Below are 71,595 nucleotides of genomic sequence, written 5' to 3'. Positions count from 1 at the left end.
GTCAGATAACACGACTCCCAGAAACAACGAGTGAGTGATGCCTCAGAGGACCCTGTCTCTCTCAGGACTTGTTGGGGGTACCACCCAGAGACACAACAAAGGACTTTTTCTGGCCAGTAGCTACAAACTAGTCTGTCTATGACCCCAAGGCCAAGACACTAAATCATGTCTAATTTTAGTTTTTACAAAGTTCGTCATATTACTCTATTATGATACCTCTTATTAGATAAATGAACTATTCTAATTAATAAACAAAGGTTGTCCGACTAGGTTTGAGGGGAAAAACACTTATGTGGCTTATAAGATACACCCCTGAAACATAAGGAACAAGAAGGTAGAAAGCGAGAAATAACTATATATATTATATATAATATTTATAAGTAGCCTGTGAAAACAACAATCAAGTGAAAGCTGGTGTGGCTATATTAATATTAAACTAAGTAGATTTAAGATGATTAAAAAGATACTGTATCACGTTACAAGTTTTCTTGTACCAATGTGTTTACATTTAGAAATATGACCTCGAAATATATAAAGACAGATTTTGACAGGGCTAAAAAAGAAATAGACAAATCTACAGTCATCTTTCTCAGAAACTGATAGTTATTTGTAATCATGTTGTTGGAATCTTCCATATCCTTATAGAGCAAGATCCAGAGCACAGAGAAAACAGGAACAGCATGTCTGTGAACTGGAACCAACCGCCGTGTGCAGCACATGGCCAAGTACATGCCTTTCAAACACAACCGGAATGTTAAACAACAGGGACAGCTACTATACCATAAAAAAGTCTCATTAGATTTCAAGTGATTGAAATGATGATCACAAGGAAATAAACCTAAGGATTAGAAAATATCCACATATTTGGAAAGAGATCTACTCCTGAATAATCTGTAGAGCAAAGAAGAAATCATAAGGGCATTAGAAATTAACCCTGAATGTAATGCTAACCAAAAAACAAAAACAAACAAACAAAAAAAACAACCTACCTTTAAGAACTTGTGTGCTCTAGTCAAAGGAGTTTTTAAGAGAGAAAATTGTATTCTTAAAATGAAGAGGTTAGGGAGACCACGCTTGTTTTTCTTGATCAGTGTAGCCAATTGATTTCTTGTTCACTTTTAGTAGTCTTTTCAAAGACTAAGCTTTTGGTTTTGTTGATCCTACCAATTGTATCTGTGCTTCCTATTTTATTAATTTCTGGTTTTATATTTATTTCTTTCCTTCTATTTATTTGAGTTCATTTTGATGTTCTTTTCCTAATCTCTTGAAATAGATGTTGGTTTAGGTCAAACTGCTTCCCAATCCTCCCCCCCCAAGAAAATAACGTTGCTATCTCCAGAGGAGGTCAATTACAACTCATCTATCTGGAAATTGAATAACATGTCATCTGGTTCAACTCAAGTTAAAAGTGTTCATCAAGAATTTTATTCTTTCCAAAAATAGCTCTGTTTTTCTAAGAAAGTAAGGTGAAATAAGCGATACAAGAAAACTAACAGTAAGTTATTCTTCGTCTCAGTCAGAAAAAAAAATTAAGTCAGAAATACATATCCAAGAATTCCTGGGATTGGAGAAACCATGCATGTATTTTTCCATAGCTTCAACTCTTACACAGGCTGAGCAACATGGTGATTACTATAGTTGTAAGAGAAATTAAGAGGCAGGCTAACAATGTTACTGAACTTAATGTATGTGTTTTTCAGAAGCTTTTTAAAGTCTGGTTGGCAAACATTGCTGAAATGAGCATACATTTTAATAGTCCACCATTGATGTGCATCTCAGATTTGAATAAGCATTTAAATCAATAATACATATGCAATAAAGTGGTTAACTGTCAAATTAATTAGCCAATGCCATTTTCTGTGGTGTCTTATTTTCTTTGTTTTACATTAAGATAAGAGACATAGAACATCAGTCCTCATAATTTTTCCACTTAACTTTATCATAATAATTAGTCCAGCTCTATTGTTAACATGTTCTAAGAGTCAATCTGAGAAAAAGTTTAGATAAGATACCACACTTTTTAGCTCGTATCTTGTGACAAGAAACAGGTAAGTGCATTTGTTAATAGAGATCAGATGTGATCTTTTCACAGCTAGAGCTGTAAATGTATATCAGGAAAGAAATTTTAACATATAAATATTTTATTAAGTGGTTAATAAAAGTGAATTTGTAAAAGGTAATTGCTAACAGATCTTTTTAAAAATTCCTTTTCCACTGTCTCATTATATAATCTGACCTTAAAAAACAACTCTTTTTGTAATATTAGTTGTTCCTCCAACTAATGTATAAATATATAAACTGAGATTTGCATGACAGAATTTGCATTAGAAGACCCGCCCTGGACATTGTGCATGTTTTGTCAAATTCCATGCATGCATTGCTTATATTCGGGACATTAACAGTAGACAGGTATCACCTTGAACCAGAGTTGAGCATAATTTGGTGAAATAATCAATAGCACAAATCTGTCTTGTTTTAAGTGTTTTGTAATACATGCATCTAATTACAGTCAGCTGAAAGTCAGTAATTATATTCAGCTGACATTCTAAAACTAATTAACACATCATACTATATCATGACCAAACTATGATTATCCTAAGAATGTAAGGGTACTTTTTATCAATTAATGTAATTTATTACATTAATAATTCAGAGCCAAAAGATAATATGATTACTCCCATAGAAGCAAAAAAGGTTTTTTTTTGTATTTTTCTGAAGTTGGAAACGGGGAGACAGGCAGACAGACTCCCCCGCATGCGCCCGACCGGGATCCACCCGGCACGCCCACCAGGGGGTGATGCTCTGCCCATCTGGGGCATCACTGTGCTGCAACCAGAGCCATTCCAGTGCCTGAGGCAGAGGCCACAGAGCCATCCTCAGCACCTAGGCCAACTTTGCTCCAATGGAGCCCCAGCTGCGGGAGGGAAGAGAGAGACAGAGAGGAAGGAGAGGGGGAGGGGTGGAGAAGCAGATGGGCGCCTCTCCTGTGTGCTGTGCCCTGGCCAGGAATAGAACCCGGGACTTCTGCACACCAGGCCGACGCTCTACCACTGAGCCAACCGGCCAGGGCCGAAAAAGGGTTTTGTTAAACGTTAATAGCCCTTCATGCTAAAAACTCTTTAAAAACTGGAAATGAAAAGGTCTTTCCTTAACATAGATAAGAGCAGCCTTCTCAGATCAAGAGCCAACATCAAATTAATAGTGAAACACTCTAGCGTTTGTATTAAAGTCAAAGGCAAGCCAACAGTTCCCACTATCACCTCTATTATTCAATATTGCCCAGTTACTTTTTGCTAAAGAAATAGGATAAGAAAAAAAAAAGTAGGTTTAAATAGTACCAAGCAGGAGAACATAAACCTGATAAATGCATCCCTTTTCCACTTGTCTGGTGTGAGAACCACCTCTCTGGCTCAGTGGTTTATTTAAGTTGCAGGTCTAACCCTTAGTCTCTGAAGATTTTTATACTTGGGATTTTCAACATGTTTTGTCTGTGTTTGTTTGTTTGTTTATGTATGTATGTATGTATGTATTAAGTCACTAAGTATTGAAGTTGAAAAATAAAGAGATAAGGCACTTGGGCCTATGTGGCCCCAAGTGGGATCTTCGGAGCTTTAGGACTCATAAGTGCGCAGTGGAAATGGAGTTTTGTGGCTAAATTTGTTGGGTGAATTCTACATAGAACACGTCTTCCTGCAGGACCTCTCAGAACCTACGACATGCAGCTCTGTGTCCTGGATCCCCGAGAGGAAGCATGGCGTAGTGTTCCCCAGTGTGTCTGAGTTCCCCCTTTTCAGCGCATTGTCACTCCTCTAGGCTGAGCCCCTCATTTCAGAGATGAGAAAACCGATGCCAGAGGGAGGGAGTGACTTGCTGCAGGCTACCCAGTGACTCCACAGCCAAGTGGGGACTCAACGCCCTGTTTCCTGTTCTCCGTCCAAAGTTCGCTCCACTGCGACCTGCTGCCTCTCGGACACGCTCCTGCGAGGGCTTGCTCCCACCCCAGCCGGGAGGGTTGGGCGCTGTATTAGGCTGCTAGGGCTGCCACAGCTAAATACAGTATCCCAAGCAGGCTGGCTTAAGCAACAGATGTATTCGCTTACAATGCTGAAGGCCAGAAGTTCAAGATCAAGGTGCTGGCAAATTGGGTTTCTCCTGAGGCCTCTCTCCCTGGCTCGCCAACGGCTGCCTTCCCGCCACGTCCTCGTGCGGTCTTCCCTGTGTGTGTGCCCAGGTCTGTGCCCAGTCCTCTCTCCTTATAAAGACGCAAGTCATTTGGGGTCAGGACCCAACCATATGACTTTATTTTGCCTCAGTGATCTCTTTGAAGGCCCTAACTCTAAATATGGTTGCATCTGAAGTAGTGATAGTTACTTGAACTATATAATGATAGGACTTGAACATATGAATTTTGGGTGGGTACAGTTCAGCCCATAACAGATGCCATTACCGTGTCTCTAGTGCCTTGTGCCTCTCTCAGTCATAACATGCATGTCACTGAGTGTATGCAAACGTGGTACGTGTCTCCCCTACCAGTTAACCTGTGGACAGTTTGAGAACAGAAGCTGTGTTAGTATTACTATCAAGCAGTGTAGCCCCAAGAACACTGTAGATGCTCGATAGATGTTTGTTGAGTACGTGAATGATGAAGTCAGAGGACCCCACTTAGAGCCTGTGGTCTCATTTACCTGCAGTGCGGTCACTGAAACAAATGGAATTGCAAGCACCTCCCCTGTTTTGGCGCGAATTCAATGAAATATGTCCCTGGCAATGTGCCTAGCACATAAAGGAGTTCCATAAATGTTAATTGAATCTGAGGTTGTACCTTCTTCCAAGATATCTATAAAAAACTAATTAATAGCAGTGATTACAAATGCTTAGTAATTAAATTGCTCTATAAAAACAATAATAATGAGGGACGCTAATCCAGGCCACCTATTATGTAAGAATTTGCCATCAACAACAATAGTCCATAAATTTTATCTCTCGGGCTGAAACCAATTTCAAATCTAGGTAATTAAAAGCCTTTTAGCCAAGGACTCTGTGTCCTCCTGGCGTGCCGTGGAGGATGCTGTGAGATACCTCCTTGGGCAAAAATGAATAAAATAATGCCCCCTCGGGGGTTGGGTCTGTTGCATTTTTCTCAAGACATTCTAGGCTTAGGTGCTGCAGTTGGCAAAGACCATTTTAAAACTTTGATGCTGCCTGACTAGGCGGTGGCACATGAATGGAGCGTCGGACTGGGATGCGGAGGACCCAGGTTCGAGACCCTGAGGTCGCCAGCTTGAGCATAGGCTCATCTGGTTTGAGCAAAAGCTCACCAGCTTGAGCCCAAGGTCACTGGCTTGAGCAAGGGGTTACTCGGTGTACTGTAGCCCCACAGTTAAGGCACATATGAGAAAGCAATCAATGAACAACTAAGGTGTCACAACAAAAAACTGATGATTGATGCTTCTCATCTCTCTCCGTTCCTGTCTGTCTGTCCCTATCTACCCCTCTCTCTGACTTTTAAATATAAAAAAATTTATTATTTTATAAAAAATAAATAAATACATAAAACTTCGGTGCTATTCAAGGAAGAGATTCCACTCTAGTTTTAGTCACAGAGACATGTTTAGGGTGAAGACAGGTCAAGCTCAGGACACAACACAAGTCTCGGGAGGCACTGAAATCTATTTGCCCCATGTATATGAGTTATCTGTTGCCCCAGTAATGCTGTGTAACAAAACAACCTATGCCACTCCAGTAGCCAGCTGTGGGGAGTGTAACCACTCAGTAGCCCCAGCTGCTGCCCTCTGGGTCCCTCCGCAGGTCAACGAGGCCACTCCTCCACCGACTGACCACTGTGGGGGTACTAAGGCAGGCCTACCTCTGTGATATGTGGGGTTCCTTTCACAAGGACTTTGGCTCAAAGACTCCCCATCAGGCTGGCAGGAACTTCCTTGCCCTGTGCTGCAGTGTGAGACTCTACCTCAGGGGTCCCCAAACAACAGCCAGCGGGCCACATGTGGCCCCCTGAGGCCATTTATCCGGCCCCCGTCACCCTTCCGGAAGGTGCACCTCTTTCATTGGTGGTCAGTGAGAGGAGCACATTGACCATCTCATTAGCCAAAAGCAGGCCCATAGTTCCCATTGAAATACTGGTCAGTTTGTTGATTTAAATTTACTTGTTCTTTATTTTAAATATTGTATTTGTTCCCATTTTGGTTTTTTACTTTAAAATAAGATATGTGCGGTGTGCATAGGGATTTGTTCATAGGTTTTTTTTTATAGTCCGGCCCTCCAACGGTCTGAGGGACAGTGAACTGGCCCCCTGTGTAAAAAGTTTGGGGACCCCTGCTCTACCTATTCGATCCTTCCTGCCCCCCGTCTTCCATAAAGGTCAGACTTGTGTCTGAGTCTGAAGTCTCTCCCCACCTTCTCTGTCCGCCTGCTCTTTGTTCTTCAACAATGCTTCATCCAGTAAATCCCTTGGACATCTAAGTTCCATCGTGGCACCCGCTCCTCAGAGGACTTGAAGTAACGCACACCCCAAAGTTTAATCACTTAATGAGCATTTTTTTCACCCTCATAAGTCCACGGAGCTATACTTCTCGTCTGAGTCAGGCTGGGCGGACCTCGACACGGCTGGGTCCGCGAGTGCCTTACACTCAGGTGGCGGGTCATCTGGTGCAGAATGATCTCGAATGGCCTCCACTGAGATGCTTCACCCTTGCTCATGGGATCATCCTTCCACCTGAGCTCATGGGATTGTCTCAAGAGTCCAAGTGCTCAGGCCTCTGGCGACCTGGGCTCACAACTGACATACACTCACTTCCATGGCGTGCAGTTAGTCGGAAGGAGCCCAGACTTAGGGTGGGGCAACAGAGCCCACCTCTTGATTTGAGGAACTTTGCAAAGGGCAGGGCCGTAGGAGGGGGAAAGAATTGCAACCGTTCTTGCAGTCAATCTCATACACCCCATCACCCAGCGTTGTCCCCGTTAACACACTGCCGTGCCTGTGCCAATAGCCGCCTTGGCCTTTGGAGAATTACCCAGGCCGACTCAGCCAATCAGCATCGCTGTCTCCTCGCGGGGGCATAGCTGCCCATCACAGAGAGAGGCCAGCGCTCTCCCCTGCAGAAGTCCAGCTGCTGCGAGCCGAGCCGTGTGAAACTCGGCCCTTAGGAGCTGCTCCTACCGGTCCAGCCTCCCGGGTGGGGAACTTGAAAAGGTTTGCTCTGGGTGCAACAAGGGGTCTCTTTCCCGTCTGTCCCCTGTCACCCCGCATCAGCCTCAGGTCAGGAATGCTGAAAGAAAGCAGGGCACGGAGCATTTGAACCCAACCTTACTTTTCCGAGGAGCAAACTGACAATTAGGACCAGGACCTGCATCAAAAAAGAGCAAAACCCAGCATGCCGTCCGTCTAATTAGTCATATGAGCGGAGGGCTTCCCCGCCGCTTCCTCTAGAACATACGCTTGTCAGGTCTTATAACGGAGGCTCTGCCCCTGACGTGCTGTCGGAAGGGGACTGGGTTCAGGTAGCTTCACGCTGATACCGTGAGTGCCCCTCTCCGGGCCACACGATGCCCACGGGAAATCCCTTTTAGACTTCCTTTTGGCCTCTTCGGCTGCAGATGAAGTGGTGGAGGGAGGCTTTTAATTATGTTGCAAAGATGGGCCCATAAAGAAGAACAAGCGCACTGTCTCTGGTTCAACACCCTGACCTTCTTAATACCTTGTCTGGCGTTAATGGGAAACTGAGCAGGATGAAAGATTCAAGGTGAAGGCTGGCCATGGTCTGCTAGTCCTGGGAACTGGGCTGTTTAGGCTTCTGCACTTTATAACGTTCTTCCCTTAAAGAGTTTGTGTGCCATGGAAGGTCAGCAGGCCTGTCATCAGAACAGATTAGAGAAGACATCCACACAGCACCTTGCTCTCCTGCCCTGGAGGGGTCGTCCAGCCCCAGACCTTGAGGGCAACAGGCTCTGCTGGGGATGACGTCTCGCCCCATCCTGGGCTCTCACAGAGGGGTGGCCTGGCTTTCCACTGGGCGTCTGCCTCTCCTTCGTTCCACCCGTTGGCTTTTTTGGGCGAGCCACATCTCTCTCCGCAGGCCGCTCCTGACCCGAGCCCATCGTGACCGCATGACGGTGAATGTGATCTGAGTCACTTGTTTCCCTGCTTGGAGAGTTCCTGACCATGCTGGAAATGGCTCCACTGTGGCCGCATAGGCACAAGCATGCTTTTTATCTTCTCATTAAATGGTAAAGCAAAGATGCGCCCGGTGTCTCCGATAGTGCCGAGAATGCGAGGTGGGGTACAAGCACCGTGTCCCCTTCACTCCCTCTCTCTCTCTCTCTCACCTGACAAAGAAACTCCTGTTCTATCAACTAGCCGGCTGCATCTTGTCACTGGGTTGTAAACTGCATTCTTCCAGACCTTCTCTAGGAAGCCTTCCCAAGCGACGCTCCCACACCACGTCCCCCATCCTGTGGGACACGTGGCCTTGCTGTGACCGCTTCCTTTCCCGCCCACCTCACCGTGCGCCGCGAGACCAAGCCTCTGTTGAACTAGTGGCACAACCGGGACACCCACAGGGCTGGCCGTGGCGCAGGCAGGAAGAAAGGGACCCCGCTCCACGTGGGAGGGACCGGATTGTCGCTATGAAGGAACAGAATTCCCATGTGCTGGAGCTTCCGCGGCACTGCGCGGTGCTTAGCAAAGGGCGGGCTGCGTGGACCTGACCGGGGAGGGAGAGTTACCCAGGCTCACAGGCTGTCACCGTAAAGTAGCCTGGCTGCAGGGACCCCTTGGGACGGCATCACCATGGAGCTTCAGGGCGTCAGCGCGGCTCTCTGCCTTCGGACCATCCTACCAGCTGCCTCACCTGCCTCGCGAGCAGGACCGCGTTCGGGGTGAACCCGGTGCTCAGGGGCGTTCACGCCACTGCTCCCACTGCTCCCACTGGCTCGCCGCCCACCCAGCATCCCGCCGCATCTCCGGTCTGGCCGCAGCCCCGACCACTCTCACAGACGGTCCTCCCAGATGCCACCTCGTAGCTCCTTCATCGCAAATCCAACCACCTTTTCTTTGATGCATTGGCTGCTGTTGGGCCCCTTGACTGTCTGGAGATGTTCTCAACCCAAGACTGTCCTTCCTCTAGAGCCCCACTTCCTCGGAGGGGCTCCTGCGGTTTCAGCCCCTGGGCAGCCAGGCTCTTAGGAGCGCCAGTTAGCGTGACCTTGAATGTTCTAAGAGAGGGTTGTCCTAGGAAATGTTAAATAAAAGATAGGGGGGACTCGTGATGTCAGAAGTGCCTTCTGAAGCACAGCTGTTGGGCTTCAGTGCATAGATAGCGGTCTGCCCTGGGCCATTCCCAGTGGCATGATGAAATCTCACACCAACCCGCTCCAACCAGTGTGGAATGTGACTCATCCGCCCAGCATCTTGATGCCATGTACACCGCAGGCCCCTTAGGAACTTAGCCCTCGGTTATCAAATCGACAGTCAAGGTAGCTGAGTGCTGTGTTCACATAGCGCTTATTTTACTTCCTAGTGGTCCCAGAACGCCAGAGTACTGAGGCTGGCAACTCAGACGTGCCAAATAAAAGTCGGAAAGCACTTCCTTTAAGTGACTGTACATTAAGATATTTTGAGAGAGAGCTACTACATTTATATAATTTTTGTTACAGTATATTGTTATAATTGTTCTGCTTTATTGTTAGTTATTGTTGTTAATCTTTTACCGTGACTAGTTTATAGATTAAACTTGATCATAGGCATGTGTCTATGGAAATAAACATCATATATACAGGGTTTGATACTGTCCATGGTTTTAGTCATCCACTGGGGGTCTCGGAACATATTCCACATGGAGAAGGAGGGACTTCTGTAGATACTATAAAGAGTATCTATAAAACCACAATGGAGGGTAATAAAATATTTTAGATACTGGAAAATATTGTATGTATAATAAAAATAGCATAAGCCATAATTATCTTCTAAGTGATATAACAATTATTGTCATTATTAATGGTTACAACTTATTGAGCATCAATTAGAAGGCAGAGACTTTAAATTATATAATTTCACTCATCGCTAAAACTCTCTGAGATAAGTCTTACTATCTTCATTGTACAGGTAAGACAACGAAAGTTCAGAGAGGTTAATTAGCCACAAAAGATCCATGGCTAGCAAGAAAGAGAGCCAGGTTTTCTAACTTCATGTTCTTGTTTATGCATTGTTTATCGTTGTTAATTATTATATTTTTATGTTATAATATGAGGGCATATAGAATGTGAATGTGGTCTAGCTGGAGTATTTATTGCCCTATTAATCCATAAGATTGATTCATATAAATAAATTATATTATCACTTCACACAAACTTATATCTCTTTCTCAATTTCTTAATACCTACTGTTGGTTATAGAAGGGAACTCTGGATCCCAGTTGGTAGACTCACTGTATTAGCAAAACCTGCCTTTAAATGATGTCTTAAAACTGTCTTTGGAAGTATAATACACATATAGTACAGTGCATAAATCATATGCGTATTCCTCAAGTAATTTTACATGGTTACACACCCATGTAAGCACTACCCAGATCAGTATGTACAGGCAAACCTCATTGTACTGTGCTTTGCCTTACTGTGCTTTTCACAAATTGAAGGTAAGATCCTCCAGCAGCAAAAAGTTTACAACTCTCTGAAGGGTCAGCCAATGATTAGCATTTTTTTAAGCAATAAAATATTTGTTAATGAAGATATATACATTTTTTTTTCAGACATAATGCTATTGCACACTTAACAGACTACAGTATAGTGTAAACATAACTTTTTTATATATTCTGGGAAACCAAAAAACATCCATGTGAATCAGTTCATTGCGATATTTGCTGCATGGCGGTGGTCTGGGGCCAAACCCGCACTCTGCCCACGGGCGGCCTGGAGAACAGGTCTCGTTGGGCATGACTGCGAGCATCTCGAAGCTGGACGTGGGTTGGAAGCTCTGCCTCTAAGCTGAGCGGTTGGCAGGAGACTTCAGTTCCTCGCCGCGTGGACTTCTGTGTGAGTCTGCCCACGACACGGCAGCTTGCTTCTTCCAGAGAAGGAGGGGTAGTGAGAGCAGCAAGAGAGAGAGACAGAGACACAGAGGCAAGAAAGCTTCAGTGTTTTACCACCGAATCTTGGGAGTGACACCATCGCCTCGGTTGTGTCCTGTTGGTCACAGAGACCAAACCACGACACAGTACGGGAGGGAACCACTGAGAGTGGGGTAGCAGGAGGAGGTACCCCGGGAGCCAGCCTGGAGGCTGGCTCCCACAGCATCTACCGCCAGTCATCAAGAAAGGTCCGTTTCCTTCCCTTTCTCATATTTTATGTATACCTTTATACCTCAGGAAAGCTGAGATGAGGAGGGGAAAGAGGAGCATGAGACATGATTTAATGTCAAAATGGTCACCTAAATGTTATAGACTCAATAAACCTACGTAAACCTTCCAAAATACTTTTTTTGTTAGAATTGATCATTTTCAAAGGGGGATTTTATATCCTCTATTGCACTTGGAACTCAAAAAAAAAAAAAAATGCCACATTGAACTAGAAGGAAAAATGTGGCAGGAAGAATGCAGGACGGATATTTTCCTCTGCCTTTCGAAGATGACCGGTTCTGGGACGCCCAGACCTGCCGACTGACTCAGGAGTTGGGAGAATCGGGCCTTCTGACTCCTGGCCTGGCGGGCTCCTCACCACACTCCGCTGCTCTATCTTTGAAATGTAAACAGGTCCCAAATCCTTTTGATTTTTGTTTTAAAACAACACCTTGTGAAGGGCCCAAGGTGGCTATTCTTACCTGTGTAAAATCACTAATGTAAAATAAGACTTGTAATTGGCCTCATTGACTCTCTTTCTAAAGCAATAGTTAAGTGGTTATCTCCCTTTGAGGGCCCATCTGTGTACTTAGCAAATCCACGTAATTTATTCTAAGAGGTCTAAGGGGGTTTTCGATTTCAGGTCTCTCTTACTCTGGAGCCTGTTAAGCTAGAAGGCTAATCACTCTGCATTAAGGTGGGCCTGAGTGGAGGACAGAGGGCTGTCTGTGTCCACCGCCCCCAACCCGGACAAGTTAGATATTTAGGATGGTGGTTATGGGTGTTGTTGTTTTTTTTAAGGAAAATATTGCTTTTCTCTATCACCATGACTTGGTTAAATAAGAGTGTAACTATGTAAGGACATTGAGATAGCCCTTCAAAATAATCATCATCAAAAATCACAGCAATAGTTGGTCAAGATTGAAGTCATCTAGAAACTTGACTTGGATTGGGGGACCTGCTTCTAAGCTTACACAAAGATTTACTCTTTGCCTAAGAATTCTGATAGTTTTAATGAAAACAAAAGGACCCACTAGGACTCCATGTGAAGCAGCTGAAATGTAGTAATAGATCAGTAGCGCCCCAGGCAGCCCTGGACTTCTCTGCAGCCTTTGAATGGGTTGTTCACTTCCACCCGCTTGTTCGGTCCCAGTGCCCAATTCCTCTCCCAGACGCCGACGGCACTGATGGGCCCAGATCATGTGACCAAGTGCGCAGACTGCATCCTGAAGCCGGCTTTGGTCATGAGCACGTACAAAAAAGAAGAAATCGGCCCTGGCCGGTTGGCTCAGCGGTAGAGCGTCGGCCTGGCGTGCGGGGGACCCGGGTTTGATTCCCGGCCAGGGCACATAGGAGAAGCGCCCATTTGCTTCTCCACCCCCCCTCCTTCCTCTCTGTCTCTCTCTTCCCCTCCCGCAGTCAAGGCTCTATTGGAGCAAAGATGGCCCGGGCGCTGGGGATGGCTCCTTGGCCTCTGCCCCAGGATGCTAGAGTGGCTCTGGTTGCAGCAGAGCGACGCCCCAGAGGGGCAGAGCATCACCCCCTGGTGGGCAGAGCTTCGCCCCTGGTGGGCGTGCCGGGTGGATCCCGGTAGGCGCATGCGGGAGTCTGTCTGACTGTCTCTCCCCATTTCCAGCTTCAGAAAAATACAAAAAAAGAGAAATCAAGTGGTGCTTTTCCATTCAGGGGAGCCACGATGTTGTGAATGCTTCTTGAAGGGTTGTACATGACAAGTCGCACATCACAGTGCAGCTCCCCCACTCAGCCGGGGGACAGTTGGACTGTCCTAGTCCCACAGCTGCCCAAGCTCCACCTTTCTGGGCGCTCGGGCGGGCTGTCCTTGCCGCCCACTCCCTGAGTTTTGAGTCACAGTTTGGTGAGCTCCGAAGCCCATGTCTTTTTTCTTTCTTGGCACTCATATAAAACCTGCGTGTTTTGGGAAGTTTCATTCTTTGGAAGTTTATTAAAGTAAGAAACAAAGATAAAAAAAATCAAGATGGATGACCATCAAGGAGAGAATGAAGGGAAGAAGAAAAGAGGGAGTCAACCGAGAAAGACCTTAATAGAGTTTTCTAGAAAGTTTGCCCTGCCACTATATGCAGAATGCATAAAAAGCCAACCCTGCTCTTTAAACCCATCAGTGCACACACAGACCCTGCAGGCTCTAAATACATAGCTGAAGTGGAGGGAGTTGACGGTGGTACCAGTTCTCTAGCAATCAATATACCTAAACACTGACTGCATATGAAATCAAGAGGCTAGTGACAGCAGTCACTCCCTGGAGATTAGCCAACAAAACATAGTTGTAATAATTAAATGAAAAATATAGTATTCATCCTTTGGTGAACCAAAAATCACCACATCCCACCAGCTCTGAGGTCAGTTGTTTGGCTGATTATATGGTCCTCAATGAATTTGTCACTGAATCTCTGTTAAAGTACCAACATCAAGGGTTCTCAAAAAAGTCTGAGTAATACTCTGTTTATTTAATATGGAGATTCCCATCCCCCCCGCATAAATAATTAGAATTCAAGTGGGGGTAGGATGAGAAAGGAGTCCCTCTGATGTTTCTCATATAAAATATTATAAAATATCCAGAGAAAGATGACTGAAAAATCCTCCAAATGTGACCCATCTCTGAAACTGTTGACATGCAGACTCTCTGACTGACTCAGACTTATAGAATCGGATTCTGCATTTTAGCAAGAATCCAGGTGCTCTATATGCAAATTAAAGCTAGAGCAGTACCATTCCAGAGTCAGGGGCAGCAAACCTTTTCTGTAGGGAACAAACTAGTAAATATTTTAGGCTCTGCAGGCCAACGTGGTCTCTGTCACAGCTACTCAGCTCCGTACTGTAAAAGCAGCCAATAAAACCGGGGTCTGCAAAGGATGGTCCATGGACCAGCTCTGGCCAATCACCTATGTTTACACAACCCACTAACCAAGAATGACCTTTACATTTTTAAATGGTTCAAAAACAAAACAAAACAAAACATCAAAGCATATTATTTTGTGACATGTGAAAATGATATGAAATTCAAATTTCACTATGCGTACATAAAATTTTATCAGAAACCAGCCACATTCGCTTGTTTACATATTGTCAGTGGCTGTTATGATGTTACAATGGCGGAGCTGAATAATTGTGACAGAGACCATATGGCCTAGAAGCCTAAATATTTACTGTCTGACCTTTTACAGAAAAAATTTGCCAACCCCTGCAATAAAACTCTGTGGACACTGGAATTAGAATTTCAAATCATTTTCATGTTACAATGTTACAAAATGCTATTCTTCTGGTGTGTTTTTTCCCCCCAACCATTTGAAAATGTAGAAATAATTCTTAGCTCTCAGAATGTACAGAAACACACAATATCTGTAGCCAACTGCATTCTGCAAAGCTTTCATTTGGGAAACATAATCCAGGTTTCCTGAAAAGAAAAAAAAAATCTCCTCAAATAAGGTTTCCCAAGCTCAAGTATGGCCAATAGTACTCTCATTTTTCCTTAATGAAGTCACTTCTTTCCTGGTCTCAGTCCCATGTCTTAGGAGGACTTCCACTAGCCCCAGACTCCAAGGGGAGAGTCCTGAGTTGGTTGAGCCAATCAGTTGGTGTACCTTAATCCTTTGATCATGACTTTGGGTTCAAGACACATGGTCCTAAACCAGGGCTAATGAGACGTTAAAGACATTTCCTGGGCTCCTTTCTCTGCAGGCGCAACTGAAGGAGAGGGACCATTTTATAAAAGGTGCAAACATGGAAGGATGTAGCCATGAGACCTACTGGCAGCCCTCTGTGACCCCAGAGGAAATGCTGCCTAAAAATAAGAACAACAGCAAGAAGCCAGAGATAAGAAATAAACATTGCCTTTGCATCTTGGATCACGCATCACCTGAAATGATACCTAAACTAGTTAAGTGGGTGGGCCAACAAATACCTTTTATTGTTTAAACTAGATTGAAAAGAATTTCCCATTATCTGCAACATAAAATCTTAATTGATACATGCATTAGGTCAATCCTTCTACCTTAAGATTTTATTTCAAATACTTGCATTTTATCAGCACATCAGTTCTGCAGGTCAGCGAACTTTCAGATCCAAAGATAACTGTTATGTAACTCAGATGATAAGAAACTCCTCTGACATCAACTCCTGGACGCCAAGGACAGGATGCTGAGTCTTGTCCCCTGCTCATGGCTGAATCAAGCCAGGCTGCAGAATTCAGGTTTAATTCTCAGAGCAGTTGTGTAGCCTTCATGATCATCACCAAAAAAGACCCCCAAAAGTCATGGGGACCATGATGTGAAGAGTGCTTTTGCATAAATTAGGTCACCAATGTTAGGTAGAAAGAAGCTTTTCCTACTCCAAAGGAGAGCTCCTGTCAAAGCATTAATCCGAAGTCAGACAAACTGGGTTCAAAGACGTGACCAGCAGCATGAGTGTGTGTACGTCACTTCTGGACCCAAGCTTATATTTTCAAGCTCCTCATCTGTCAGACAGGGATGGGGTGAATTTTAGTGACCCTGCTGGTCTTTTCAAACATTCTGAAATGCCTTGGTCCCTGCTGTAGGTCCAAGCTAAGGACCTCACCTCTCACAGTGCCCTCTATGTAATGCGTTTGGGTGTGGTGGGCTGAGGTGGGAGGGACTGGCTGGTGGCTTTTCTCTCCGCAAGTCGCACAGAGAGTCGGTCATGCTCTTCCTATCTTCACCCTCGAAAGAAACAGACATATCAGATCCAGAAGCCACCCTTTCTGATTAAGGGGACAAGGGGGAATTATGAAAGTTGTAGGTTTTAGTATGGGACTTGCTGATTAATCACAGATGGCAGGCATCTCAGAAGACGTGGGAAGTTCTTGTTTCTCTTTGCTCTGGTCAAGTCCAAAGCTAAATATGGGCAATAGGAAGGCTGCGACACAGTGAGGGCTAGGAGTTCACGAGTTGCTTGGTACAGAGTCACATTCCTCCCCAACACGACCACTGCTGTCCCCTACCAGGGACCCTGAGTCCAGTCACTCTGGGCAGAGCCAAGAAATATACAAAATTCCTCCATGCTTTGGAAGCAGGTGGACTTTGAACCATGTATTGAAAAAAAGACTGTCCAAAGATGTATTTTTTCCAGAATGTTTAAAATAAATAATATTCATTTTTAAATAAAGTATTATTTCTTGACTACTTCCAAATAATTGGGTTCATTGGATCATCATAACAGCCCTGTGAAGTAGGAAGTATTTGTTATAAAATAAAATCTATCAAGTTTATTTTACAGTTAAATGGTGTATATACAAACACCTACCACACAGGCTTTGATTGATATTAGGCCTCACTAAATGTTATACAATACATATAACTAAGAGTTATCCGATATAAGAAGCGTGCAATCATTTTACAAAGAGTAAATTGCGGCAGAAGGAGAAGTGACTGAAAGAAGTCATCCTGAGTAGTCAGGGCCCTCAGACCCCTACTGCATGTGTAGCCTCTCCTGCTAGAAGCAGATACCTTCCTGAAGTTTTCTGTTTGTTGTTCTCTAGACTCACTGACTTAGTTACCATCGGTTTCTAAATGTTTTTAGGGTAGCAGAAGGGTAAGGGCTAAAATCTGGGAGACGGGGGCATCGGAGCCTTGCAGAAAGGCAGATGAGGGTCCAAACCTGTCCACCACCTACTAGCTGTGTGATTTACAGTAAGTTACACAACCTCTCTGTGCCTTATTTCCTCATCTGTAAAATGGGGAGAATGAAAGAAGATCATACAGGTAGGGTGCTTAGGCTATTATTACCGGGCAGATACAAACACTGGAAATCATAATAACCTTAATTATGGGACATTTGCTTTGTGTGTCAGAGGAAGAAAGTCGTTCTAAAAGCCCGACTAGGCTTTGGGGGAAATCGCAGAGCTGAGGCCGGTGTCGGCTGAGGCCAAGCACGGCCCTTCAGGATTGGGCTGTGCGCCCAGCACGTCTCGGTTAAGGACCATTCACGAACATTCACGACTTAGAAGGTCACTTTAATAATTAGTCTTGCTTTGCTAATTACACTTGACTGATTAGAAGCTAACCGCTGACAATGCTGGGGTTCCTGTGAGTGCTAATCTCTTAGCAGCCATCGGAAAATCATGGTGACTGATTTTGCTTGTTGAGCTTTTATCTTTAAATAGACTGTGTCAATAGGGCATTGTGAGGGGAATACCAAGAGTAAACCCAGAGGCCAGAAGACGCTGTTGGGTGATGCTCACTCCCTTTTCCCGGTGTTCCCAGGCCTGGCACTCAGCTCCAAGCCTGAGCCTCTCAGCCGGTGAATATCCCTTAGGGCCAGGAGACAGTGGTCTGCTGGTGTGTGTGTGTGTGTGTGTGTGTGTGTGTGTGTGTATATATATATATATATATATTAAATATACAGTCTGTGGTTCATAAAAATATTTTGCTAGTAAACGATAATGATTCAACTGTGCGGAAGGAGAGCGTGCCCTGTACTCAGCCTCTATATGAGGCCGCTCAGCTCGGTAAGGTGCACAGGAGTCCGTTCATGCAGGTGTCAGCCTTCTGCCCATTTCACAGCTCAGGCAAGTGAGGCACAGAGATGAAGTGGAGCACCCAGGGTCACACAGGAAGCAAGTGGCAGAGGTGAAACACTAACCCAGTTAGTCCTGAATAAAACCAGCAGGTCCGTAAGTAATCTCTTCACTTCTTTGAACTATTCAACGTTGGTCCCTCTCTTCACCTCCTTTTTAATTAAAACAAACAAACAAAAAAACTTTGAAAAAGTAAATACACGTGTAGTGTAACGACGGTAGTAACACCACTTGTGTGTGTTAAGTCATCTGCCTAACCTGGTATCCTTTTAGTTAATTTTCAGTGCTATCTTGAGTTAAGTACCCATTTTACAAATCGAGGAGGTTCAGGGATTTGCCCCAACGCCACTGAGCTAGTAAGGATCGAACTGGGAGCTAGGAAATAAAAGTCTAATAAACCGTCGGCCTGAGAAAGGCTGGGTTGAAAGGGCCCACGCCGCCGCCAGACCCCGAGCCTGGGCCTTGCTCAGAGCCGCCCAGGAGCGCGGCAGCTGCGGCCGCGGCGGCCGGCGGGCTGCGACCCAGCCCCCACCCTGCCCTGCGCTAATGGGGGTAAAGCTCGGACGGCGCCATCCTGCAAGCCGAGTCTGATAATAGCCCTGATTAAATGGCAGGACAGCCAAGAGAAGGCCCCGCCGCCGCCAGCGCCACGGTCCCCGCGCCGACTAAGCCGGGACCGGCAGTGGCGGGGCTTTAACTTGGACATCTGCGTCCCGGCTCCAGGGACGGCGGCCCCGTCTCTGGCCTCGGGGCCTGGGTGCGAGCCGCGTGTGTCCGAAGCCACCCCCTCCCACCCCCACCCAGCGTCGCGAGCCGAGTAACGGGCTTGGGTCTGCCTCCCCAAAAGTGCAATCTTTCTTGGGGACCCCGACAGCGTCGCCCTGGGGAGAGTCTCTAGGATCCGAATACCGCTCGAGTCACCGTGCGTGGGAACGAAGTGGAGCCGGGCACACGGGGCCGTTGTCTCCTTGGCCTCTCCAAGGTGACAGTCTGGGACCGACGATGGCTGCTAAGGATGGGTGGGTTGGCGCGAGAGAACCAGCGGGTCCCAGACGGGACAGGCGTGAGGGCACCTTGCAAGCCCGCGGGCTCGAGGCATCTGCGCAGCCTGGTTGAGGGAAGAATCTGCTTACCGCCGCCCTGGCATCGGCCCAGCCACGGTGGCGGCTCCCAGGGCACTCCGCGGGCGCCAGGGCCCCGTGGGAGCCTCCCTCTTCACAGCCAGGGAAACTAAGTCTCAGAGCAGCCCAGACAGCTCAGAGTCACACAGACAGCAAAGGACAAACGTGACGTCGAACCTTTAAAACTTGGCAGTCTGTAAGTCTGCCTCCAAAACTTGCGGGTACCTTGGCACTGAGCGGCACAGACTCCCGCCAAGCGGTGGGTGATAGGCCTACCCTGTCTCCAACTGCTTTGCCTACTAGAGCTGCAGATTACTGGGTATTTCAAAAACAAACAAAAAAAGCCCCCAGAATTATAAAGGCTGCCGGTGCCCATGGCCCACAGGCAATACTCAAAGACATTTACTTGGCTGGCCTTTCTGCTTTGTGGGCCAGGAGGGTGGACTGTGTGCTTGTGAGAGTCATATCTGCCCGCGTTTGGAGGAATCAAGTCCCTGGTCTCAGGGGGCTGGCAACAAAGACTTGAACCTGTTTCCGGGCTCTAGGGCTACGATTTACAAACAAACCAAGAAAATTCAGCCCTCTGCGAACTGCCTCTGCTTGCAGAACAGGAAACCAACCAAGTTAGTGCGAGAATTCGATATGGGGTGGAGGTTAAGGCTGAAGAGTGAAAAGACCTGGGTTACACCGCCCAGGGTCGCCTCCCTCTACACCATGAAACTACCCATGTGCCTCTGAGCAAGTGAGTCAGCCTTCTGAGCCTCCTTTTCCTCAACTTTAAAGTGCACGTGAGAATGCTACCCAACTGAGATGATAAGCATTATATATTTCTTGGAATATAAGTGCAGCGCCTGGCACATATTAAGTGCCTAATACCTCTTTGTAATGCATTGAAACACTAGCATCCAGAACGTGAAATACACTCAAAGAGCCTTCAAACTGTGTGGGTTAATAAGAGAAAATGCAGTGGGGAGACCATCTGTGAGCCCCCAGCCTTTCCAGCGAGGTGTTTTCAGCCTAGGAGCTGTGTGTTGGAGCATCTGGGGGGACCTGGCCCCCTCCTCATGGGGGCTCGTGAGCCCCTGAGTGAGACGCAGAGCATCCCACAGACCCCAGAGAGAAAGATTTTCCTTACATTCCTCGAGTGTGGAAATTAGGGCTCTTGGACACAGCTCTTGATGAGATCTCATTTGTATCATTCCTACATCGAAAAGGAGGTTTTCTCCCAAGTTCCAGAGTTAGCAAATAGTAATGCCTATGAAGTCCTTTGCCCTTCCAGGGACATTACTCCCTTTAAGCTTCACATCGAACTCTAGTTGTAGGTGTCTTCATCAGTAACCTTATTTTACAGATGTGGAAACTGAGGCAGCATAGCTTGCTCCAAACTGTTGTTTCTGATCCCCAACACCTTCCTTTAGAAGGGATTCTATTAGTTATTTTTTCTGTTTTACTTGTATTGAACATTAAACCATTACGCTCCAGTCCTTTTAGCTCAATATTCAGGAAAATGAATGTGTATTTTTTATAACCCAGGTCTTTCATACATTTCCACCTGGGATTTGAATCCTTCTTGGCCAGAGATCATATGCAAATCTTCCAACCACATCTCCACACCAATAAGCCAGCGCCTGCTCCAGAATGAATGAACGTCCCACATAGGTTGAGTTTGCTATCTCTGCTGCTCATTTTCTCAAGTCTTTGTCTCAATTTCTATTTATTGTGGCTTTTACATGTTTACTAGTGTCTCTCACCAGAATGTGAGTTGCAGGAGACAGGAATTTTAGGGTTCTGATTGCTGGCCTATTCCTGAAACCTAGCACAGACGGTACCCAGCCCAGAGTAAGTAGCAGATAATACTGGATGAATGAACACATTCTCTTCACTCTTTACTTTGTATTATATATCTTTGTCCTGTTGTGCAGGACATGCTTCGAGTTGCCGGGAGCACGCTGGCATTTGGGACTAGGCACCCAAGCCCTTACTGGTTTGCCCTTAGCAGAGGGTAGGATGAGCTTCCATGGATGGCTTCTGGGATGATTCACATTGGGAGCTGATAGCAGAGACCTTGGGGGGGGGGGCTACTTCCTGCTTGTGTCTTCCTCACCTTGACCTTCCAAACCTCCTGGGAGGACACGGATAGGTTGTAACCAAACAGCTCCACTTCAGGCTCCAGGGCACAGCTGGTGGTGGAAGGCTGGATGTCTTCCCAAATGCAGCAAGTGCTGTAAGTTGAATTAGGTGCCATCTCCAAGACAGGCACTACTTTGCGGGAGGAAGGGCGTTCCCAGCCAGCAGCTGTGGTTGCTCTTCTGGGAGTTGTCTCATGGAGTGTAGAGTTTGCTTTTTAAGCACCTAAGAAACTGCATCTCAGGAAGTGTGCTGGGGTTGCCTGTCTGGCTGCAGCGTGCCTTACCCACGCAGGCCCCAGGAGTCTGCACCAGAGGGCTGGGCACTCGCCAACAGGCATTCATCCCCAAGCTGGGGACCGTTCTCTTTCCGCTTTCTTCCTCCCAGGGAGAGTTCCTGCTGCATCAGTGAGGTACCCGCAGGAGCCATGCTTTCCAAGCCAGAAAAACAGGTTAGAATCCCCGCTCTGCTGCTTATCATCAACAAAATTTCTATCAAATTTTTAACCTTCCTGACAGGTCCAGGACTAAGATGAGAGCCCAAAGTCTAAGGGGGCACCAACCCCTCCCCCACCCAAAATCCTCAGTAACCAAGAAATAATATTTTAATGCAATAATTTTAAAAAGCAAAATTCATGCAACAAATTCACGATAGACATTTGAAAAACATCTAAGCTTCAAATAGAGACAGGCTCTGTGGGCAGCCTGGCGTTGGGAGAGGGGAGGCAGCAACGTCCCAAGAGGAGGCTTAGAGAAGGAAGGCGGGAGCCAGGAGGAGGGAGGAGGACGAGGGGTCTGCATCTCTGGCTCACAGGGTCAGAGGACATCTTTCCTTGCTGTCCTGCGAGTTATGCACGCGGCTGTAGTGGTTCTTCCACGGCTAGAAGGCCTAAGGCGCCGACGGCCGGTCCCTGCTGGCGCGAGCTCGTGGGGGAAGGCCCAGGAAGCGAGGGCTGGCGGAGGGGGTGGGAGCTGGAGGGTCGCAGCCTAGAGGGAGCAGCCTGGGAGAAGGCTCTGGGGGTCCAAGCCTGACCTCTGCCCCCAGACCAAGGACTGCCACACGGCGGGAACCCGAGAAGGCCCAGGACGAGCGAGGGCCCCGAAAATGGGTGCTGCCTGCCCTGGCCCACACAGCATTCTTTTCCTTGGTCGCACCGCTGGGCGCGGCACGTGCACACACAGCACCCGGGACGGTCAGATGACAAAGCGAGGAGCTGGTCTTCGCTTCGTCCTTCCAGCCGGCGTTGGGCGAGGACGAACGGGCCGTGCTTGCTGCCTTGGGCACATGTCGGGGACCACTTTAGGTCGTGTAATCTTAACCCCGCTAGGGTTTGCGGGTGAGCCTCCTCCGCCCGGCGCCTCCGAGGACGGGCTGGGACCCGCCCTCTCCGTGCGCGGGGTCGCCCTCTCCGTGCGCCGCGAAACCCCGGGCTGCGCCGCGCGCTCCCTGCCCCGCGCGGGAACGCGCGCCGCCCGCAGCCCCAGGCCGGGCCACTCGGCAGAAGCCTGCAAAAGGCTGCGGCCTCCCGCCCCACGCAACTCCAGGGGTGTTTTCTGTGCGGCAAACCGACTTTAGAAATCCAAAGTCTTTGAGGCCCATTTACGGTGCCTTTTCGAGCGTTTCCCAGAAAGCGCGGAAGGAAGGATGGGGACGGGACGTCCGCAGTGTTCGGGAGTGGCTGCCCGGGTGCTGAGAACCGGGCTCCTTTCCCACCTTCTGCCGGGAGTTCACCCTCGAGTGCGGGACGGCGCACCGGGTCCCGCACCGGGTCCCGCACCGGGTCCCACCGTCCCCCCGCCGCTCTCGCTCCCAGCCTCAGAGGGGGCATCGGCGACACTAGCCCGGGACTCGTCCCTGCCGCTGTCCACGAAGGGTTTTGCTTCAGCTCTACTTAAGCGAGGGACCATTGGCCCAAAGCGGGAAACCTATTATTTCTAAGACAGCAATCGGGGTCGGCTGACTTTTGAGTTCCGGATGCTACAAAAGAGAATTTGAAAGGGTGGTTTGTATAAGACATCCTCCGCTCCTCCATACCATCATCAAAGCTCGTACAATCAAACTCAGCCGTATAACCGAAAAAGTGAATTCTTAGGCCCCGAAATTCACCAGGAGTTAAATAGCGCTCCTTTACCACCACGGGACTCCAGTTCTCCGCGCATATCCCCAAACGTCTCCAGCTCTGAGATCGCGAAATTGCAGTTCCAATAGTAGATTGTAACAAAGTTCCGCACTTGGTGTTTTACTTACATTGGGGTTACTGTTAAGGTTGCTTCTTATTAGTTTAGGTGCTTTATGCTCCTGACCTCATTCATCCAGAGAGCCATTTTCTAGGTAGGAATACATAAACTATTGGCCCTATTTTAATGTAGATGACGAAACTGAGGCTTTGGGAGGTTTAGGGAACACACACAAAAAGTCACGATTCAACGTCTTCTGGAGTCCAAAACACTTTTGGTGTCAGAAAGCAGCCCCGGCCCGGCCCGACCGCCGTCCGCCTGAGCAGGGGCTGGAGGGAAGTGTTAATGGTGTGGCTTTGTTCCGGCCTCAACGGTGGCTTTACCTGTTACCACGTCCTAAAGCAGGGGGTTGAAAGGGACCTCAGAGTTGGGCCCTCTCCGCTTCGGGACGTCTCAGAATCACCTTCTGACAGCAACTCTTTGCGCCACACCGGTTCCCTGTTTGTTTGTTTTTTAATTTTTTTTTATAGCACTATATTGATTTGCAAAAGTAATAAATCTAAGAGAAGGAACACTGCCCCCCGGTAATTATATTGTAGTATACATTTTACTGCCGCGATTTCAACACCAACAAGATACATGGCTGGCCAGGCCTCTCTCTCCAAACGGCTCACGTCTCGCGCCCGGCCTTTTCAATTCCTCTGGTTTGCCGCGTGCTCGCTTCGTATTTTATTATTTTATTTTTTGCTTTCTTTTTTCTTCTTCTTTACCTGCAGTCGGATGAATAGCCGGAGTTCCCTGCTCGGCAGAGACCCAGTAAGGCCTGGTGGGCGAGCAGTTGACGGGCAGTCAGCTCTCCCGCTGCTCCAACCATTTTCCTACAAACGCCCCGGTCGCGGTATTATTCAAATTCCAGTCTGAACCATTAAGACAATTAAGAAAAGATACAGTGTTCCCTTGTGTAAAAAACCGCACTGGCAAGGTTTTAAAAAATATATATTATTTTTAACTTATTGTGTAGGTATAACTCCACAATAAGTTTTTGAAAACTAAAACCAGCAGACAAGATCTTCACGCCCAGTGGAAGCATATATTAAATTCTCGACTAACCATAACATCATTCCTTCCACACACCGCCGCCCCCCTAAAAAAAAACAAAAACCCAAACACACACACCAAAACTCTTGACATAAATGTTTCTTCTTGGCCAAACTCTTAAGCATTTGAGACGGGAGAGGAACCAGGGTGCGCCTTACATTCGAACGATGACAATGTCATTGTATTGAGGTGGGTCTGGCGATGGGGAAGGTGGGAGAGTTTAGTAACTGAAGGGTCTGGGTTGGGTCTGTAAATCCAAAAAGAGCAAAGTATGAAAGACTCAAGAAGGGAATCATCCTTAGGAGCCCCGGTGGGTTAGTCCGTTTCAGTTCTTCCCGCAGTTTACTCGGAAAGCCTTCTGTTCTCAGCCTGCGTTAGCTCTACTATGGATCTCGCAGGAACAGCCCAGAGCAGCTGCGGGTCCGTGCGGGGGCGGGGACCAGGACCGCTGCCCGAGTGCGGCTCCCGCGCTCCAGGCCGCCTTCAGCGGACTGCGCGCACCGCAGGCGAGATGCGCCCTCCGCCGCGCCAGACCCGGCTTTTCTCTCTTAAAAGAAAACAGAGATGGGCGACGGCCGCGTGAACCCCTTCCAGGACAAAAGCCTATGATTTCATAAATCTCCCCAAACGTTTACACTTGTACAGTTTGTACATCGAGACTGACTCCGGAAAAGGTTTCTTAGTCACCACCTCGCAGCACCTTGTTAGAAACAATTGACATGCGATGACAAGACAGGCTTAAAGCACGACTCTCCCAGATGACATCGTTTTACTCACATGAATGTTCTCAGTTTTTGACTTTTAGTTTTTTCCCCCATGACTTTATTTCTGGAGCGCGGTGTAGGGATGGGGGGAGGGAGGCGCAGTGAAGGAAGTGAACGGCTGGCGGGAAATAGGGGCTGTTTTCTTTCTTTTTTTTTTTCCTTTAAGACCCACCAAGAGGCTTCCAATCGCCAGGCCAACTGCCTGAAAAGGAGCGCAAATATTTACATGTGCAGCTTGAGTGTGTGTGTCAGCCTGAGTTTACAGGGCTCCGAGTGAAACGGATTACCCTGTGAATTTGGAGAATTTGAGTTATTCGAGCCGAACAAGGCCAACCCGACGACCCCCACAAGGCCGTGGGAAGTCCGGGTCGCCGCCGAGTCTTCGAGGGCGGAAGGTTCCGCATCCGCCGAGCCTGGGCGCGGTACCGCTCGCGCTCTCCCACTGCGCGTCGCGTGTCCTCGCAGGGTGCCTCCCCCTCGCTCCCTCTCCCTCCACCCCCCGCCACAGCGTCCGCCCCTGGCCTTCCTTTTAGTCGGAGCCCCATCTTCCCGAGTCCCTCTCGGGAACAGGGACCGCAGGTGAGAGGCACACGGGGGCGCCGCAGAAACCGTTGTTGCGAGCGCAGCATCCTTGGCCCAATGCTCGCAGCATCCCCCTTAGCGCATCGTTGGCAGGGCCGCGCCTCTCAGCCCCACTGTCAAGCTGGAGATGAGTCCAGCCCGTACGGGGACCCAGCCCTGGGAGCTGCCCCAAGAATGGGACCTGGCCCGTGGGCACCAGCTCTGCGGCGCCGCTATCCCCTCTTTTTCTCTACTGCGCGCTTCCTAACTTTCTTTTGGAATTTGAAGCACCCGTAAGAAAAAAATACTGGTCGGAGCAATAGCCCTTCGAGTCTTCCTCTGGTTTAGCTTCACACACTACTCCACTCCCAGGATCCTGGGTTTTAAGTTGCGACAAAAATGTCCCCTCCCGACAGTGCGCACCTCCCTCCCGTCCCGGGACTGTAGGACCGGGGGTGGGGGCGGGAGGAATGAGGGGTGGCTGCGCAAGCATGGTGGTGGCACCCCTTTCCCCACCGGGCGCCAAGTTTGCTGCCCGCTGCAGCGCGCGGCCGCACGGACGCGGTGCCAGCGGCGCGCCCTCCCCGCCCAGCCCCACGGCCCCGCCCCCGGCGGCGGAATCAGGAAGCGGTGACGTGAGGCGGCGCTGACTGGCTGGTGGCCGCCAGGACCAGCGCCGCCAGCAAATTAAGGCGCAGGGCTGCGAGCACCCGGCGCAGTGTCCGCCGCGCCGCGCCGCGATCGGGCTCCCCGCTGTCCGCGCCTCTGCGTGGCGCTCCGCAGGTCCCCACCTCCCTGCCGCTTAGGCCGCGCCGGCCGTCTCCAGCCGGGAAAGGGAGGAAGGACGCGGAGGGGTGCTGTGCAACCCCTGGGCTGTGCGCGGCTCATGCTTGTCCCCAGCTGCCGGCGGCGCAGCCTGTGGTCCTGCGGAGCGCCCTGTGGCTGGCGCATCCGGGTGAGCCCGCAGCTGGTCTTCTCCCGTCCTCTCCCGCTGCTTCGAAGTCTCTTCGGCTCCAGGGCTTGGCGGTGGGAGAGTGGAGAGGCCAGTGTGGCGCTCCTAGGAGGTTGGGGCTGACTCATCCGGAGTCCCCGTCTGCCCTGTGATTGCACTCGGAAACTTTGCGCTGTTTTGATCTTGGCCTCCCTTGGGGAAGCTGGACGGCACTTCGGCGGGCACCGTCTCGGGCCAGGACCGTGCACTGGGGGGCATGGAGTTCACGGCGTCGCCCAAGCCCCAGCTCTCCTCCCGGGCCAACGCCTTCTCCATCGCCGCGCTCATGTCGAGCGGCGGCTCCAAGGAGAAGGAGGCCGCGGAGAACACCATCAAACCCCTGGGTAAGTCGGCTGCCTGGCCGCAGTGCGCAGAAGCGCTGTGCTGCGCCTCCGCCTGCCCCGCGGGCCACGGGCTGCAGGAGGCTCGTGAGGGTGGCGGCTCTTCCCGGCTCGCGCGCGGCAGCAGCTTCTGACCCTCCGGCCATAGGCCGTACGTCGGGGTGGGAGATTTTTCCTTTAAGGCCCACGTTTTCTTTGAGAGCTTCACAGTCTGTTCAGTGCAGCTGGTTTCGCATCTCTTATAAGCGGTAGGCGCTCTCCCTATTTGTCTAGAGCCCCAGGGGGTGTGGGGGTGTAACTTTGTTGGGATAAAAACATTCAAAGATAAAAATATAAGACTCAGTAAGACTTACGATGCATGTAACCCTTGTTTGTGCAGTCGAAACCAGGGAGGCTAAGCGACTTAACAAGAAACTAGTTCAGTTTTGCCCTCTCCCCACCCGGCAACTCTGACTTAATAGGCTAAACAGGGGCAGCTTTTTAAAAACCACTATCAAGTGCGGTAGAAAAAGCCAGTTCTCTAGCGTCAGCCTTGTTCTTTGCAGAAGCTCTAGACTTATCAATAAGACATCACTTGATAACCGCAGTCATTTTCAGTAGAGGTTGGCAAAAACATAAACCAGCAACCATTTCCCAGATTCCTCAACTTTTAGCTATACTGTTTATCTAACAACCTTTACCATTTATAGAAGACTCTAGGCTCAGAGCAAAAGGAGGGGAGGCCTTATGTTCCCCTCAGCACGAGTCAATTAATTAGGTGGGAAAGAAACGGCCCGAGATGTGTTTCAACATCCCTTTACAAATGAGAAAGGACTGTTCTCACCATCCCCTTCTTAAGGCCTCAGGAAATAATTATTTCACATCCCCCGGAGCCAGTAACCCGAAAACAGTGAAAAACATCAAATAGTGAACTGAGTGATATTTTCTTTTTAATTCTCCTCAATTTTTTTTCCTTTTTTCTCTCTGTCTGTTTCAACAACTTAACACCTCACATCCAAAACAACAACAGTAATATGAAAGATGAAAACTCAGGAGCCTGGGCAGAGAGAGAAGAGAGAATGGAAATCCTTGTAGGAGGAAGAAACTGAAAGGTCTCTAGTAGAAGAGTGTCAGGAAGTCTCTCTCCCCCTGGGCTTTCTCTCCCTTTCCCTGTTCCTTTCCCCCCACCCAACCTCCCCTCTAAATCTAAACCTGCCAAAGAAACAGAAACAACCAATCGAACACCAACTGTTCAGAACAAAAATAAAAATAACCACCAATTTCAAAGTTATGTTTGTGGGACTTCCCAACACCGTCCACTCCTGTTTAGGAGGCTTCTGAATTCCTTACAGATGCCCTCATTGCAATTAGGTAGCCAGCAGGAAAAGACGGTTTCAGGTTAATATTCCAGACAGAAGTACACACAGGGGACTGGAGAACAAGCCAGCTTCAGCTCTACTGTCATTGCAACGTTGCTTCCGTGTCTATTTCTTTTTCCTGAGTGTGGGGGGGGACCTATCTAAATTCTAAACTCTGGAGCTGTTCACTGCTCACAGAAACAGCCCTCCCTTTCTCCCCCCCTCCACACACACAATCAGTAAATAAGCATCCCTCTGGAAGAACCAGAAGGCATTCTTGTCCCTTGGAGGGGTCGGTTCAGCAGAGCACAATTAGTGACTATAAGCAAAAGGACTCTGGCAAGAGGAACACCTAAAGGCTCTGTTAAGAGAGCATGGGCGGTATGAAATCCGACCGAATCAAATGTGTCGAAAGTGTCTCGTGATTGCCCGTGTAAACACATGGAGTCTATTTAGAAGAGCGGCCTCAGAACACTCGAACATTTCTTTTCAAAAGATTTTTGAGCTGCAGTTGACATTTAACATGTGTCAGAGTATTTCCGTAACCTTTCCTTTTTCCTCCACTTCCCAGCCCTGACGCAATGCTTAGTCGGGGGCTTAGAGAGTTTGCACTTTTTCAGTGGTCAGAAAACTAAGAAAACGTCTAAGGCTAACTTGCTAATTCCCTGTTAAGACGCCATGTGAATGTGCTGAGAATATTAGCAGAAGATAAGATTTTTGCCATTGCATGGGCTTCTTGCTTCGAATTTGAAAATACAAAGACAAATTTGATAATCTCAACTTGAAACATTTCCAGAATTTGGATTGTTACTGTAGAAGGAGAAAAGGTAAAAATTCTCTTTCCTTCCCTAAGTCAAGGAGCGATACAGAAAATAAAACGTTTTAAACGTATCTATGTGTACATACCTACCTTTAGAACTTATTTCAGTTCCTTGAGGGCACTCAGAATAGAGTTGTTTGGAAGTCAGTTTCACATTGCAGATTCAAGTAGTTTCTTTTTTAAGGGATGCAGGATAATTGGGATAATTACAAAAGTCCCCCTGTATTCCATCAAAGTGACTGGTGTAGTCCCAGGCCCTTATCAGCTGTGGAGGAAAATGTTTCGTTCATAGGCGATGGTATTTCAGCCTCCTGGTGGACTGCAAAGCCTTCTTCCTACTTTAATATGCCTGCTAGCTTTAGCCTGGGTTTCGGGTTGTTTCCCCGCAGTGCTAGGACCTTTTTACTTACAGAAATGGCCCAGAGCACACTCTCATGTAATTTAATAAGCTAAATGCTAGTCTTGCATGAGATCTCAGGCTGGGAGGTGCATTGTACAAATGCTCTCGTCTAATGTCTTGAAGCGTGGGAAACTGAGAGCCAGGCAGAGAAGTGAAGTGACTTCATTTTCCTTAACCACCTCTCCACTCCCCCCATATTTCTCTCTCTCTCTCTCTCTCTCTCTCTCTCTCTCTCTCTCTCTCTCTCTCCTATGGAGAGAGGGCTCTATGAGGGAAGGGAAAGTTCCCGTCATTGTGAGGGAGGGGCTCATCTCTGCGCTCCCTGGAGAAGAGTCTCTCTTGGTTGTCAAAGGGGCAGGGCTGGCACCCTGCAAGCTGTGAAGTCTGGAACTTGGGAGGAATAAAAGCAGGAAAACTTCTTCCATCACAATCACCGCCTTTCCAGTCCTCTGCAGTGTGGGCTTCTGTAATGGTGGTAGTGAACCATGGCCCTAGAACTCACTCCTTTGGGTCAGTAAGCAAGCACTGGGCGTGTCACTATGGGACTCACATGCTTTTTTTTTTTTATTATAATGACGAGGTCTCATCTGCCTTCCTGGCATGTCCCAGCGTCACTTCGTCAAGGTCACATCCAGGTACCTATTCTAGTTGCGCCGTTCTCCTTCCTGTGTTTTGCTGGATGGCGTTAGCTGTCCCTGTCCCTTACGTTGCAGAACAATTTGTGGAGAAGTCATCCTGCGCCCAGCCGATGGGCGAGCTGACCAGCCTGGATGCTCATGGCGAGTTCGGTGGCAATGGAGGCGGCAGCAGCCCGCCTTCCTCCTCGCTGTGCACGGAGCCGCTGATCCCCACCACCCCCATCATCCCCAGTGAGGAAATGGCCAAAATCGCCTGCAGCCTGGAGACCAAGGAGCTCTGGGACAAATTTCACGAGCTGGGCACAGAGATGATCATCACCAAGTCTGGCAGGTAGTGGGGGCCGTGGTGGGGGGGGGAGCGGGTGATGGGAACGCGCTCTGGGTAGCTTGGGGGCGCTTCCAGGAATTGGGGGGCTCCCCACTGGTCCTGAGCGTGGGGAGGAAGCTGCGCTCAGGGAGGGCTGCTTCTGACCGACTTGCTTGGGAAAATGCTGCTCAGAGAGATTTTTTCCCAGGCTGGGGCGGGGGTGGGGCGGGGGTACAGGCTCGCCTCTGGCGGGTAGGAGGGGTTCAAGCCCAGGGTGCGGGGCAGGCACTGTGCGCTGTGAGGGAGGCAGGTCGTTTCCTTTACATGAGCCTCAATCTGCAGAAGCCTCCAGCCCCCGTTAAAACGAAAAGTAAAGCGTGGGCGGCAGAGTGAAATTTGTGAGGACCACACTCTGGATAGGAGGGGACGCGGCCCCCAGCCCCTGCGCGCCACAGCTGGGCAGGGAGTCAGGGTGCCGGGGCTCCCCGGGCCTGGGGCAGAGACTCCGGAGGTCGGTGGCCCTAGGCACCTCGGCGCTCCAGCTCTCAGGACTGTGGGAAATACCCCCGGGCCCCCCCAAACGCAACCGGAGACCGCTCCCACTGTATGGTGGGAGCGAGGTTTCTCCCCGCAACGCGGGGGGTTGCGGGGCTGGGCGGCTCCGAGACCCTGGGGCGGAAGCGTCGTGGCCTTGCGCACTCAGCAGAGGCTCTTCCGTAATCGCAGCCCTTCGGGGCTCCAGAATGAAACCGAGCGCAACTTGACCCCCCAGCCAGGAGGACTCTTGTAAAGGTGACACTTAAAATGATCTGGAAGATCCGTCTCTAAATTCACATCTCTGTGGCTTTACGGTTTAGGGGCCTCGAGGGAAGGGAGTCCAACCCTTTCTTCCCTCTGATCCGGGGCAGCTCATCAGGCCGGTTGAGCTCAGGCCGATTCTTTCTCTCCCTGTGTCAGGAGGATGTTTCCTACCATCCGGGTGTCATTTTCCGGCGTGGATCCCGAGGCCAAGTACATAGTCCTGATGGACATCGTCCCCGTGGACAACAAGAGATACCGCTACGCTTACCACCGGTCGTCCTGGCTGGTGGCTGGCAAGGCGGACCCGCCGCTGCCGGCCAGGTTTGTGCGTCCAGATCTTTGCCTGCCCGACCCGCGTGCTAACCCTGCTGGTAGGATGGCTCCTGGCCTGGTAGTTTGACTTTGCAGCAGATCTGTTCTTAAAGCCCTGAGCTCTGGTAGGATTCCAGGCCCAGACACTCCGGGGCTGAGGATACAAAACAGGAGCCAGTCTCTGAGAAAGGCAGGGTTTGTGCATCGACAGGACGTTGCCTTTGATTTTATTTCTTCTTAATTCATTTCAGAGTTTTCCTTAAATTACAATGGGAATATTCATTAGAAATCTGGACCCATTTCTAGTTGGCTTCTTAACACCAGCCTGATGAAGCAATTGCCCTGAAATCCCCTTCTCCCCCCCCCCTTTTTTTTTTAAAAAAAGTACATTTTGGTCGAATGGTTGCTTGTATAAATATTTGTTAACAATGTGGTTATTATCTGCACATAAGAAATATCGTTTTGATAAAATGTGATTGTTTGGGGGCTGGAAAGGGCTCAGATTTTAAATTTCAAGTTTAAGTGGATGAATGTAATTCAACATCAGGTTAGCGTTAAAAAAATTTTTTTGCATGAAACATTATTCAATTAATATATTAGGGATTGTATATGTTTATTTTTGTGCCATTCATTGGTAATAACGTTTTTCCAGTAAAGCCCTGTTTAAAAAATCACACATATAGACCTTTATTATTGCTGCTTTGCCCAGGGGAACCCTGGGACGGCTGGCGGGGAAGCACGTATTTGCTTATGTGCACAGTAACAGCTGCAGTTACAGGACTCCGACTGCATACTTTAATGCAAAGAGTCTTAGCTGACTTTATATACATTTAGGGTCCTAAAACCCAGCCTCACAGGTCTTAAGTTGTTTTATGACTAATTTTTGTAATCGATTGAAAGTTCTATCAGAGATAAACACTTATTTAAACGTAAAGATTTAGGAACTTTGAAGTTGCAGCTGGTTCTTTGTAGGAGTGTCATCTGGAGCCTTGGTCAGGGCACAGAATCAGCACAGACAATTTGCACGTACAGTGCGGACGGGCTAGTAAGCTTCCTTAGCAGCTGATCACACTGATGCGCTCACAGAACGCTGGATACATTCGGGAAGAGATTAAAGAAGCCTCCCGGAGTTTCTGTTCCCACCAGAGACCAGGAAGGACCTCTTCCCAGCCGTTCCAAATCAGTGTGCTAAAAACATCTTAAACGTCTCAGACATTTAAAAAATGTCACTCACTTTTTATTCAGCAAGATTCACCAGTTTACAATAGATATTAAAATGAATATAATTAAGGTGCTCTATTATTCTTTACTAAACAGCTGATTCACATCACTCTCCAGCTCTTAAAGGAGGAAGAAGAGTAGAGAGAGAGAGAGAGAGAGAGAGAGAGATTAGCAGATTCCTAACCATTTCTACAAACACACCCTCCTTTTTTCCCCTCCTTTAAGATCTGTCCTGTAAGAAGTTAATCACTCTTACTTAGCATGCATTTCTTCCTATCTGAAGGTATGGGAACTGGGCAGGCCGGCAGGACTCTGGAAATATGACATGCCTTGTTTATGTTACTAATCTGTTCTGGTTGGGGAAATCTGGGAAGCACGTAGCCATGCACTATCTTAACTGAAGCATGTGTAAGCTATTGCTGGAATTTTAAGTCCCAGGGACCTTGAGAAAGGAGGGGCTTCCTGTATGCTTTTCCAGCTTATTTACATTGACATTAGATAGAAGTGTTTAGTGTATTATAGAATAGCAATAGTCGAGATAATTTTAGCAATTATTCTTTATTATTATTAAAAAAAAAAATTAGTGCCCCGGCCAGGTAGTTCAGTCGATCAGAGCATCGTCCTGTACGCCGAGGTGGAAGGTTCTGATCCCCAGTCAGGGCCCAGGCAAGAATCATCCGAAGAATGAATAAATAAGTGGAACAACAAATCCATGTTTCTCTCTCTCTCTCCTTTCCTTCTCTTTTTAAAATCAATGAAAAAAGGAAAGAAGGGAGGGAGGGAGGGAGGGAGGGAGGGAGGGAGGGAGGGAGGAAGGAAGAGTGCTCCAGTTTCTAGCTTCATAAAGGAAAAGTTGGAGAACTTGGTAAAAAAAAAAAAAAAAAACAGGCAGAAAAAGAAATGGTGCTATATTTTCTAGTTCCATAAAGGAAAAGATGGGGGCCTTGGTAGGGTGATCATTTTTGTATGGATGGCAGAAATTCCTTGTGGTTCTAGTTCTTTGACACATTTTGTTTCAAACCGAACTTCATCCGTCAGTTGTTCCTAATCAGAAAAAATAAAGCTTGACAATATCATTTGATCGTACTAATGGGCAAGCCATTACCCATGATCTAAAATAATGCTCCATTTTCACATAGGACATTTCCTTTTCTTCAAAGGAATTGATATTTATTTAGGTAAGTTAATCTTGATTAATGCGATTATGGCTGGTGAAATGATACTTAAAGAGAGCTCATTTCAGCAGCTTCTGGGACTTTGAATAGTCTCGAAACATTTTGGGCAGGGAGAGTAGGATGTGGTGCTTGATCAGTAAAATGACGGCACCTAATGATGTTACAGCCTTGGAGGAGTGACGTTTGAAAAGCCATCATGGGCCTGACCTGTGGTGGCACAGTGGGATAAAGTGTCAACCTGGAACACTGAGGTTGCCGGTTCGAAACCTTGGGCTTGCCTGGTCAAGGCACATATGGGAGTTGATGCTTCCTGCTCCTCCCCCTTCTCTCTCTCTCTCTCTCTCTCTCTCTTCTCTCTAAAAATCAATAAATAAAATATTTTTTTTAAAAACTTATAAAAAAAAGAAAAGCCATCATGGTTGTGTCATCAAGGAATACTTCCACTGAAAGGCAATTTTGAGCTCTTCTCCTAAAATAAGTAAATGAATAAATACATACATAAATAAAGCCAGCTGCAGGCAAACAGACACGGAAAGCCTCGCCAGTTCTTGCATGGCTCTAGGAAGTGTCTTTACGGCTGTGAGCCTTTCCTTGCCAGCCTTTCCTTGCTCCAGGCAGGCTGCACGAGCACTCCTGTCTTCTATTCTTCATCCTCTGGTCCTCTGCATGACAACCCATGGCACAGACTTCTTGTTCTTCACGTCAGCATTACAAGGAAAGGTTATGGGACTTTTTCCCTTACCTTTGCCCCACCTGTAATATTTATGTTTAATTACAGTTACGAGAATCCTATACACAGTTGAGATCTAAATAACCTGATACCTCGATGAAAGAATCAAGCGCGTTCCCTTCCCTTTTTATTGGTTCTGTCTGTAATCTCCTCCGACTTCAGAAAAGCTTATGTCAAGTGGTAACAGGACTGGGATTCAGAAAGAGCTGGGCTCAGGGGGATGCTCGCAGGTAGAACAAATGGCTCGCGTTTAACTGTCAAAGATTGCTTTGCACGTAGCAGCTGATCGATAGATGATAAATGCTTGATAAATACATTTTTCCCCCACTTAGACTGTTTGCAAATAAATACACACTGAATAATCTGAAGCTTACTCAGTCTGTTTTCTTTCTCATCATTTAATAAGATGATGGGGAAAGTAATGACGTTTAACGGGAGGAGCAGCAGATCACCAGGCCACCGAATTAAAGTTATTCTGTCTTGTATTTATAAACAACATAAACTTTAAACTCTGTTACCTTCAATTTTATTTTATTTTTTAAGGCTTATTTTATTGATTAGAGAGAGAGAGGAAGGGGAGGAGGGAGAGAGAGAGAAACATCAGTTTGCCCTTCCACTTGTTTATGCATTCACTGGTTGACTTTTGCATGTGCCCTGACCTGGAATTGAATACACAACCTTGGTGTATCTGGACAATGCTCCAACCAACTGAACTACCTGGTCCGGGAAGTCAATTTCAATTTTTAAATGAATGGATTCTCTAGAATTGTTTCCTCTCTACAGTCTTCATTTAAAAAAAAATTTTTTTTTTAGAGACAGAGAGAGTCAGAGAAAGGGACAGACAGACAGGAAAGGAGAAAGATGAGAAGCATCAATTCTTTGTTGCAGCACCTTAGTTATTCATTGATTGCTTTCTCATATGTGCCTTGACCAGGGGGCTCCAGCACAGCAAGTGACCCCTTGCTCAAGCCAGCGACCTTGTGCTCAAGCCAGCAACCATGGGGTCATATCTATGATCCCACGCTCACACCAGTGACCCCGCACTTAAGCTGGTGAGCCCATGCCCAAGCTGGATGAGCCCACACTCAAGCCGCCAACCTCGGGGTTTACGAATCTGGGTCCTCTGGGTCCCAGGCAGATACTCTATCCACTGCACCACCTCCTGGTCAGGCTTCTCTCTACATTCTTTATATCTTCATTGCTTTTTAGCAACGCTTATCCTAGGGACTTAGGCAATTAGTATAACCTAATCTTTCTTTTGAAAATACCTATACCAATAGGATTTTATATTTTATAGAAGTAACCCAGTAGCCATCAAGATAGGGGGGAAAAATCTTTAAAAATGGCTTACTCAACAGATAATAGAAAATATATTAGGTATTACCCCTTTTCCATCATTGGTACACGAAGGAACACATTTAGAGGTTTTAGAGTTATTTTGGTACTGCTATATTATTAAGCTTGAATTGTATGGGTAAAATAAAATATAAAACCATTTATATGGGGGGTTTGTATTCCTTTAGTCCAGAATATTTTATAACCCACAGAGAACATATTTTTTTTTAAAAAAATGCCTTAATGAACTCTCTCGTAACTTTCTTAGGCTGTATGTACACCCGGACTCTCCTTTTACTGGGGAGCAGCTACTCAAACAGATGGTGTCTTTTGAAAAGGTGAAACTCACCAACAATGAGCTGGATCAACATGGCCACGTAAGTACAGTACCTTGAACTGTGAGGATCTCCTGGGGTGGAATGGAGAAATCGCACAGAGCCTCCTCCCTCCGAGTCTCTTCCTCCCCTTCCTCTGCCCCTACCCCCCTCTAGCTCTCAGTCATTCTGTCAGAACCTTTGTGTATCCATGTTCTTCGGAGGCTGATTACAGGGACGCTGTGTACCATGTCTACGCCAGCGGGTCAGGGCACCTTCAGCACATGGATTTCCTAAGACTCCAGCAATGGTGGTGCACCTATGCCAACTAAACAGAGAGAATTATGGAGGCTACTACTGCCCGTGCTTGGGTTAAACGTCTGAATTCTGTCAGTGGTATATCAGATAACACAGCATAAAAGAAGTGGGCTGAGATACCCCCTCTGGGGGTTACCCAGAGCGTGTTCTACGGAGCACACTCACGTGATATGCAAGACAACAAAGGGGTTTTATGTCCAAATAAGTTTGAAATTTGTTCACCAACTTCCACTGTCTGAACAGTGCCACTGGCAAAGTCACACGGTAACCGGGTTTACTCTGCCTCGGTTGTGACAAGCAAGGTCTCCCGTGGGCAAATGGGTGTTGGCAACACCGGAAACAATTTGAGTGGTTTCAGGTTCAAGCCAACCATTTGAAACCCTGTCTAAATAGGTTTGGGAAAGTGCTTTTTACTCATCGCCTGCTCCCTTTGTAGAGGGTCTTTATGAACGTGAAAGCACAGAGAAGTCTTGCAATTAAAACAAAACGAGTTGATGATTTTGTGTCAGTAAAGGAGTTCATCAAAATGTGGAAAAGGAGAAATGGAATTCTGAGCTCTGATCAATAGTTGATGAAACAAATAGCCACTGATGCAGGCCTCCACACATATGAAAAGATTGGTGTTTAAAGAACTACCTGTGATGGAATTCTGTGCTCTTAAAGACTTACATAACAATTCTCTTAGGTTTTGTGCTAAGGAACCTTTAGACAAACTAGCATATTTCTTGATGAAAATTCTTCCCTCCCTCCCTTCTCCCCCCCTCCCTCCCTCCTTCCCTCCCCTCCTCCCCCCTCCCTCCCTCCTTCCCTCCCCTCCTCCCCCCCTCCCTCCCTCCTTCCCTCCCCTCCTCTCCTCCCTCCCTCCCTCCCTCCCTCCCTCCCTCCCTCCCTCCCTCCCTCCCTCCCTTCCTTCCTTCCTTCCTTCCTTCCTTTTGCTTTAATTGCCACAAAGCCCAATGGCATTTTCATAGTTGCTTTTTGGGCTTAGATATTCTGATGCAATTATTGCCTCTCTTATCCTTTACATTTAGGCACTTGTTACTTCAGGTTTTAGTTTTTTGTTGGATCTCTGCCATTTAGAAGAAGAATTTCAGAACCTTTTTCGTAAGAGATGGTGATGAGTAGACAATAAATTAGGGAGCCTTAGACTTGGCTCAGATGGCTGGATTGAACCCGAGGTTACATAAAGCTCCGCAAGCGTTGCCAACACCCATTCGCCCACGGGAGACCTTGCTTGTCGCAGCCGAGGCAGAGTATGACCAGGTGACCGCCTGGCGCTGCCCGGTGGCACTGTTCAGATGGTGGAAACAGATGAACAGTTTTCTGTTCCTTCATGCATTGGAAAAGATCATCGATCTGTACCTTTAAGGATGTTGGCATAATTCTCCCTTTTTTCTTTTTCAAAGATGTCTCCCCTGAATTTTTTTTTAAGATTTTATTTATTCATTATAGAGAGGGGAGAGAGAGAGAGAAGGGGGGAGGAGCAGGAAGCATCAACTCCCATATGTGCCTTAACCAGGTAAGCCCAGGGTTTTGAACCGGCAACTTCAGTGTTTCCAGGTTGACGCTTTATCCACTGCGCCACCACAGGTCAGGCTGAATTTTTTTTTTTCAGGTTAAAATTTATGCAATATCTGAAAGACATTTCCTGTAGGCCAGTGATCATCCTGAACATCACCTGTATTAACATTTCTTGGGCTCTGATCAAGAGATCTTTGCAGGGGAAGTAAAGTTTTTAAATGGTTCTAGTATTCTTCTGTGTGAAGCTTGTGGAGGATCTGGGTCTTCCCAGAAAGACTTCCGGACGGTCACTCTGAGACCAGCGTCTAGAACCGGACAGGTTTTCCTTTGGGCACCAGCTCCGTGGATGGGCAGAGCACCGGGCTGTGTTGTAGGAGCCCTGGATTCGAGTCTAGATGAGACCTTGACAGATTGTTCACTTTTAGATGCTTGTTCATATGCATTTCAGCTTTAAGATTTTATTGTTTACTGTAACCCTTTGCCACCAGCCATAGTGCATTCCGGAAATGGAAACGGCAAGGAAGGGGGTTTTAGGTCCCGTGTGTAGCCACGTTCTCTGAATTAGTGCACTTACTGATGCACTTTTAGTTTTATAGCAGGAAAAACTCTGACTTCCAGGAATTTATTTGGGAGTAAGAAGAAGCAGTGCCCCCCGAGGGCTTGAGCAGAGAGTCAGGGAGCCCCGGAGTCTGAGCTCAGTCTGGGGTCTGACTCTGTCTGGCTACTTTTCCCAAGGAAATTGACCTTGGGGTGGTGACGTACGTAGGGGAGCTGGGACCGTATTTAAAACGTAGGGCTTTTCCGTGAGTGTGTGTGTGTGAGTGTGTGTGTGTGTGTGTGTGTGTGTGTGTGTTTCGAAGATTCTGTCTTCTTAGTAGAGCATCTAATGACTGCTCAGGCTCTTTTCTTACATCAGGATTTTGTCATTTTGAGTTTGTTTTTTAAGTTTTATGATTGAGCACAGGTATCCTGAACTCCTTAGAATACATGCACTATACAAAGAGATGACTTTTTTTTTAAAGTTTATTTCAATTCATTTGAAGCTCTCATTTGTTTCAGCCATTCCTACTCAGGTTTAGGATCCTAAAAAGGTGACAGGTACAAAATTCAGTACCAGTAATGCCCTGAAACTTTAAGTTGGCTTGCCTCCCAGCACAGAGAGAGATCGGTCACTTCTGTATCAGTTACACCACGGTAACTAGCATTTGACTCGCTAAAGTCAGCCCACAGGGGCACGCATCCGCCACACTGACGTTAGCTAAGAGAACAAGGGAGCCATTAGCCGCAACAACGTGGCATGCGCTTGAACTTGGTCCAGCCACAGTCTTTATAAAGCAAGCCCTTGGGGCGAGTGCCATACAATGTAAGGCCTGTTATCCCGGGAAAGACATGCCCGATTTTGCAGGTTTGGGTCACTGTCAGGGTGATGGGGCGGGGTTGGGGGAAGATGTGGAAAACATTTTATATCTGAAAGTGAATTTTGTTGGTCAGATTTCATAATGGCGGATTATTCTATTTTTACTTAAAAGACACATGAAAAAATACCAGGGTATTATGCTATGATTTATAAGTACTGGGCAACTTGTATTAGCTATGGAATGGAATGGAAGCTGGCCATCGCTGTTGTTCATGTTTCATTTATAACTGGAAGTCAGGGAACCATGAAGCTGCCAAGAATAAAACAACAACAACACTAATAACACAGGTCGTGTTTACTGAGCACTTCCGATTTGCTGTACGGCTTGGAAGGGTTACATCATCGAATCTTCTCCACCCCCTATGAGGTTAATACTGGTTTTGCATTTGGGAAAATGAGTTTGGAGAGGTGAAATCACCTGCCCCAGGGTTAAAGAGCTAGAAAGTAGCAGAGTCAGTATTCTACCCCAGGTCTGTCTAATAACACACCGCCCTTCTAAATTGTTCAACCCCTGACCCTCATCCCACAAATAACAATCTGCCCTCCTAGCATTTGTAACTTCTTACTTTAGAAAATATAGACATACCTCCTTTAATCCAACCAGACTAACAAACAAAAACATTTTTTAAAGACTTGATTTAAAAATAAAGAAACTCCCCCTTCAGATGACTTTCTCCCCCCCCCCCATCATTGTAGAAAAGATACTTGGAACAACATGTGTTACCTGTAGTTGTTTTGGTGAAGTGTGATTTACAAGAGTGATGCTGCAGAACTTGTGAAAACGATTTGCTTCAAGAATGGAGCGCCTTGGCCCGACCAGGCAGTGGTGCAGTGGATAGAGCATCGGACTGGGCCGTGGAGGACCCAGGTTCGAGATCCCGAGGTTGTCAGCTTGAGCGCAGGCTCATCTGGTTTGAGCAAGGCTCACCAGCTTGAGCCCAAGGTTCCTGGCTTGAGCAAGGCATCACTCGGTCTGCTATAGCCCCCCCGCTCAAGGCACATATGAGGAAAGCAATCAATGAACAACTAAGGAACCGCAACGAAGAATTGATGTTTCTCATCTCTCTCCCTTCCTGTCTGTCTGTCCTCCCCCCGCCCCCCAGAGAGGGGGACAGCCCTCTCTCTGACTCTCTCTGTCTCTGCCACACACACACACACACACACAAAAACAAAAACAAAAACAAAAAAAAAAGAAAAAAAAAAAGAAAAAGAAAAAAGCCCGGAGCACCTGGAAACTGAACTTGAAAGCTCAGCCCTGATGGTTCTTTGTTGGCCTCACGGTGGTTGGGCTTGTCCAGCAGTAGCAATACCTAGAATTCAGAAGTCCCATTTCTTTGTCGTAGATCATCTTGAACTCCATGCATAAGTACCAGCCGCGGGTGCACATCATCAAGAAGAAAGACCACACAGCCTCGCTGCTCAACCTGAAGTCGGAGGAGTTCAGGACATTCATCTTCCCGGAGACAGTGTTCACGGCCGTCACCGCCTACCAGAATCAGCTGGTAAGTGGACTGCTCCCGATTTATTTCCTACGTGAGGTAAGGATTGGGAAGGTTCTTCCGTTTTCTTGGAGGGAACCACTATCCCAGTACTTAAAATAGAAGTTCGCTGTGGAGAGAGCTGTTGCCTATCAGCCCCAGGACCTCTATGTGTATGGAGTGACCGTGCTCAAGGATATGAAGGACTGTCCTACACTGTCTTTTCTGGAACCTTTATACTTCTGGTCAGGTGGTTCCCCGCCCACTCACAGACCTACTCCTGCTGGCTTGTCAAATTTTCTTCTTGAAAAATCCCCTGCTTTCTTTTCCTCTTCCTGACAGAGCCTCGTAACGTACAGAATGACACACATGTTGATTGCTCCAATAGAATTTAGAAGTTCGGTTTCTCTGCTAAGTTAGCACACATATGCTAACCTGCTGCCCCATCTCCTGATACTGCAGATATTTTGGGAGGCTTATTCAGCTGTAATTTAGGGTGTGATAATTGTCGTAGAATGATTTTAAATGTCACTTTAGATCAGGGGTCCCCAAACTTTTTACACAGGGGGCCAGTTCACTGTCCCTCAGACCGTTGGAGGGCCGGACTATAAAAAAAAAAACTATGAACAAATCCCTATACACACTGCACATATCTTATTTTAAAGTAAAAAAACAAAACGGGAACAAATACAATATTTAAAATAAAGAACAAGTAGATTTAAATCAACAAACTGACCAGTATTTCAATGGGAACTATGCTCCTCTCACTGACCACCAATGAAAGAAGTGCCCCTTCTGGAAGTGCGGCAGGGGCCGGATAAATGGCCTCAGGGGGTCACATGCAGCCCCCAGGCCGTAGTTTGGGGACCCCTGCTTTAGATAATAAACTGTAAAGCATTGTGTATTTAACATCAAGATCTTTAATTTATAACATTGAGTTAAATATAGGCCCTACTCCCTGTTGTATATCACATTTAAAAGTTATGCATTTTTTGGCCCTGGCCGGTTGGCTCAGCGGTAAAGCATCAGCCTGGCGTGCGGGGGACCCGGGTTCAATTCCCGGTCAGGGCACATAGGAGAAGCGCCCATTTGCTTCTCCACACCCCCCTCCTTCCTCTCTGTCTCTCTCTTCCCCTCCCGCAGCCAAGGCTCCATTGGAGCAAAGATGGCCCCGGCGCTGGGGATGGCTCCTTGGCCTCTGCCCCTTGTTGCGGCAGAGTGACGCCCCGGAGGGGCAGAGCATTGCCCCCTGGTGGGCAGAGTATCGCCCCTGGTGGGCGTGCCAGGTGGATCCCGGTCAGGCGCATGCGGGAGTCTGTCTGACTGTCTCTCCCCGTTTCCAGCTTCAGAAAAATACACACACACACACACACACACAAGTTATGCATTTTTTTTCCATCCATAATGCTTAGTTCAATTCAATAAACATTCATCAAAGTCTTAGTAAAGACTGGGAGCTGTTAGATACACCCCTGTATATTTTCTTCTTTTGTGGTCAGCCTAACCTTAGAGGCTGGGAATGATAGTGACACCCTATATTGGGGAAGCTAAGTCTGAGAGAGGATAAGTCACTTTCCACACTCAGGAGGGCCAGAAGTGGGATTCCTTCTGCTAGGCTTCAGGGAGAGGAACTGCTATTGTCACTTGCTCCGACAGGTTGGGTTGGACGTGCCCTCTCCCGGTCTCTGGACCTCGCTTTCATTCGATGAGTTGTGGGTAGCCAGCCTTACCGTTGTCCTCCTGACTTGCATCGATGTTTTGGGTTCTGAGCCAATAATTGTTAGGTGCTGCCTGGGCCAGAGTCGGGTGGTCCGTCAGGAGAGAGAGGCTGTTGAGTCACTCTGGAAAAGCAACAAGATGAGCCCGAAAGCCCAGGTCGCCCGGAGCAGGGATGTGGCCGGATGGCTGGAGGAGAGATGCGCGGTGAAAGCACGTGTAATCCCTGGACGGCCTCGGATAGGTTCCACTTCACCACTGTGGCTACGGTTTTCCTTACCTGTCAGCTGGGGCTCAGAACGGCCCAGACCACCTTAGGGAACCCTGTGAGGAGCAAACGAGGTGCTGGGCGTAAACAGCCTTCAGAAACCGTAGGCACGGCCCTGGCCGGTTGGCTCAACGGTAGAGCGTCGGCCTGGCGTGCAGAAGTCCCGGGTTCGATTCCCGGCCAGGGCACACAGGAGAAGCGCCCATCTGCTTCTCCACCCCTCCCCCTCTCCTTCCTCTCTGTCTCTCTCTTCCCCTCCAGCAGCTGAGGCTCCATTGGAGCAAAGATGGCCTGGGCGCTGGGGATGGCTCTGTGGCCTCTGCCTCAGGCGCTAGAATGGCTCTGGATGCAACAGAGCGACGCCCCAGAGGGGCAAAGCATCGCCCCCTGGTGGGCATGCCAGGTGGATCCCAGTCGGGCGCATGTGGGAGTCTATCTGACTGCCTCCCCATTTCCAGCTTCGGAAAAATGAAAAAAAAAAAGGAAAGAAACCGTAGGCACTCTATAAGTGAGACACATGGTTATTATTGGGCCATCTCTGAATGTCCAAAGAAGGCCTATTAGTGGCATATTTTCTTACTGAGGTAGATGAATGCACAAATGCTATCACACAAATCATCTTAAAGTAGAAAAAACAAAATTAAAGGAAGTTTCACAGTATCACTTCTTAGATTTGGTTTAATAGGTGAAGGAGCCATCCTGAATGGCAGGACCTCTCATATCACAGTTCATGGGACCAAGTGGTTACTACCTACGTAATTATAATAATAGCTAATATTTGGATATTCACTATGTGCAAGGCACCATTTAAAGGGCATTATTTTAGTTCACCTTCACAATGACTCTATGTGATAGGAACACCAGTATTTTTATGTCCCCTTTTACAGCTGGGAAAATGGAGGCATGGCGTTAAGTAGCTCACCCAAGGTGACCTTCCTGCACTCATCCAGATTTGAGTCCAGGTGGTTAGGATCAACCATCAATGTCCTTAACCTCTAAGCGTAGGGTACCTGGTGTCCTCTTGGCCTGTGACCCTGATGGACTCCGAGACATCCTTTTTAGAGGGTTTCAACTCTTCATGTTCATTATTTTCTTTTCAACAAGTGCTCATTGCTCACCTGCCGGTCTAACGAGATGGCAGTTGTCCTAAACAGGGGTCAGAATGTCTCCTAGCAGCCATATGTTTTAATGACATTATCTCATTAAATTCTTTTCCCCTCCTCAACTTTTTATTTAGAAAATTTTCAAATATGTAAAAGCTAAACGAATAGTGAAATAAATCCCGCGTACTCCAGCCAGATTCAGAAGTGAACATTTGTCACTTAACCTTCCCTGTCTCATTGCTACATTTCTGTGTGTCCATACCTTCCCCTTCCTTTAAGCATTTGATACTAAGCTGCATGCAGATTGATACTTGACCTATAAATACTTCTACAAGCATCGAGTGACAGTAAGGATATTGTTTTTGTAACCATAATATCTTAATCACAGCTAAGAAAGTTGATAATAATTATTTCTTAATATCATCTCAAATTCAGTCAATATTAAATTTTTTCAGGATGGACCAATAAGTGTCTTTTATAACCCGTGTTCCCCTTTCTTAACCGGGATCCAACTAAAGTTCCTGGTTTGGATTTCTTACCTTTTTTTTTTTTTTTTTGTATTTTCTGAAGCTGGAAACAGGGAGAGACAGTCAGACAGACTCCCGCATGCGCCCGACCGGGATCCACCCGGCACGCCCACCAGGGGCGATGCTTTGCCCACCAGGGAGTGATGCTCTGCCCCTCAGGGGCGTCGTTCTGCGGTGACCAGAGCCACTCTAGCGCCTGGGGCAGAGGCCAAGGAGCCATCCCCAGCTCCCGGGCCATCTTTGCTCCAATGGAGCCTTGGCTGTGGGAGGGGAAGAGAGAGACAGAGAGGAAGGAGGGGGTGGGGGTGGAGAAGCAAATGGGCGCTTCTCCTATGTGCCCTGGCCGGGAATCGAACCCGGGTCCCCCCGCACGCCAGGCCGATGCTCTACCGCTGAGCCAACTGGCCAGGGCCTGGATTTCTTACTTTTAAATGAGAAAATCTGTGTACATTTTTTTTCTCTCAATATCTCCTTTAATTCTGACACTCATCCCCTGAAGGAGGCCCCCTTGAGTCCTAGATTGTAGATGAGGAAACAGTGGTTAACACACTCGTCCGAGGCCACAAGTCTGGTTAAGTGGTAGAACCACCTTCTGGATCTTAATTCCTCCTTTTGGTGGCATCGTGCTAGGTCGTGGGGCCAGGGAGGTCACCACTGGCAGTGTCAAGCTTTGGAAACTGAATTTTAAAATGTTGCCAAATAAAACTAGTTTATGTCTATGCATCTACCTTTAAAACCGTAATAACTAGCACAATGCCATATATATATGTAACATATATATAATATATGTACTAAGCATAGTAGAAATATTAGAATTTTTCTATACACAAAGAAAAGAGAGAGGAAGAAAATCTAGAAGTCCACATTCAAGATCACGTTTGTATCTCTTAAACTTTAGATACAACTGTTACTCTTCTATCTATTAAAAGCCAAATCAGAGTTTCCAGTAGCATTTGTGAAAAACAGCTTCTCTCTCTGTGTGTGTGAGTGTGTGTCTTATAGTTTTATTTTTAAATAATGAAAATGGAACTTTTTTTTTTTTTTTTTTTTTACTATTTTTCCCCCCTCTGGTTTTGGCGAGGAAATGATTGCATTTGTCTACATTATTAGATAAAAGCTAAAGACGTTATACTTTCAACAAACTCTTATAATTTAAGATTTAAAGGTCATACGTTGTTTTTGGGCCGGCGGGCCCCTGCTGCAGAGTTGAAGCGCAGGTCAGTTCTCGTTTCTAAATGCCTTCGGACAAACCTTCTCCTGATAATTGGAGAAATGGCCTCTGAGGACCAGTTTCACCTTGCAGCTGGGAACCTCCTCTGTATCCAGAGACCAGTGACGTCACAGCAATCAACCACTGGGAAGCCCTCCCCCTTTTTGGGTAAACTCTGCCTCCCCCCCCAGAGATGCACACTTTTATCTATAGATAAAAGAGATGCTGAAAAAGGGAGGTTTTGGTTAGGACATGCATTGTGTTCCACAGTGGAAAGATGATACAGGAACAAAGGAGGATTTGTTTTGGCCTATTTTAGTGGTTTGCATATACATGATAGACACTAAACTACAGGGTTTCTTTTTTTTTTTAATTTTTTTATTCATTTTAGAGAGGAGAGAGAGAGGGAGAGAGAGAGAGAGAGAGAGAGAGACGGGGAGGAGCTGGAAGCATCAACTCCCATATGTGCCTTGACCAGGCAAGCCCAGGGTTTCGAACCAGCGATCTCAGCATTTCCAGGTCGATGCTTTATCCACTGCGCCAACAGGGTTTCTTAAGCACAAAGTGGTATCATCACTTGCTAATGCTTTCTTCTAACCTAGTGAAAAACTTTGCAGCTTTTAAAATTCGTTTTTGAACTCTATGCCATACCTGTGGTTTGGCTGATCAGGACTCTACATAGTATGTTTGGTGGTTGACTGTTTTTGGATCCTCACCTCGGACACGGGTGATACTGTTCAGCAGTGTTACAAGCTGCAGGTGATTCTATAGAAGGGACAAGCTAAACGATGTCCGACAGAATCACTGTCTAGGCTTGAGGTTTCTTCTCTCATCAGTTCTCAAATATACCTCTTCTTTAGTTTGCCCAGATTTCATAAAGGGATGTGAAACTATATCTTCAGAAATGGATTTCTATCTAACCACTGATGTTTATTTTTTAAATAAAATAAACTGCCCCTCTGGTGAGGGCAGTGTGGGAATTTCTACCCTGAGCAAGGTAAATATATATCCGTGGAATAAAACCTAGGCACGACCTTTAAAAATGCATGATGACCCTAGAATGTTAAAATTTTGCTATCAAAAATTACTTTATCTTACGCTAGAAAACCAAATAAAATGCTTTGTATGTAAACTGAAGAAGAGTTTCATTCAGTCTACAGCTGGTAAAATGATGAAATCATCTTTATGACTGCCTTCTCTGGAAGCCAAGTTCAACACATGTTTCTGTGTGATTATTGTTGACATCCCAGTAAATTCATTAAGAACTTTAACCCCTGGTCCCTCTGCTGCTAATCACTTCTCCATAAAAGCTGTTTAAGATTGTAGTGTTTGTCCAGGGCCCCCACACGATTTTAGTGATAAGCGCTCCCTTCAGCTTTTTCCCTCTAACTTCCAAAAGCAATTGTTGTCCCTGGAATTAGAGAGAATGGTCCACAGAGAAAAGAAAGACCTGGTTATCGTCTTGAGCCCCTTCTCCACTTAGTGCACTGAACTGAAATCGTTGCTGGATCCCACTGGTAAGTCCAGGGGCATGAGAGCACCTTGCAGTATTCTCTAAATCAGGGGTCCCCAAACTACGGCCCGCGGGCCTCATGTGGCCCCCTGAGGCCATTTATCCAGCCCCCGCCACACTTCAGGAAGGGGCACTTCTTTCATTGGTGGTCAGTGAGAGGAGCACATTGACCATCTCATTAGCCAAAAGTAGGCCCATAGTTCCCATTGAAATACTGGTCAGTTTGTTGATTTAAATTTACTTGTTCTTTATTTTAAATATTGTATTTGTTCCCGTTTTGTTTTTTTGCTTTAAAATGAGATATGTGCAGTGTGCATAGGGATTTGTTCATAGTTTATTTTTATAGTCCAGCCCTCCAATGGTCTGAGGGACAGTGAACTGGCCCCCTGTGTAAAAAGTTTGAGGACCCCTGCTCTAAATGTTCCTGTAGTTTGAAATTGTATCAAAATGTAAGGAAAAAAAGTTACTATTGATATCCCTGGGGCTTATGATGGAAGGAGAGATTTAAAAGACACTGAAAGTAGAAAATTCTCATAAAGGAAATCCCAAGGAAATCTGAAAACTGCTGTTGAATTTAATTCCCTCCCACATTTAAGGTTAAGGCACTAAATGTGGTGACCCGGCCGATGAACGGCACAGGTGTTGAGAGGATTCATTCGCCACGACAGCTCTACGAGCCTCCCACTCTGAGCTAGTAGTCTTGACCTTTTGAAAGAATGAAGACCAACAAAGATAATTTTCAAAATTCTTTTCAGGGACCGAGTTGATCACAAGCCCTTCCATAACAGATAGATAACCCATTCTAACCTTTCCGTTTGTAAATACTCAAACGAAGCTTACTATGGTTCATATTTTAGAGGGATGGTGCACAAGGACTTCTTTCAAAGTCCTTAGTTTCTCTTTATTTTATTTTAAAATTTTGTTATGTATTGGTTCGGGGTGTCTAACAGCTTAGCGGTTAGACAATCATATACTTTACGTAGTGGTCCCTCCATCCATTCGATACCCACCTGGGCACCGTACGAGGCTATCACAATATTATTGACTACATTCCCTATGGCGTACTTACTTCCCTGTGACTATTCTGTAACTCCCAATTTGGCTTTCTAGTCCTTTAATCTTTGACCCAGCGCCCCAAGCCCCGCCCCATCCTGCAACCAGCATCTCTCTCTCTCTCTCTCTGTCTCTCTGAGTCCGTTTCAGTTTTGTTGATTTTGTTCTTTAGATTCCGCATGTCGGTGAAATCATATGGTATTTGTCTCTCTCTGACTGCAGGGCCCTTCGTTTTCCCAGCAGATCTCTTATCTGCCATTGTCTCCAGAAAATTTTATCCATTGGTAAATCCATTTACCTTTTTAACTTTGAAAATGAGCTTGTCGTGAGTCAAAGAAGCCCTAACGTAATTGCTCTATCGCACGGTTCCAGTTTGAAATTTCCATCTGGGCCTGGCTCAGCCAGACCATCTCCAGCATCGCAGTGGGTGGCATGCCACCCTTTTTACTGGCACTTACGTCCCCTCCGTTCTGGCCAGCTGTGGGTCTCTCTGCCTGCTCCGTGGAATTTTTAAGTTCCGTCAGAGCCGGGACCAGCTGTTCGTTTATTGTTTGCACCATCCAGTGTTTTGCATGTTTTGATAAGTAATCCATCTTCGTTAGCTATTTGTGGGTGAGTTACTGTGAAAGCAGTTTCATGTTTCGTGAACTCATAAAGCACTGAGAACTATAAAGAATTTTTTGACATGATTATCCAGGAGAAAGAGACACAGCTCCTGTTGTTGAATTTGAAATCTTGTTGGTTATTCTGTAATCTTCAAACATACTGAATGCTGGGGCTTTAGATGTTTCTAAATTGATTTCAAAGAAATAAGAATTTTCCTTTGTTCTGAAAATTGACCTTCAGAGTAAATCCTACTCGGAGAGAATGACTCACAGAGACTTTCGCCACCTTCCGGGGCCTGTGGCTGTTTGGGGCGGTGGCGTGTGTGTGAGAGAAGGTTCTCTGCCACCCTTGATGGTCACACCTCGGGCAGCCTTGGGGGTCCCTGTGTGTGTGTGTCTATACCCGTCCTCTGAATGGCTCTTGCCTGTCCATTAAGAACAGACTTCTTGCTTATCTAGCTTACCTCCTCCCTGTTTTCCATTTTCCATTTACTAAGCTGGCAAGGAAATTAGCAAATTTTATTTGGGCTGCTGTGGAGTGAATGCTCATGGGCTAAGAAACGAGCATTTCTCAGGCATTGTCACGTGCCCTTCAAATGAATGTCATCAAAGCACCCGCACCGGTGTGAATGACAGACACACCGTCTCTCTGGTGAGGGCAGTGTGGGAATTTCTGCCCTGAGCGAGGTAAATATGTAGTGTCTTTGCAGCTTGTACGTTGGCTAGCTCACATGAAAACTTGAAAAGAAGAAAAAAAAAAAAAGCCTGTGTTTTGTAATAAATAAAAGCAATTCTTTGGGTGGTAATGGCTTAAAGGGAACAGCAGATACACTTTGGCAAAACAGCCTTTCAGACTTTTTCTCTGTGTGTGCTCCTTACTGTGAAAGAGGGGGACATGCCTCACCCTACCGCTTTTTCCCAGGTGAAGACTATTTTGTGTGTGTCTCTTTAAGGATTAATGTGGGTTCTCATATTGGCCGGAATGAGCCACGACTCTTTAAAGGGACCTGTGGCTCTTTTTCGCATACCGAACAGCCCCGTCAGCTCTCCTAGGTTTCTTCTGGCTCTAATGCTCGGCAAGGGTACAAGCCAAGTGTCTTTTCATCGGCGTTTCCTTTACTTATTTCTTTATTTTTTGCTTTGTAACCTATTTTTTTTTTCCTTTTTTGGAGATGCGGCGCGTACGATTTAATGGATGTTATCACATTCATATTAAATACTGTAGGGATTATGACTAGCACAGCACAAACAATACTTTAGACCATGATTCTTATTAGCAAATGATTTTCTTTCCATATGGGCATAGAGTCTATAAATAACATCGCACGGGTGGATAACAAAAGACCAACTCATGTGAGTTTAATTTAATAAGATGAAAGAAGATCTAGGAGTAAATATATATTCTAAAAGCTTTATGTCATGTATTTATATCATGGATTTCAATATAGTCTTGAACATGAAGCAATAATTGGCCACGTAATTTTTTTCATCCCTTATGGCGCATATATGTGCACATGGTATAAACAGCTGATGTTGCCAAGTTGGCACAAGGCAAGTTCTTGTTTTATTTCCCCATATCCCCACCAATGCTGGCCTTCCAGACAGCTTCCCCGACCCCAGTGGAGCCCTAGCCTGTCACGACCCTCTCAGATACGTCGCTCTGCGGTCACCCTGTGCGTGGAGGGCCCCTGCCCCATTGCCTCTGTCCACTGACCTGTTCTCCAATACCTCCTCCTCTCCGAGGCTCCCCCAACTGTCCCGCCCCATCCACCCCGCCTGTGACCTTCTCCAGCAATGTCGACCTTTCTCACGATACTGAGAGACTACTAGAAATTTCCGGGGTGCTGTGAGGGAAAACGCACGCGCTCTTTACTTCTGCTTTGATTGCCCGGACCTCAGAAATGATGTTGTTCTTGCCACCCGTTCTTCCCCTTACAGATAACCAAGCTGAAAATAGACAGCAACCCCTTTGCCAAAGGATTTCGGGACTCCTCCAGGCTCACCGACATGGAGAGGTAATGAGAATTTTCTGTTTGCTTCCTTTGTCCAGATAAGATAAAGAGGAGAGCGAGTTTGTAAGAACACACTCCTTTCAACGCCAAAGCGCCATGACCTCCCTGAGTGTAATCTCCGCGCCTCCGCCCGCTTCTCGTCCAGGTCTGAACCCTGTGGGCACGCCAGGGCTTAAGCTCTGACCGCTGCTGCAGCCGATCTGTTCTGGGCTCAATTTCTGAGTGAAGTGGTTGCTTTGGTCAGGGCATGTATTTAACTATAAAAAAAAAAAAAGAAAAAAAAGAAGAAAAAAAAGGCTTCTTTGCTATCAAAGGCTCAGTCCTCTTGGTGATATTAAGTTCCATGTTTCAAGTGGCAATCTGTAAAGAAATGGAATCTCAATAGCCTTGGCCTCTCAACTGGATATATTTGCTAACATGAAGAATTCAGGGGTGGTGTGGAATGTTGAAAACAAGGAGATGTGATTTAATTTCAGGCCCATATTTGACCTATAGTTTAGGCTGCTTCTATTTAAATAGGAGAGATGTCAGATCTCAGGACCTTTAAGAAGACAGGTAACAACCATAGGCCTGGAACTTGCCCCGCTTTCCATTTAGTTGAACTGGTTCACACCGTGTGAGACTATCTGTATAACGACTGTGTTGAGATCCACGGTCTGCCCAACAGGAATGTCAATAAATGTGCTTTCCAGAAAGAAGATCTTTTAACCTGTTTATTTGGATCTCTTACACATACTGTGTGACTTTCTGTACTTATTTTTGTATGTCTGTATGAACACTTAAACTCGACTCTGTTAGCAAATTTCAGTCACCCAGTAGTTACTGTGTTAGACCTTTGACCCTCAGACCCTGTTCACCGTCTGTCTTTATTCTTTTATGTGGCCTGAAGTCTTTACTGACAGATGGGGTCCCCTGGCACCAGCCCTCTGTTTTATCTTACCTCCAAATCTTTGTGTGATTTTCCTACCAAGTGCTACACTTCGCCACACCCTCCACCACCTACCACGCGGTCACGCCGCCTGATCTCAGCACTTCTTCACTAGCCATCTTGGGTAATTAAGCGGTAATTACATGTTTTAGCGCCACTTGTCTGATCCTTCCCTAAGCCTCCCCAAATGGTAGAGCTTAGAGGGGTGGTTTTAATTGGGGGGAACAGAGAAAGAGGCTCGGTGGAGATACGATGAAGCCAGCAGGAGAGACTGGAAGTTGGGCGGGAATGATGAGATTTGAGTAGGAAAAAAAAAAAGGATTCATTAGTTGGAGAGCTTGATGAGCGGCTGGGGGTGTTGAGATCAGGGAAAGAAATGTGAGCTTGTGGTTGAGGATCCATTGCAAAAACAGAAAAGGCAAATGGGATAGCTCTCTGGTTAGCTGGGCCGTGTGCGGGCAAACAGCCCTTGAGACCCAACTCAGTGTGAATGCGGTATCAGTAGTGCAGGTTTACAAATGAATCCCTGTGCAGTGGCTACTTTCAAGAGGCATGCCCTTTCTCTTCTATGTGTTTCAAGCATGCCTGAGGCACTGATTCAGACTGGGTTATGCAGGTGGAATTATACCGTATTTCCCCATGTATAAGATGCATCCTTTTTTGAAAAATTTGGGGTCTAAAAACTGGGTGTGTCTTATACAGTGGTTGTAGATTTGTTTACTTGCATTTCCCGCTCTTTCGTGCTTGTTTTTGCACTCATGGTTGAAGACAGTGATTCATCATCAGACACAGATGAGGACAAGCTAATGGATGGGAGTTTTGACAGTGATGAGGAGTGGTATGAATTTTATGATGACTAAAACTTGAGTTCAATAACTTTATGTAATTCATTTTTTTTTTTCAAAATCCCGGCCCCCAAATGAAGGTGCGTCTTATACGCGGGAGCCTCTTATACATGGGGAAATACGGTAATCAGCGAAGCTTTCCCAGTGGTAGGTATCAAGCGAGAGTGAAGCCGGTGGTGGTAGCGGTGTGTTTTCATAGTGTACGTCATGCCTTCTGTCGCAGATCAAGGGTGAACGTGTTGTATCGGGAGGCAAAGTCATGGGTTCAAATCGCAGCTCTGCCTTTTGCTGGCCGAGGGGTCCAGGAGAAGTCACCTCACCTCTGAGTCTGTTGTCCTCATCTGGAAAATAGAGACAATACCCCTGCTTGCTTCGCAGGTTTATAATGAGAACCAAGGACAAGGTCATATCTGAAAGCAGCTTACACATGTAAAATAATTGTAGGTGAGCATTTGCTTGTTAGAAAAGCAGTTCTTGCCCCCTCCAAGTTCTACTTCCCAGAGTCTTCATAAATGACTCCTGGGGTAAAAATAGCGCCCGGGCTGCATGTGTGCTCACGAGATAGGAGTGCTCAGATGGACTGCCCTCCAGAGGGACAGGTTTGACGATGTGTGCGACACCATTTCCACTTTCTCGAATGAGCACCCTGATTTCAAGGACTCTCACCCGCACATGCTGCTAAATAGCTGTCAGTGGCCTGAGGGCCCCGAGAGCATTGTATGTGACTTAGCTGGAAGTTTGCAAGATGACCCAAGTCGTGTGAAATCGGCCAAGGTTTTGGACCTCATTTCCAGATATTTAAGTCTGAATTCTTCCTAAACAGCCTTTGGGGATGGGACAAATCAGATCAATTGATCTTTAGAGACCTAAAGAAATTAAATTAGTCTGGAGTCAGTTACTGCACTAAACCATCTGGTAATTGAATTGCTCTTTGTAATTGATTGAAAACAGCCCTATCTGTAACAATACAGGGAACTTTTCTTTAGAAGGGATCTGAGAGAAGCAGCACACTTTTTTTATGACATGATGACAGAATTGGCACTTTTCTTACCTAATTGAATACGATGCTATAAATAGGGGGCCCCAATGATGTCAAGTGTACTGTTCCAGATTCACAATGACGGTGGGACCCAGACAGAACGCCTTTGCGATTGTTTGCCTTATCCCTCCACACTCTCCACTCTGGGCTCAGTCCCTCTCCAACTGCACAAGCTTTTGGTAGACAGCTAAGAAGAAACCAAAAGCCCAAAGAGATTTTTATAATATAATTTAATTTAAAGTTATTTAGTTAAGGGAAAGAAGGACTTGATGATCCCATATGACAAATAACCTACGGACAGTCTGTCAGCATTGCCGTTTTCTTTCCTTTTGGGAGGGGGGTGAGGGGGCAGGGTGGTAAAGGACACTTTGTGCCATAAGCAAAGACAGACGGTTACTCAGTAGAAAGGCAAAATAACAAGAAGGTTTTTGTTTGTTTGTTTGTTTGTTTTTTCATTTTTCTGAAGCTGGAAACAGGGAGAGACAGACAGACAGACTCCCGCATGCGCCCGACCGGGATCCACCCTGCACGCCCACCAGGGGCGACGCTCTGCCCACCAGGGGGCGATGCTCTGTCCATCCAGGGCGTCGCCATGTTGCGACCAGAGCCACTCTAGCGCCTGAGGCAGAGGCCACAGAGCCATCCCCAGCGCCCGGGCCATCTTTGCTCCAATGGAGCCTTGGCTGCGGGAGGGGAAGAGAGAGACAGAGAGGAAAGCGTGGCAGAGGGGTGGAGAAGCAAATGGGTGCTTCTCCTGTGTGCCCTGGCCGGGAATCGAACCTGGGTCCTCCGCACGCTAGGCCGATGCTCTACCGCTGAGCCAACCGGCCAGGGCAACAAGAAGGTTTTTAAAATGTTTTCTTAATAATTAAGTTTCTTTCATTAGCTTTTTTTTTTTTTTTTAACAAATAGAGTTCATGTGTTTTATCCCAGTATATGGCTTTCATTGGTTGATGGTTTCAGATGAATATCTTTATATTGAGGTAATACCCTTCTGTGCCTAAATTAAGAACTTTTTGTTATCCTGAATGTTATTTGAATCTAGATAAAATGCCCCTTTAATATGCAATGAGACCATTTTAATTATATTTGTACTTTCAAATAACAATATGATTAATTATAGTCATGTTGTCTAGGTTGAGCCATCCTTGTATTCCTGGGACAGATCTTGTCTGGATTGTTTCTGCTCTTCTTTGTAATACATTGCTAGCTTTAATTTACTCGTTTGTTTAAAATTTTTTGTATCAATATATATTTTTTTAATGTTTATTTTATTGATTTGCAAGAGAGGGACAGAGAGAGGAACACCAATCTGTTCCCATACGGGTACTGACTGGGGATTGAACCGGCAACCTCTGGGCTTTGGGATGACACTCTAACCAACCGAGCTACCCGGCCCAGGCAGTGCATCAATCTTCATAACAGATATTTGACTTTGTTCTTCCTGCTTTCTCTGTTTGTTTTGGTATCTGGTTTCTGCTAATTTGTTCAAATGAACTGAAATATTTTCCTTCTTTTTCTTGTCTAGATTAGCTTAAATAGCAAAGACGTGATCCTTTACCTGAAGATTTTACAATCTTGCCTATAAATTCATCCGGGTTCAGTCTTCTTTTCAGGAACACTTCTTTACTTTTTTAGTTTGTTCCATAGTTTATCAAATATATATTTAACTCCTATCCCACTTAATACCTTTTGTCTTACTTCTACTTTTGTCTAATCTTATATTGCTATACATATAACATTTTTGCTTTCTTTTATTTGCTTTTTAATTAAAAAAAATATTTGTCAATACAGCACTATGCTCCCTTCTTTCTTCCATCATCAACTATCCTGACATTTCTTTCATTAAAGAAAGAATAACCTTCTTTTGATCCCATGTGTCTTCCTGAGTTTGCTCCTTATTATAGTAAAACTGCTTAAAAAAGAGTTGTGTGTTCCCCAATTCCTCTCTCCCCATTATCTCTTCTACCTGCACCCTGTCTTTTACATGTTCACCCCTACGACTCCACCAACCCACCCTTGTCACCCTTGTTCAGGTCACCATGGCTCCCCCATTGCGAAATCCAACGGTCAGTTCCCCCTCATCTTTCTTGATCGACCAGCAGGGTTTGACACAGTTGTTCATTCCCTCCCTCTTTTCTCTTGGCTTCCAAGCCCCCCCCCCACTCTTCTGGTTTTGATTCTGTCTCATTGGCCGTTCTTTCTCTCTTCCCCTTGTTCGCTCTTCCTCTGGTCCTCCATCTTTTAACAGGGACGCGTTCCAGACCTCGGTCCTTGGGCCACTCCTCCTCTCGGCCTGCATTGCCTCTTGGCGATCTGACCCAGTCGCATGCCGTTAGCTCCCATTCCAGGCTGACTGTGGCGTCTGCACCTCTGCTCTGGCCTCACCGGAGTCAGAGGTCTGACTGGCTGCTGCTTTTGCTTCTCCCTCTCCCCGCACAGGGGCCTCAGATCTCACACACCTAACACACGCCCACTTGCGTGCTTCCACACCCGTCTTCCCTACGGTTCCCATCGCAGCTGCTGACAGCGGCACCTTCCCATTGCGGTGGCCCAGAGACTGGGAGTCATTTTCGTGTCCCCTTTTCCCCTCACTGCCCCCATCCCAGCAGGCAGCTAATCCTTCAGACTATGTCCAGAAGAGTCCATTGCCCCTTACCATCTCCACTGCCCTTTTCTAGGACACTGGCGTCTCATTCCTAGATTCCGACATCAGTTTTCTTTCTTTCTTTTTTTTTTTTGTATTTTTCTGAAGCTGGAAACGGGGAGGCAGTCAGACAGACTCCCACATGCGCCCGACCGGGATCCACCCAACACACCCACCAGGGGGCGATGCTCTGCCCCTCTGGGGCGTCGCTCTGCCGCGACCAGAGCCACTCTAGCGCCTGAGGCAGAGGCCAAGGAGCCATCCTCAGCGCCCGGGCCATCTTTTGCTCCAATGGAGCCTTGGCTGTGGGAGGGGAAGAAAGAGACAGAGAGGAAGGAAAGGGGGAGGGGTGGAGAAGCAGATGAGCGCTTCTCCTGTGTGCCCTGGCCGGGAATCGAACCCGGGACTTCCGCACACCAGGCTGACGCTCTACCACTGAGCCAACCGGCCAGGGCCAGACATCAGTTTTCTAATTGACCCTTCTACCTTCACTCTTTCTGCCCTTAAGTCCATTTTATTTATTTATTTATTTATTTATTTATTTATTTATTTACAAGGACAGAGAGAGAGAGAGAGAGAGTCAGAGAGAGGGATAGATAGGGACAGACAGGAACGGAGAGAGATGAGAAGCATCAATCATCAGTTTCTCGATTGATTGCTTTCTCATATGTGCCTTGACTGCAGGCCTTCAGCAGATCGAGTGACCCCTTGCTTGAGCCAGCAACCTTGGGTCCAAGCTGGTGAGCTTTTTGCTCAAACCAGATGAACCTGTGCTCAAGCTGGCGACCTCGGGGTCTCGAACCTGGGTCCTCCACATCCCAGTCTGACACTCTACCCACTTCGCCACCACCTGGTCAGGCCTTAAGTCCATTTTTAGAACACCAATCAGAATGATCTTATCAGAGTAAGGAAGTTGGAACTCACCTTTTAATTGACAATAAAATGGAAAGGCCAGACAAGGCCTAAATGGTCCTACAGAATCTGACCCCAGCCCTCCCAGTTATCTCTCTGAATTTGTCTACCATGCTCTTGTTCATTTTTCTTTGAGCCAGTCTCAGCCTTCATGCCTTTACACGTACTTGCCCTCCGCCTGGGCTGTGCTGGCCCACCTCTGAATGGTCCGAGGCTTTGTCTTTTGTTTCCTATTATATCCCCAGAACCTAGAATAGTGCCCAGAACACAGAAAACTCTCAAGTGTTTATTGAGTAAATAATTATGTGCCTTATTTACAGAATTATTTATAATATTTTATTATTTAATATTTTTATTTCTTTTCCAAGTGAGAGGAAGGGAGATAGAGAAACAAATTACCGCATGTGCCCCAGCTGGGATCCACCCAGCAACCCCTGTCTAGGGCCGATGTTCTGCCATGCTCACAACCCAGCTATTTTTAGTGCCTGAGGCAGAGGCTCCATGGAGCCACCCTCAGTGCCCAGGGCTGATACACTCGAACCAATTGAGCCATGGCTGCGGAAGGGGACCAGAGAGAAAAGGGTGAAGGGCAGGAGTGGAGAAGGAATCGGATGGTCACTTCTCTTGTGTGCCCTGACTGGGAATCAAACCTAGGACAATCACACACTGGGCCAATGCTCTACCACTGAGCCAACTGGACAGGGGTACTATTTAATATTTTAAAAAGTCTTTTTCTGAAGTTCTCTGTGTTTGAATAGAAAAATTTAATTCATCTCCAAATATTGTGGGAACTGACATGTTTGATATTGTTCTTTTTGTTTCTGCTTCCTCTTTAATTCAGCGATTGGTTTTGCCTTTTTATTTTCTCTTGCTGTCTTTTGTGAGATTTATCAGGGTCCCCTTCCCCCTTTTTATTATGGCTAACATTCCACAGTTACTCTTGTCAGGGAGTGGACTATTTACTTCACATGCTGTATTTCAGTTATTCTCCAAAATAACCCTAAATAACCATTATCATCCTCATTTAGATGAGATAGCTGAAGTGTAGGGAGATGAATACATTATTTGGAAATTCACGTTTTGTAAGAGCTGAGCCTCACACCCAGTTTTGTTTATATATTTCTTTTTAATAATTATGCTTTTAAATTTGAAAAGGCCATAATTGTAAAATTGATGGTTCTGTTACTGTCAGGACTAAAAGTATACATTTTCTTTTCTTGTAAAACAGGAGATATTCAGTATATGATTCCTCCTTGCACTACCTCTTCCTGAACCCATAGTTTTGGTTTAAATAATCTGGGAGTTTCCATCTAGATTTTTATTTATGTATCATCATCATTTTTAATTTTTTTCCTTAGTAATTACAATATGATCAAGCCCTTTGAATTGAAAACTCAGAGTCATCGTTGAGCTCAGGAAATTTTTCTTCTTTTCCTCCTCTTTTTTTCCCTTGCTTCTAATTGGTTCTCTCTACTCAGATCTTCTAAAACTCCAATGATAAATGTGTTATACCTCTTGAATCTGTTTTCTATTTTTCTAACTTATTGTTTAATGATTTTCATCTCTTTAGTTTTTTTAATTTTGTCCTCTGCAGCGTCCCGTACTCTGTTTACTGCCTTTCCTGAGTGCTCTTACACGTAGTCATTACCATTTTGTCACCGTGAACTCTACTTCTCCGTTTCCAGACTGTTTCCTGTTCATGACTGCTCATCCCTGCTTTCACCACACAAGGCCTTCTTAATTCTCACAGAAAACTGGAAAATAGAAATTCTAATATTTCATCCTGTTTCTTGCAATAAGTCTGTTTCAGAGAAGAGTGCTTGTTCTGCTGTTTACAATTAGTTCTCTCCTTTTGCATTGCTGAATGTTTTGTAATGTCCAGTTATTGTTCTTTGTTTTTCTCTGTGGAATGAGATGTCTGTCTGTGTAGTATTAGAAGCTGAGATTAACTTTTAAAATCTTTTTCTCTAATGTTTATTGGTTTTCGAGAGAGAGGAAGGGAGAGAGAGAGACAGACAGAGACAAGACGTAGATCTGTTCCCGTACGTGCCCTGACCGGGGATCGAACCGGCATCCTCTGTGCTTTGGGATGATACTCTAACCAGCTGAGCTATCCTGCCAGGGCAAGCTGAGATTAACTTTTAATAAAAGCATGTGGATCTTTTTTGATCATTTATAATTTTGCAGTGTGGAAATAGAGTTGTTCTGTTTGGTATAGGGAGTCGTGGTGGTGGCTGAACATAACCTTGGGAAAGAGGTTCTGACTTTGCATTGATTGGGTGACCCTGCCTGACTGCCTCAGCAGCTAGCAATGAGCTGCTCCCTCCCCACACCTAACAAAGCAACTCCAGGGCCCTCCTCCAGGGGCAGTTCCAGTCCTGGCCCCTCACTGTCCAGTGCAGCCTAGACACCAGGTGCCCGCAGGAAGCACTGCTGTGGGGTTCCTCCCCCCTGGCCTCTAGCAGGGTGTGAGTCCGCTCCCATCAGCTGCTCCAGGACCTGCCTTTGTTGGTAACCTCTGCTGCTTTTCATCGTGTCCCTCCGGGTAGCTCTCCTCCTCGTCCATGGATGCATGCTGGTGATGCTTCCCTCACTCCGTGCCTGCTGATGGCCAAAGTATCCAAATAAGTGGTTGGCACTCTCCCAGATTTCCTGAGTCCCCCTTGTTTTCTTAGTCATCTCAGTGGGGCAGAGAATTAAATTCATAGGCTTATCTCACTGTGTCGGTTCAGAATTCATACTGGGAGTCCTTACAAAATATATTTAAAACGCCCTGGCATTAAAATAAAACTTCCAAACACGTGAAAGTTGGACACACGCCCAGTGGGAACCGGGCCTTTTTGCTCAGAGCTCGTCTCTCTTAGTTGAGATGAGGAAGGAAGCGTCAAGAACAAAAGTTGCCAATCTAGAAGTTTGGGAAGTGATAGAAGTTTTATATCCAGCCGACTATGGAGCCGCGAGCCTTCCAGCAGATTTGCTCAAGAGGTTCAGTTTATGGATAATTCCTAGCTCTTCCGTAAGGACTTAGGGTGCTAGAAAGACAGTAGTGTTTGGTTCTGACACAGCTCTAAGCTGGCCTGCAGAGTGTCTGAGGCCTTAGTAATGTTTTAGGAGCAGGGTGGGGTCGGTGGGGCCCATCTCTAAGAAGGGAAATGGCTTAGAGTATGGGTTAGTGCACCACTGTCTGTCATCTGGTACCTCCCATGAGCTAAGAATGGTTTTTACATTTATAAATGGCTGAAAAAATTGTGAAAGTGATTTTTATCTTTATTTATATATTTATTTATTTTTAAAATGTTTATTTTATTGATTTTGGAGAGGGGAAGGGAGAAAGCAGGAAAGAGACAGGAACATCTGTTCCTGTATGTGCCCTGACCAGGGATCGAACTGGCAACCTCTGTGCTTCGGAATGATGCTCTAACCAACTGAGCTATCCGGCCAGGGCAATAAAAGTAATTTTTATTAAAATTATTATATAAACTATGTGACATGCAAAAATAATATAAAATTAAACGTTACTGTCCATAAATAACGTTTTATTAAAGCACAGTTACAATTGTCAGGTAATATTTTATTGTCTGTGGCTGCCTTCCTGCTACAAAGACCGAGCTCAGTGGATCTGATCTGACAGAGATCAGGAGATCAGCTTAGGATAGTTACTACTGGGCCTTTGCAGGAAAACTTGACTGATCCCTGGCTTAGTGCTTTAGGGGGTGATGGGCATGTTGGCTGCCAGAACTCCTGCCCGGACATTTCACCTGCTTAGGGTGATTCTTCCTCCTCCCCGGTTGCAGTGAAGAGACATAGAATTTCATTTTGAGGCCACGTGGCGATGCTCCTTGACAACGTTTGCGGGATCGGCTGTCTGCCAACACTCGATCCTTCCTGTCTTCGCAGTGGGACTTGAGACATGCTCTCAGGGTCATCTTAGCACCTGTAGTTCCAGCCAGAAGAAAGATGACTGAATAGGATGACAAGTAACAACTTGGGGAGGCACACTTTTTAAAGGTTCTCTGCAGATTTCAATGATCGATGTTATTTTTGTCATTCTAATCTATGATGAGTAGCTGACAACCATGTGGACTTGTTTTCTCTCTGAGGTCACTGGAAACCCCACACGCCTTTGGAGAGCAGTGTCAAGGGCGTGCGGGGAAGTAGGTGTGAGCAAGGCCCCCGAAATGTCCTCTGGCATACTGTTCAGGTCTTAGAAAATACTTAAAATACTTGTTTTCGGCTGTCTTCCAGACTTGCATTTTAAAATGGCAAAATAGTATGATGTTTGAAATGTGTAAGAGGCGAGTGCTCCTAGATTCTTTGACCTCACACCTGTGCCTCTTTCCTCTCACGCTGGGAGCCTGGTGCTCACTACCACCGGAAATGACAGAATACTGCGTCCTTCCGGGGTTGCCGTATCTCAGTATCTCACGGTGTGGTGTCCTTCCGGGGTTGCCGTATCTCAGTATCTCACGGTGTGGTGTCCTTCCGGGGTTGCTGTATCTCACGGTGTCCTTCCGGGGTTGCCGTATCTCACGGGCGCAGGCGCACAGCGATCTCAGAATGTGCATCGTCGACATACCTACGAAAAGTTGGCCACTGAGAACAGTTAGAAATCTTTCTGTGGTTCCTCTTATCTTCAGTGTGGCTGCCACCCGAGATTCAGCTGGAGGGTTTGTTTATTTTTATTTCCCCCTTCTTATTTTAGTACGAGAGTGTTTTAAAGTCACGTGGAATCATGCCTCTGTGGATTTATGCCACTGACCCAGTGGCACCTGTTTAGATTCATTTGTTTTATCGTAGTTTCTATGTTTCAGATTTTAAAAATACTGGTGTTTTTTTTTTCTTAAATGATTATTTAATGAGTGATTTACATGATTTCAAGACAAATCTACAAAATATGGCTTATTCAAAGGCATAAAAGTCTACCTCATTCCCTCTACCTATTTTTCTTTCTCCACTAAAAAAATGTATTGTTTATCCTTCCACTGGGCTTTCTAATATAAGCAGAAACATGTTATATCTTCTTCTGCTTTTTTATTAAATAAACTTTAATATTCTCTACACATTTCATCATGTTTTTACATATATATATATATATATATATATATATTTTTTTTTAAGTGAGTGGAGGGGAGATAGACTCCTGCATGAACCCCAGTTAGGACCCACCCAGGAACCCCCATCTGGGGCCAATGCTTGAATCAACCAAACTATATTTAGTACCTGAGGCTCAGGCGCTCAGACCAACTGAGCTATCCATAGCACCTGGACCAGCACTCGAACCAATCAAACCACTGGCTGTGGGTGGGGAGGAATTAGAGAAGAGGGAGAGAAGCAGACCATCGTTTCTCTTGTGTGCCCGGACCGGAAATTGAACCCAGGACACCCATATACCAGGCTGACACTCTATCCACTGAGCCACCAGCCAGGGCCTTTCTAGGAAGTATTTATTTGGAGGCTGAAATGATATGGGGAGCCTGCCAGTTTATCTCTGTCCTTACACCCACGAGGCAATGAGAGTCCAAAGAGTGCAAGTGAATTGCTCAAGTGACAACATTGGTTAGCAGATTTGCAGTTACAACGCAGGGTTCTTTGCAGCTGGTACTGGATTCTTTTCAATATAGCTCTTTACAATTTTTACTTTGGTTTATGTATTTATAGATTCATAAGTTGTTAGAGCCATAGCAAATCTTAGAGATCATGTAATGCAGCCTACCAGTCCCCCACTGCACCCTCACTGGAGAGAAGAAAGCCAAACCCCAGACACAGATAAGGACTCTGCTTACACAGTTTTTTAGGAAAGAAACTTAAAAAAAAAATCATCTCCAATGAAGGTAGACTTTAAGTATAAGAGCCTACACGCACAAAATGAAAGCAGCTTTGTTAGGTAACCAATTAAATAAAATCTATTAATGGACTAAATTAAAATAATCTGTTGACAAGCACCACAAAAAGGAAAGGATAGCTTTTAACAGAACTAATTCCCCCCCCCCCCAAATTACAGAAGTACTCACTACCAAATTCTTTTAACCAGCAAGCTGTATTTCTGCACTTAAAATGTTAGTCATGTGTCGGCAGTTTCTAAGAGGAAGCACTTAGTTTATAAACGTGTCAATCAAGCCGGTGAGTCTGACAGGTAGAATAGCCGAGTTAGTCACAATTAACTTAGGATTGTAAATTATCCTCTTTTTTTTCTGTGCTTGGGTCTGTCTTTCTGTGTCTGAAGGGCATGTGTCCCCTGCCTCACACTTGAGTAAAGTTTATGTAGAAGCTGAGGAAACCTGGACTTTGCATGAGCCCTTTCTTGTCGTCATCACAGCCGTGAGACTTAGGAAACTAAACCTAACAGCTTTTGCTTTATTTGGTGGGACAGTTTATTTATTTAAGTTGCTAATGATAATATAAAATCCGAAATGTCTATTGCTACTGAAAAAGAAGAACCAGCAGGCCTAAGTCAGATAAATGAAAATAAACGAAAGTCTAAAAGCTTTTTAAAAGATTAATTTAGAGTTATTTTGTTTTCCCAAAATGGATTGCATAATATATTTCAGTTTTCAAATTAAAATTAATGGTTTATAATACATTTCAAATTGTATTATCTAAAGTTTTCATTTATTAAGTACTTTTGTGGAAGCTATAAATATTGATATATTGTCTTCCAGTAATTTATAAAATTATCTGCATAAATCTTTAGAAAAAATATTGTGACAAGGAGTTATTTACAAAGGCCCAGCAAGACGTGATGTAAACATGAGCAGATTGACGGGCAGAATCAACTTTAAATATTTTGTTTCCTATAAGTTAGATTTGATTTTAATGGATTTGACATTTTCTCCCTGGGCATAGCCCCCCCCCCCAGGTCTATATTTAGGAGAGAAAGTTAAAATGTAAATTGAACTAACATTTACTTTTTATCTAATTTCCTCTGTGACATGTATAATATTATAGGATGGTTTGAATTCAGCATGGGAACTTAAAGCGACTGGAAGTCTCAACTTCATCTAAAATGACGATGGTTGTGTGACCAGCTTTAGGAACACATGATCTTGATACCCAGTAATAACAATTATAACTTAATTTTGTTACCCATAAACACTTACTGGGCACTTATTCCATTCTAGGTACCAATATATAAGCTCTCTATGTATATTGAGTCATTAAATCTTAATAATATGCCTAAGAGGTAAATCATATTAATGCCCCCATTTTACAGATGAGAAAAGTGAAGTAATTTGCCCACAGGCACACAGTGGGAAGTGTCAGAGCAAGGGTTTGAGCTAAGTGGGCTCTAGCAAGCGGGCTCCCCCCTGCTAAGTGAGGGCAGGGTGCACCCTGTGTGGCCTCTGGGTCAGCAGCGTCAGCAGGAAATGTACCGGGAGTCCCATTCTCAGGCCGACCCTCACACCTACCGGTCAGAAACTCTAGGGGGCGGACAGCCTGGGTTTGGACAGGCCCTCCGGGCAATTCTAATGCACACTGTCTTTGTCCGTTTGGGCTGCTGTAACAAATAGTATGCCATAGTATGAGTGGCCTAAACCCCAGACATTTACTTCTCACAGCTCTGGAATCTGGGCAATCCCAAGTCAAGGTGCCGGCAGGTTCCGTGTCTGGTGAGGACTGCTTCCTGGCTCAGGGACAGCCACCTTCGCGCTGTGTCCTCCCATGGTCGGGAAGAAGGAAGCCAAGCTGAGCCCCCTGTCTCTTCTGAGGAGACCATTCATCCCTTGATGAGTGCTCTGCCCTTGAAACCTAATTGTCTCCCCAGGCCAACCCCCTGCTTCCATCCCACGAAGGGTTAGGATGGCAGCACTGAATTTGGGGGGGGGGCACAAACATTCCGTCTGTGACACACAGTAAAGCGTGAGGACCAGTGCCCAGAGAGAGAATGGTGGTTCTCTGCCTGGTCCAGAGGCCAGCAGTGTGGCAATACAGGCGCCCGCCACGCGGACACGCACCTTCACCACCAACGAGCGAGTCGGGGCAGCGGAAAGAGAATGCATTGGGTACCGTGCCGTTGCCAAGGAGACGTGAGGGGAAAGGAAGGTTCTGCTCTCTGAGCAGCGGGAGGTGTGCACTCTGGTGTCAGAGAGAGAGGGAGGGCAGCCCCGGTGCCAGAACTGATAGAGTCTGTTGGTTCTGCTTATCTGGAGTCTGAACAAATAGTTCACATGACTCCAAATGGTTCTGAACATTTTGGCAGGAGCAACAGGAGCAGGTAGCTCGGCTCTGCCGTGCCCGCCGTCAGCTGTGGTTGGGCCTCTCACAGGAAGTGTGTTATTATGGACATTGATGGCTACAAAGTAGTCAGTGAACCCTTTTTTAAATACTCAAGGCAGGATATTCTCTTTTTTCCTTATTATTATTCATTTATTTTCTTGCCTACAAACGTAATTTACTCTTAGATATTAGAAAGGCTGCCTTTCGCCAAAAGCACCCATTTCATTTGACTAGGAAAGCCAGAGGAAGTCTACTAAAACTACTCTCTCTAGCTTTGGGACCTAACCGCACTGAGTGTTACAAGGCGCTGCACTAGGTTCTAATTCCTAAATCACTTAACCTATTAGGGGGAGTCATCCCTTATTTTTCAGGGGACAATCTTTTAGAAATCCTCCCAGTAGGCTTCCAGGCTAACCAAATTCTTTGCACTTTTCATTTTGCTGGGAACCCGGATTCGACATAAATGGTGAGGGCTGTCTTCTCTTTGTAGCATCTTCGCAGAGATGGCCCTGATATGCACCACTGTTTTCAATCACTTAAAAGGCAATAATTCAATTATGCCCTCCTTTATATAAGAACTGCCATTGCTTCCAGTTCACTCACTCCCAGGCCTGACACAACTAAATCACTTCGATAAAATCCCTTTTTTTTTTTCTTCCCTCCTAGAGACAAGAGTAAGTAATGGTACCGGAGATCTAGCAAGCACAGAATAGAATGTAATGTACTTCTTACAGAAAAGCAAACTCTTTACAAGGCAGTGATGCATTGTGTTGTTCGGAAAATAATTCTTCTCGTGTGTGCGTGTGAAAGCTGTTGAAGTGATTTTATAGAAGGGCACTTTTAGAGCAGATATTACACTCTGCTTTTGAACTTCGATGCTTAGATTGAGCATGTATGTGCCCAAGATGGGAAAAGGAAAACACCTTAGTGATACACCCATCCGTAATTTGGGCCCATTGGTGGTCATTTCTTTATGACTCTGCAAAGAGAAAATACCTGCTAGGGTATGTGAAGCAAGTTCCTTTCTGATGTGGCAGTAACCACTGAGATCTTTTCTGAGTCCATCTTCTATATTAACAGTATGACACGTGGCTCAGACTAAGGGGACATCAGCTTGAATGTCCCATTATTAAGGGTTGTCGTTTTATTAAGTGTTGCTTAGCTCACTTGATTTTTTTTCTTAATGACCCAGGCTACCCAAAAAGACAGTCACTCTCTAATGTTGTAGAAAATTAAGTCCTTGGGTAAGTGACATCAGCTGTTAACGCTGAGGGTGTCCAACATCACCAGAGTGTGGGCATATAAACATTAAAATATATGCTGTTGGAAACTGATTACTTAGGGTCCATGTCATGCCAAATTACCCTTTCCATTAATATATTTACTAATGTGTATTATCCCATTTAATATATTTACTGGTGTCTCTTAGTAAATGATAAAACAATATTTGTTTCAACAAGCTTAACTCAAGGGATTCAACAAGTCTGTTTAAGGGATTAAAAAAAAATAAGTTACACTTATAAACAAATGATACAAACTCACTGAAGCCTAACACTTTATCTTTTATGTTAGAACTGAAAATAACATTTCATCAAGTTTTATGCTGACTTTAGCTTCCAAAATCACTGAGAACAGTCCTCTTGTTTGGATCACATTATTCTGAATTAGGATTATTTAGATGGGTAGCATTAAATTGGAGAAAATATAATCCAAGACAATTAAACATTTTTACCTGCTTTAGATATACTCTCCTAGGTCCCTAGTATTTAGTGAGTGTCTCTTAAGCGCCAGACACTATTCTGGGCAATGCAGGTGCCTTATCTCATTTCATTCTCACAGTTACAGTCTGGGTCCCTGTTCCTGCTTTAGTTTATTTTTCTATAGCGCTGTCATCATCTAATATGCCACTCTTTTGTCGCTCTCTTCCCTCCAGCCTCCTCCCTCATTAGGCATAGATTATTAAGTTTTGTTTACTGCTATCTCCACGATTCCTAGAATAGTGCAGAATTACATGCTCACTCATGTAATTTTTTGGATGCATGAATGGCCTGGTGAGGCAGGTTTTCTTTTTCTTTTTTTTTTTTTTTTTTTGTATTTTTTTCTGAAGCTGGAAACGGGGAGAGACAGTCAGACTCCCGCATGCGCCCGACCAGGATCCACCCGGCACACCCACCAGGGGCTACGCTCTGCCCACCAGGGGGAGACGCTCTGCCCCTCCGGGGTGTCGCTCTGCCTGAGGCAGAGGCCAAGGAGCCATCCCCAGCGCCTGGGCCATCTTTGCTCCAATGGAGCCTTGGCTGCGGGAGGGGAAGAGAGAGACAGAGAGGAAGGAGGGGGGTGGGGGTGGAGAAGCAAATGGGCGCTTCTCCTATGTGCCCTGGCCGGGAATCGAACCCGGGTCCCCCGCACGCCAGGCCGATGCTCTACCGCTGAGCCAACTGGCCAGGGCCTCTTTTGTTTTCTTGTGTGTGTGTGTTTTTTAGCCAAGTGTCTTTTTTCTCTTTGTTCATTGGTGGGTTATTATTTCTCATGGTACTTTATAACTTACTGGTTTTGAATAAGCAATGCGTATGACCGACATTCAAAGGGTACATAGGAGTCTATGGTGAAAACTGTCTGTCACCCCCTTTCCATTTGCTCCTGAACTAACCTGCTCTCTGGACCCACATGGGAGTTTCCTTTGTTGTTTGGCAGCTAATTTGGAATCGGCCTCTAGGCCACAGCTAGTCCAGAGATGTACACTGTCTAAAACTAACCTGTTCCCTGTTTGCACAAAGACATTAAACTAAACTCATGCCGGCTTTTTTTTTTCTTTTTTAAGTTAATGCACTCTTTAGTTTATAGACTTATGTTGAAAGAAAAAAACCATCTCCGAAGTTGATGGACCAGTTTATTTGGGGAGCTCAATTCACTAATGGCTGTATATGTGTCCTTCACAGCTTGTCTGTAATTTCCGGTCTTAAAGCAACAAGGATTTCAATGTCCATTACCCAAACTACCCGCATTGTCATAAACTCCATGGACTTCCTCGTTTTCTTAGTTGAACACTGAGTCTTCTTCTAGTGATATTTTGAACTTGCCGACATTTCATCCACCATGTAATCAGTGCAGTTCCCATCAGTTCAGTGTTGGTTTTAGACTCATTAGCTGAGGTCAGTGAGAAGAGCCCTCGTAGGTCCTCATAGTAAATTCACTCACTCGCTTTTCACATAATTAAACTCCATTTTCCTGTGACCAAGTTTCATAGTACCCTGTTCACCTCATTGTTCCTTATTTTGTAGGGTTTTGGGGATTGTCCCTCCCTATCCAGTTAGGTTTTTGTTTTTTTGTTTTTTGTTTGTTTGTTTGTTTAGAGACAGAGAGAGAATCAGAGAGAGGGATAGATAAGGACAGACAGACAGAAATGGAGAGAGATGAGAAGCATCAATCATTAGTTTTTCATTGCGACACCTTAGTTGTTCATTGATGGCTTTCTCATATGTGCCTTGACCATGGGGCTACAGCAGACCGAGTAACCCCTTGCTCAAGCCATCAACTTTAGGTCCAAGCTGGTGAGCTTTGCTCAAATCAGATGAGCCCGCGCTCAAGCTGGCGATCTTGGGGTCTCGAACCTGGGTCCTCCACATCCCAGTCCAACGCTCTATCCACTGCGCCACCACCTGGTCAGCCCAGTTAAGTTTGCTTGGATCTGCATGCCTGGAGTCATGTTTCTGAAGAGTCTACAGTGGAATAATTGTTAATGTTTTGAATGTCATCCTTCCCTGAAGGGGTGTTATTTTGGCTGAGACACAGTTTTTCCTGACTAGTGAGTTACCTGTAAGACCCCTCTCTGAGTACCCGACTCGTAGTTTTACTCAGCATGTGTTGCACTCTAACCAGGGAGAGTGTGGAGAGCCTGATTCAGAAGCACTCCTACGCCCGCTCCCCCATCCGTACGTACGGGGACGAGGACGCGCTGGCGGACGAGGCGCAGGCGGCGCAGAACCGGGGTGAGTCGCCACCAGGCTGGGCGGCTGCTGGGGGCCCTGCGCCCAGGGGAATAAAGGCAGGTGGGGGGCGAGACCTGGACCCCGGGGTGCACATGGCCCCCAGAGTATTTCTGGAGCCTCTTCAGGAAGGGACAGCCCCTGAGGCCTCAGGGTACTAGTGTTTTGGCCAAGCTCTGGGACTATGCAGGTCATTTAATGAGTTAAGTCTATTTCTAGTTAGTAAATTCTTTCTTCCCTCTATGGTGTAAATAACTTCTTATCTGGAAAGGTAGGTCTGCCTCATGGTTGACATGTTTGTCTTTGTGAATTGTAGATCTCTCTCTTTCTCTCTCTCTCTCTCTCTCTCACACACACACACACACACACACATTTATTAAGTGAGAGGTGGGGAGGCAGACAGTCTCCTGCATGTGCCCCAACTGGGGTCTACCCAGCAAGCCCCCTACCAGGTGATGCTCTGACCATCTGGGGCTGCTGCTCCATTGCTCAGCAACTGAGCTGTTTTACCACCTGAGGCAAAGCCATGGAACCATCCTCAGCACCCAGGGCCAACCTGCTCCAATTGAGCCATGGCTGCTGGAGGGGAAAAGAGAGAGAGACAGAGAGAGGAGGAGGAGGGTGGAGAAGCAGATGGTCACTTTTCCTGTGTGCCCTGTCCGGGATTTGAACCTGGGACATCTACACACCAGGTTGATGCTCTACCACTGAGCCAACTGGCCAGGGCCTTGAGGTGTTTCTTAAAATAAGTTGATCCTCACAGGTAATACAGTTCTCGATTTGCACAGTGCAATAGAGTGTCCAGCCTAATGCGCTGTTTCTTCTTGCAGGGTCAGCCTTCACGACATCCGATAACCTGTCCCTCAGCTCCTGGGTATCCTCTTCATCCAGCTTTCCTGGGTTTCAGCACCCCCAGTCCCTGACAGCTCTTGGCACCAGCACAGCGTCCATAGCAACACCCATTCCCCACCCCATCCAGGGTTCTCTGCCGCCGTACAGCCGGCTTGGGATGCCTCTGACCCCCTCAGCCATCGCCAGCTCCATGCAGGGGAGCGGCCCGACGTTCCCCTCCTTCCACATGCCCCGGTACCATCACTACTTCCAGCAGGGGCCCTATGCTGCTATCCAGGGACTGCGCCATTCCTCCGCTGTCATGACGCCATTCGTATGACTCTGCTGAAAACAGGAGAACGCCAATCCAGAATGTGCAAATGGGTATGGAAATATACAGGACAGGGCAGGGCCGGGTGGGTGGGTGGGCTGCGGGGTGCAGAGCCAGGGCTCTCCAGGAGACGTGGGCTCTGGGAACGAGGCGCGCTGGACTCAACCGGGACGCCTCCTGCTGAGGGAATGCACTGCGCACCCGGACTCATCGGTAGCTGTGGGGTGGCTGTTGTTTCGAGAAAGAAGCAGCGTAAAGCTCTCAGCCAGCCCACATCCGGCAACGAGGAGGGTATCAACTTACTCGGAAAGTTTCATCCTATAAGACAGATGAATCTTACCATGCATTATTATTCCTCGTGGCTAACAAGGCTGTGACGATGCCATCATGTATAAAATCGGCATGTATAGGGTTTCTTTCTGCCTTCCACAGGTTATAGAGAATCTTCAGAGGGGCAATGCTGTCCCACAAAGCGCCCATGGCGCGCAGTCACTAACGCAAAGCCCATTTCTCCCTGTAGAGAAGGAGAGCCGGTAGGGACGTGTTTGTAGAGCCGTAGCTGGAGCATGCTCAGTTTGCCTTCGCGTTCGCTCGTTTGCTGGGAAGGAAGGAGCTGAGACAATGCGGCTGCA

General features: G+C 46.4%; 1 protein-coding gene across 1 annotated transcript; it reads left to right on the top strand.

Annotated features, from left to right (window-relative positions):
• The first annotated feature begins 26,500 nt into the window (after window positions 1–26,500).
• On the top strand, window positions 26,501–71,039 carry TBX20 (T-box transcription factor 20). Its single transcript, XM_066238907.1, has 8 exons — window positions 26,501–27,102; window positions 30,370–30,625; window positions 31,559–31,723; window positions 36,444–36,552; window positions 41,089–41,247; window positions 51,157–51,233; window positions 69,695–69,804; window positions 70,632–71,039. Exons 1-8 carry the CDS (start codon window positions 26,976–26,978, stop codon window positions 70,970–70,972), a joined length of 1,344 nt encoding a protein of 447 aa, XP_066095004.1. The 5' UTR covers window positions 26,501–26,975; the 3' UTR covers window positions 70,973–71,039.
• The last annotated feature ends 556 nt before the right edge of the window (window positions 71,040–71,595 follow it).

Source organism: Saccopteryx bilineata, chromosome 7 (genome assembly GCF_036850765.1).
Source record: "Saccopteryx bilineata isolate mSacBil1 chromosome 7, mSacBil1_pri_phased_curated, whole genome shotgun sequence".
NCBI lineage: Eukaryota > Metazoa > Chordata > Mammalia > Chiroptera > Emballonuridae > Saccopteryx > Saccopteryx bilineata.
The sequence above is the reverse complement of the archived record's forward strand: the minus strand, read 5'-3'. Positions and strand labels throughout refer to the sequence as shown.

Bases quoted from the DNA above. Each gene is read 5' to 3' on its own strand.
- TBX20 (XM_066238907.1), top strand. From the start codon at position 26,976: ATGGAGTTCACGGCGTCGCCCAAGCCCCAGCTCTCCTCCCGGGCCAAC. The intron at 31,724-36,443 runs GTTTGTGCGTCC...TAACTTTCTTAG, and splicing joins GACCCGCCGCTGCCGGCCAG to GCTGTATGTACACCCGGACT. The intron at 51,234-69,694 runs GTAATGAGAATT...CACTCTAACCAG, and splicing joins AGGCTCACCGACATGGAGAG to GGAGAGTGTGGAGAGCCTGA.